Below are 72,089 nucleotides of genomic sequence, written 5' to 3'. Positions count from 1 at the left end.
ATGTGGTCTCTAACATCTGCGCAAAAAGTGGTTCACATCGGTCCATAATTATATATAGCCCCCATATAAACCAATCCCCGATTTGGCTTGCGGAGCCTGTAAGAGAAGCAAATTTCATCCGATCCGACTAAAATTTGGTACATGGTGTAAGTATATTGTCTCTAATAAGCATGCAAAAATTGGTCCACATGGTCCATAATTAAATATAGCTCCCATATAAACCGATCCTCAGATTTGACCTCCGGAGATTCATGGATGAGCAAAATTCATCCGATTCGGTTGAAATTTGGTACGTGATGAAATTTGGTATATTGCGCTAGTATATGGCCGCTAACAAGCATGCCAAAATTGGTCCATATCGGTCTAAAGTTATATATTGCCGATCCCCAAAAATAATATACCAAAATTTTATTTCTATAGAAAATTTTGTCAAACTGAATTATATACGTACTTAATCGTCTTTTTTTGTTTAATATATACCCCGTATGGACTAACTTACAATTGAGAAGACGGTGTTAAGAAGTTTTAAGATACCTTGCCATCGGCAAGTGTTACCGCAACCCAAGTAATTCGATTGTGGATGACAGTCTGTAGTAGAAGTTTCTACGCAATCCATGGTGGAGGGTACTTAAGATTGGGCCTGGCCGAACTCACTTGTTTTTATCAATGGAATTCATGAATTGTGGAGTATTTATCGTAAATTCATTTCCGTTGATGGTTAGAGATACCAATCACGAAATTATGAAAAAAATTTTAATTCAATAAAATATAGTAAAATTTTGGTTAAGATTTTTACGTTAAATCATTATTGAATTTTAGATATTCTTAAGATACGAGGATTTCATATAATTTTAAAAACGATGAATGATGGTTATATTTAAACATTTTTGGTGACATTTCTGTGGTGTTTTTATGGTAATATTTTTTAGGCGATCATATTGTGGCTTGAGTTAACACTATGTTCCAGTGGCAAATACTTATTTGTGCATCAGTTGAAAATAAATATGATCTTGGCTTGTAGGAAATTTGGAGTTCAAACTTGGCAGGAATAATTTGTGCTTCACTCGCAGGAAAAAAAATTAACTCCAATTGCAAGAACAAATCTAAGCTGCTCTTCAAAAATTGTGTTCCAAGAAATATGTTAAGCTCAATGACAAGGGACCTTTTTATAGGCTAGTCCGAACGGCGTTCCACATTGCAGTGAAACCACTTAGAGAAGCTTTGTATCCCTCAGATATGTCACCAGCATTACTGAGGTGGGATAATCCATTTCTGAAAAACTTTTTGGTGATCGGTCGAAGCAGGAAACGACATAGAGAAGCTTTGTATCCCTCAGATATGTCACCAGCATTACTGAGGTTGGATAATCTCTTTCTGAAAAACTTTTTGGTGATCGGTCGAAGCAGGAAACGAACCCACGACCTTGTGTATGCAAGGCGGCCATGCTAACTAATGCACCACGGTGTCGTTCAAGATGATTGCGTGATGCAGGTGCTCAAAGTCTTGAGAAATCTTGGTAGAAAAATTAAAATCACACGCCTGGAAAAACATTTCAAGTTTTTTTTTTTTAGAATACCGATTTTTTCCCCAGGAAATATTTAAGCCATTACCTTTTTCGTGATTTTGTGTCTAATGGCAGATAAACCTGAGAAGATTTTAGATGCCTAGATGCCACGAAAAAATTAGACTTTGATGTTTTATGAATTTTCGGCGATCTTGATTAGAATTGAACTTATTGCTTTGACTTCACAAAAGAAAAGGAAGTTGCTGGTTCTATGACAGTTGTGCGTTAACGTTAGTTCACTATTTTTCGGAGTTGAAGAGAGAGTATATTGTCAAAACAAGATCAGTGATCAGATAATCAAAATTCATTGAATGATAGCATACGAAAAATTTCCAATTTTATAGGGCTGCCATTGCAAAAATGCTAACAATGGCTAATTCACTGAAATTAAATTTAATTGAAATGAATTTCTATAGAAAATTTATTACAACTGTTCAAACCATTACCACCGTCGGTGCATCAAAAATGTAAATTTTCGTCCGACCTCTTTAGCAATTAAACGCTATAATTTTGATTGTTCACAATTTTGTTTTATGGGAAGACTAAACTATATCGTGTGAATAGTGAATAGAACTCCACATTTTGACATTTTCACAAAGCGTTGTTAAAACCAGAAAAATTTAATGCTTTGGTGGTGTACTTTTTAACTGCACTTCATGAAATTACACCCTCTCATAGAAGAAAAACCGAAGCAACGAAAAAAATCATTGGCGGCACATCATGATTATTTCAACCACACATTCTTACTATTTTTGGGCATCGTACGACAGACAAATAATATTTTATTAATATAAAATAAGTTAAATTTGGCGTTAGTTCAACTACGGACTTTTTTGTTCAGTGTGGACTTTTTGGGAACTGCAATGACTAAGTCCATTGCTCATTTTTCATTAAGTGTAAATCCGTTCTCGCAATATGTTCAGCCCACGAGCAAGATTTCTACCGCTATGACTTGGATTTCGATAAATATGGCCTGCACTTTCGGATCATTTCTGGTGTTGTTACCGTTTTTTGTTATGATGGCCAATATTCGATGGGAGAATTGCAAGGGTTGTAACGACACCAAGCAAATATGGCCCCATTTAAACTTAAACCGCACACTAGATATGCTAGTGTTTTCAAGGCGTCAGATAGAACTCCTGATATCTGCTATAACGGGTCGCTGCCTGATAGGCGAATTTGCAAAAACTATAGGTGCGAAGTATAATGACTATTGTATAAGCTGTTATGATGTGGAGGAAAAGGAATCAATTAAACACCTCTTGTGTGTGTGTCCTTCTTTTTGTGTAAGGCGTAAGCGAATTTTAGGAGCATATAGCTTTAGATTACTGGCTGACCTGGAAAACGTTAACTTAAGCAGTTTGTTAATGTTTTTGGAGCAATCTGGTTGGTTCCACAAAAGTAAATAATAGAGAAGGTTCTGTGGTTAAGACTAGAAGTGCCCATATTTAATAGGTACTTTTAGTTAAATGTGGTATCACAATGGACTGAATAGTCTAAGTGAGCCTGAAATTTAATCGGCCTGCCACTTTAACCTAACCTTACCTAACCTACCGTTTTTTCGTTTCTGGAAGCGATGCAACAATAAGCCTGTTTTCTTTTAGTATTGAATGCAACAGTTGCATCAGCTATCATTGCACTGGTATTCTATCCAGAACGTCTCATCAGTGCAAATTGCGTCGGTGTTGCCAGATTGCATCTTGCTAAAGTCGCGTTTTTCGATTCACTATAGCAATTTATTGTAACTAATTTGTCAAATAACATGAAAATAAATATGATACCGTGTCATAAATAACATAAGAGTATTTGAGCACTTCCTACAATAAAAATGCAAAATTGTACTTGTTTTCTGCTATTATCTTTAAATAGCTGATGACAGTGTTCCACATTTTTGGACACGACCTGGATGAACGAGTACTCTGTTTTCGTTTAGTCCATTACTAAAAGAAACCAGATCTAATGCCAGTACCACGGCAACGATCAATGGAATGAGAAACAAACTCTAAAATAGGAAATTATTAATTTATATATATATATATATATATATATATATATATATATATATATATATATATATATATATATATATATATATATATATATATATATATATATATATATATATGATATATATATATATATATATATATATATATATATATATATATATATATATATATATATATATATATATATATATATATATATATATATATGTAAATTGCTGTACATAAAAAAACTACTTACATCATTCTTGTTATGAATGGTAGTCCCTATTTGCTGTGTAATTGATTTGCCATAATTATTTTAAAATATGAAAATATTTGATATATGAAATAGAGTTGGATGCATTTGTATTAATTATGCCACCAAATACGAGCGAAACAAATTATCCTGAATTTAATAGTTCGTCAAACATGTTAGCTCAAATATATCTATTCAATGAACCAATGCGTCTCTGAAGTGTATCATTTCTGCAGCTTCCGACAGCAACAGGAAATTTACGAAGTCCAAATTTTGAAAATGAATAAAAAGTAGAAAAATAATGAAAATAAAATTAAAAATTTCATCCCCAATGAAAAGTTGAACCTATGCCAGTTGACTTTTTCAGTTCCATTGAAGTTCTTTTGCAATCTTAGAAAGATTTTGGAAATTTAAATTTTTTTGTTGAGTAAAAACGGCTAAACATAAAAAAAATAATTTTCTAGAAAAATATTTGATAAATATTCACCTTCATTCTTAATTTTGTATTCATAATAATAAAGATCATCTCGAGAAGAAGTTCAAATGTTGTGCATTGGTGTTATATTACTATCATATCACAAACATTTGGATTGACGTGTCTAAGGCGTTCTCTTATGGTGCCAAGAAACCCAGGTTGGAGCAAATTTTTTTTTTCAAATTGAAATCATTAGATAATAAGAAAATAAAAGTTTAATAAAAAATATTGATAAAAATATATACTTTTTTAATTTCTTCCTTCAAATGAATTTCCAAGACACAGCTTCTAATGCAGTGCATAGGACCCCAAAGCTGAATACTTCCGTGCTATTACAAGCCCATGTAAAATTCATTGGAGATGATCCAAGGTTGGTATACTTCAAAGCGAATGAGTCGTGTCGTAGTGTAAATTCATAGATCCCACAAAATAGTTATGATGTTCGAATGGCGCTGAAGACATTTTTCCAATTTTTACCTTCAATCTACGAAATTTTCTTTAACATCTGAAAAAAAAAATAATTGTCTCTATATATGCTAGCCACACACGGCCCACTTCGCAGCGCCTTCCTAATTGTTTTTAAAACTGAGAGACTATCAGTTAAAAAATATCATATCTTAAAGGAACATTTTGGGTAAACTAAGTCAACCCTACGCTTCACATAATATTTCGCTGGATAAGATAACAAAATAATCCTTCCAAAGGATTATACGTTATTTTCGAAATTCGAATGAGTTAGAACTTCAATTAAGATAGAGCCCTCGTAACATATGGTGATTCCGGGCGAACACCCATAGCAGTAGGAATCTTTCAGCACTTATTATTAAGAGAAATTTCACTCATGGAGAAGTTTCATGTATTTTTTACTTAAATTTCTCCGACACACATTTGATAAAGATTTTAATAAATTCTGATAAAATGTGAATTCGAAAATTGGAAGTAACAGTGTTCCGATAATGTGTTACCCAGTTTTTATCGCTGGATCACCTTCTATGAAAATATTGAACTCCTGGACTATAGCAGTGAAAGATATGAAATTCATAGAGCAGTTCATTGTAATTCGCCAAATCGGTCTCTGGATAATTTGAATTGTTTACATAAATGACAAATAATAAATAAATGTAATTTTTTATATATTTTTACAAAATATTACAATTTTAATATGAGCTTATTGGACGTGAAGATTAAGGAACTGGTATTATTAAATTATTGAAATAAAAAATGTCAAATACCAATCTACACAAGCCTGGCTATAAATATATAAGTAAGTGTTGATCTGGCGGGGTCTCCCACATAATTGGAAACTTTCAATTTATAAAAAAAAATGGGCAAGGAGGAGGTGCCTCTCTCTATCGTTCCCAGTAAATTTCAAATAAACTGGAGAAGTTTCAAAAAATCAGAAAACTTTAAATTCCAAGAAAATCTAGGAAGTCTGAAAATATTGAGCACGGACCTCCTCTCTGATCAAATATCGAAAAATAATAACGCGGATCTTTCTCCAGATTAAGGTGGCATCTTTCTCCAGATTAAGGTGACTTTCCTGAAAATTTCAACAAAATCAATCTCTGATCAAATATCGAAAAATAATAACGCCGATCTTTCTCCAGATGCCACCTTAAACTTTCCTGAAAATCATTGGTCCAACTTTCACAAGATTGGGCATGGAACAGGTCCCATCTACATACGTCGAAATATTAAACAAAAATCAGTTACCCCATATTCATTTAGTAACCTCCCCCACGTCCTCTGTAAATTTCGAGTAAATCGGAGAAGTTCAATTTTTCCCTCTCCCCGGCCAAATATCAATACCCGGAACATAAAAACAAGTATGTACGGACCGAATTGGTTGTCTTAAACTTTTAATAGAACCGAATTGGTTGTCTTAAACTTTGAATAGTCTTAACTTTTAACTTTTAGTAGTCTTAGTCTTAAAATTTTTTAATATTGTCTTCTAAATTGTAAGTTAGTTCCTGGTCGGTTTGTATAGAGGAGTCTATAATTAATAACATAATTAACCGATATGAATCAATTTTCGCATGGTTTGCACCTCCGGAAATCAAATCTGGGGGATCGGTTTATATGGGGGCTGTATATAATTATGGGCCCATTTTTCATGCTTTTTTGGCCATATACTAACACTACGTATAAAATTTCAACCGGATCGGATGAAATTTGCATCTCTGGGAGGCTCCGTAAATCAAATCTGGGCCTCAGTTTATATTGGAGCTATAGATAATTGTGCATGGTTATTATAGGCTATAGACTAATACCACGTACCAAATTTCAACAGGATCATAAATTAATTCTACCCTCTACGAAAATACACTGATTTTTCAATAGTTAGCATTTTTAAATCTTTACCCAGAGAATTCGTTCAAATTTTATTTTTTTTTTTTTTCTTTCTAACTTTTGATTTTTGTGCTTTTTCGATCTTTGTTTTTCAAATCAAAAAGCAAAATGATTTATAATAAATTAAAACAAAAACATGTATCTATCAGAAGGAACATAAATAGATACTTGAGAGTTAAAATAGAAAAGATTCACTCATCAATAACGTTTCTCATTAGATGCCGAAACCATGGCATAATTCCTGATTTCATCAAAAAGGCTATGAAAAATATGTACAATATCTTGGAAAATTCACATAAAAACAAAGATAACTTACAAAAAACCTTATTCACATACATAGAACATTTGCAACAAAAAGTTTTAAACATTTTGATAAAACACAAACATAACTTACTTAAGAACTACAACGACGAAAACGTAAAAACATAGAATTTTCACTTTTTAACAAATTGTATACGTTCTTAAATTTACAACGATATAAAATGTTTATATGGTAGACCTCATAGTTTCAAAATAGATTAACATACTGCAAGAATTCTTTAAATTAGTAACTTTGCGTGGAAGAACTCTTACTGGAGATTCTGTCCATTAATCTCTATTTAGTTCAGAATACGATACGACGGGTTTCGACGTGATGATCAGCTGTCATGGCCATCTGCCACTACGAAACCGTAGATTTATTTCACTTTATCCTCCGTAGTAGCAGTCGGAGCACTTGTACATGACTCATCAAAAACTCAAAGGCGAGCAATTTTGTCTTGTGATTTACGTCAAAAAAAAAAGAATTGAATCATTTTCTATTTTTCTAGAATACCCAGAAAATTCCTGTTTAAGGTGATGTATTGATCTAATAATATTCTTGAATCAGGCGCTAACGTAAATTACTTATTGGACGCTCTTCGTAATATACATAAAATAGATTTTTTTCAATGTACCACTTAGCATATAATTCATTATCGACCTTTATAATTTTAGCAATTCTCCTTTTTACAAGATCTCATCATCGGAGCATTAAAGTACTATGGTGCGTATTAGTAACTCAACAAAAATCCATAAAACATACGCTTCGTTGTACTTTATTGTCATTGTACCAAATTCTATAATACATGGATCCCAGCAGGAGAAGTGCGACATAGTGGGATTTTGAGCTTTCCTTGATATATTGAAAGGCGCCGTATATATAAATGTGCCACAAATTTTCAAATTTTTTATTACGTAAATTAATATTAATATAATTATTAATAATTAATATCTTGAAAACGACTCCATAATTGCAAAAATCTTTATTTGATTTTTATACCCACCACCATAGAATGGTGATGGGGGTATAATAAGTTTGTTATTCCGTGCGTAACACATGGAAATATCGACTTCCGACTATATAAATTATATATATTCTTGATCAGGGAGAAATTCAAAGACGATATAAGCATGTCCGTCTGTCTGTTGTAATCACGCTACAGCCTTCAATATTTGCGCTATCGTCCTGAAATTTGGCACAGATTCGTTTTTTGGTTGCAGGCAGGTAAAGTTCGAAGATGGGCTATATTGGTCCAAGTTTTGATATAGTTCTCATATAAACAGATTTCTCGATTTGGGGTCTTGGGCTTATAAAAACGTAATTTTTGTCCCATTAGCCTGAAATTGAAAATCTAGAGGTATTTTAGTACCATAAAGAGGTGTGTCGAAAATGGTCCGTATCGGTCCATGTTTTGGTATAGCCCATATATAGACCGATCACCCGATTTTGCTTCTTGGGCTTCTAGAAACTGTATTTACTATTCGATTTGCCTGAAATTGGAAAATTAGAGGTATTTGGGGACCTTAAAGAGGTGTGTCGAAAATAGTCCATATCGGTCCATGTTTTGGTATAGCCCCCATATAGACCGATCTCCCGATTTTGTTTCTTGGGCGTCTAGAAACTGTATTTTTTATCCGATTTCCTCGAATTGAAAATCTAGATGTATTTTAGTCTCTTGGGCGTCTAGAGACTATATTTTCTAGCCGATTTTCTTGAAATTGAAAATCTACAGGTATTTTAAGATCACAAATAGGTGTGTCGCAAATGGTGCCTATTGGTCCACATTTTGGTATAAACCCCATATAGACCGATCTCCCGACTTTATTTCTTGGGCTTCTAGAATCCGTAGTTTTAAGAAATATAGACGTATCTTAGGGCCATAAAGAGGTGTGTCGAATATGGTCCGTATCGGTCCATGTCGAATATGGTCCGTATCGGTCCTATATAGACTGATCTCTCGATTTTACTTCTTGGGCTTCTACAATTCGTTGTTTTCACCAATTGGTCTGAAAGTGGAATTCTAGAGGTATTTGAGGAACATTAAGAGGTGGTGAGTATTGGTCCATGTTTTGGTATAGGCCCCATATATACCTAACTCCCGAATTTATTTCTAGGACTTCAAATCAAAGTGTTATTTCATCATATACACGATATGTTTATGATTTCTCTAAAACTCAAACAAAATTGGTTCTCATAAATCTGAGCTGGTCTTCATAGGTAGAATCTTTAATTTGTTTCTTCGGGAAGCGTACTGGTTGAACTGATTTGCTTGGGAGAAGATTCGTCATCAAACCCCCTAAAATGCTATATATTATCAAGTAACCCGCTACGACGATGAGTTTTCAAAGTAAACTATTATATTTGATTCATGGTGGTAGGTATTTAAGATTCGGCCCGGCCGAATTTACTGCTGTATATACTTGTTTTAAAATAAAATATAATAAACAATAAAAAAATAAAAAGATAAAACATGGCGTACACTGAGAAAACAAATATTCAAAAATTTACTTTTATTAAAATATTTCTATTTGAAACATAGAGCACCAGCAAGACAAATAATCAATCATACGGTGGGAGCCACCGTGGTGCAATGGTTAGCATGCCCGCCTTGCATACACAAGCTCGTGGGTTCGATTCCTGTTTCGACCGAACACCAAAAGCGGTGGATTATCCCACCTCAGTAATGCTGGTGACATTTCTGAGGGTTTCAAAGCTTCTCTAAGTGTTTAGGTCAGGTTAGGTGGCAGCCCGATATTTCAGGCTCACTTAGACTATTCAGTCCATTGTGATACCACAGTGGTGAACTTCTCTCTTATCACTGAGTGCTGCGCGATTCCATGTTAAGCTCAATGACAAGGACATCCTTTTTATAGCAGAGTCTGAACGGCGTTCCACATTGCAGTGAAACAACTTCAGATAATCCACCTCAGTAGTGTTGAGGTAGGATAATATTCACAAAATACGAATTTACATCTTCTTTGAGTTTCGTCTAGATATTTTAACATGTTTTTGTTTGAAAAACAATAGAAACCGTTAGACAAGGGGTTTCATTGTTCAATACAAATTAAATTTTAAATTTTGATCTATAAGTGATTATTTTTTTCTTCCTGGTGCTTTATAGTTTTTTTTTTTTTTTAAATATTTTTTCTCATAAAAAAAACGATTACCATGTTGAATCGCTTCTTTCTCAGTATATGTCATTTATAGTTTTTTTTTCTAATTATATTTTCAAAAATAAAAATAAAAAGAATTCATATGTCGTTTTTGAGGCACAGAAGTCAAGGTAATTACGAAAAATGCAAAACTCGTAAAATTTTAAATTTTTAAGTTGCAGGAACCGGTGGAATTCTACAATTTATATGCTACCACTATTTCACTCTTCTTCTGGCCTGACCCACAAACATTAATTTATACCGTCCGCAATAGGTTTAAAAGTACAATGAGACTTGAGTCCATATAAAGTATGGAGAGAATTCTCTCAAAAATTATCCTTATTCCCTGGGTGGTTCACTCTTTTAGAGTAGGAAGTTACTCAAAGTATCTAGCAGATCAGATCTCTAAGTTAACCCTTTGACGGCTAAGAATTAACCGCTCGATAAAATGAGTTTTTCTTGCGAATTAATATTAAATGTATACACGTATTTACTAAGTAAAGTCAAAATGTTAAAAAATATTTCCTTCTACGAGAAATTTCATGGGACATTCAAAGGTTGTCAAAGGTACATATACAGTCAGAAAATTTTCTTTTAAATACTTTATTTAATTCTCTACAAAATACATCATGAGCTTTGCTAGCATTTGTAAAATACAACGAGCACAAAAAATACGCGACTTAGCAAGTATTCATGACCATGCGTGCTTGGTTTTGAGCACTTTGTGCAAGCTTGCTCTCAAACCAAAATTTATTGTTAAAAAGTTTTTTTTTTCCTATAAGCCAAGAAGAGTTTAAGGTTTTTTTTTGGTTAATAATAGTAATGAGTATCCATATATTATCCACATTGTGTTAGGTTAGGTTAGGTTAGGTTAGGTTAAAGTGGCAGCCCGATTAAGATTCAGGCTCACTTAGACTATTCAGTCCATTGTGATACCACATTAAATAAAAGTACCTATTACATATGGGCACTTCTAGTTTTAACCGTTGAACCTTCTCGATTATTTTCTTCTGTTGAACCAACCAGATTGTTCCAAAAACATTAGCAGACTGCTTACGTTAACGTTTTCCAAGTCCGCTAGTAATCTGAAGCTATACGCGCCTAAAATTTGCTTACGCCTTACACAAAATGCAGGACACTCACACAAGAGGTGTTTTATTGATTCCTTTTCCTCCGCATCATGACAGCTCATACAATAGTCATTATACTTCGCACCAATAGTTTTTGCAAAATCGCCTATCAGGCAGCGACCCGTTACAGCAGATATCAGGAGTGATATCTGGCGTCTCGTTTAGTGTATAAATGCCAGGGGCATACCAACAGATTCTAGTTCCCCTGGAATAGTTCCCCTAGCCTTGCCAACTCATCCGCTTCGCAGTTCCCCGGTATGTTCATATGGCCAGGCACCCATATTAGGTGAATATTGTACTGATCAGCCATCTCATTGAGATATTTGCGGCAGTCGATGGCCGTTTTCGAGTTGAGGAACACAGAGTCCAAGGATTTTATTGCAGGTTGACTGTCTGAGTATATATTAATGCCAATATTGCTTGGAACATTACTTCTCAGCCAATTCACCACTTCTCTTATTGCTAATATTTCAGCCTGAAAAACACTACAGTGATCAGGTAATCTTTTCGCTATTCGAAGTTTCAGATCTTTAGAATATACTCCGAAACCCACTTGGCCATCCAATTTGGAGCCATCAGTGTAGAAATCTATATATCTTTTATTCGCCGGGGTCCGTGTACACCACGCCTCACTGTTGGGAATTAGATTCTCAAACTTTTGTCGAAAAGTGGACTCGCCAAAGTGTAATCCACTACGTTAGGCACATCTGGTATTATTTTGAGGACCGAACTGTGACCGTAACTTTTTTCCGAACACAGCGATAGCTCGCGCAACCGCACAGCCGTTGTTGCAGCTGACTGTTTGGCCAAAATGTCTAAAGGCAATAGATGTAGCATGACATTAAGGGAGTCTGTTCCTGTCTTACTAAATGCGCCTGAGATACATAAGCTCGCCATACGCTGAACTTTATCTAAACAAGTCGGTTTCTGAAGTGCCGGCCACCAGACTACAACACCATATAGCATTATAGGTCTAACTACTGCCGTGTATATCTAATGCACAATTTTTGGTTTTAGTCCCCACTTTTTCCCTATTGCCTGTTTGCACGAGTATAAAGCTACCGTTGCTTTCCTCGCCCTTTCTTCAATATTAAGCTTAAAGTTCAGCTTCCTGTCCAAAATAACGCGAAGGTATTTGGCACACTCCCTAAAGGGAATTTCAATACCCCCTAAGGAAATGGGCCTAACCGTGGGAGTTTTGCGATCTTTGCAGTACATGACTATTTCTGTCTTTGCAGGATTTACCCCAAGACCATTATCTTTCGCCCATTTCTCAGTCATCCGGAGGGCTCTCTGTATAATATCTCGAACTGTTGATGGGAATTTTCCCCTGACTGCTAGCGCCACATCATCTGCGTATGCCACTACTTGTATCCTTTCTTTTTCTAGGGAAACGAGAAGGTCGTTTATAGCAACATTCCAAAGAAGAGGTGATAGAACTCCTCCTTGAGGAGTGCCTTTGTTCACATACCTTTGTATGTTTGCTTGTCCTAGTGTGGCTGAAATACGTCTCTTCCTTAGAAGTTCGTCTAACAGCCTAAGCATACCTGGATCAACATTCAGAGTTGTCAGTCCATCCAATATCGAGCTCGGACGGACGTTATTGAACGCCCCGTCGATGTCTAGAAATGCCACGATTGTGTATTCTTTGACAGATAGTGAGCTTTCAATAAAGCTGACTAGTTCATGTAATGCGGTCTCAGTAGACCTGCCTTTCGAGTATGCATGTTGTCGTTTCGAGAGCTAGTTCTAAGATAAAGATCTATCATCCTCTCCAGAGTCTTAAGTAGGAATGATGATAAGCTGATTGGTCGGAAATCCTTCGCATTGAGAGGCTTTTCCCGCTTTTGGTATGAAAACGACTTTTGATTCTCTCCACTTTCGTGGAATATATGCTAAGTTGATACATCCTATATATATCACCGACAACCAGGGGATAATTCTGTCAGCCACCGCTTTTAACTCCGTCGGAGTAATTCCATCAGGTCCGGGGGATTTGAATGATCCAAAGCTATTTAATGCCCATTTTATTCTAGATGCTGATACAATTTCCTCGATAGGAAACGACCGCTGAGCCACTGTGGCACCGCCAGTGCATGGTTCAACCGTCTGATTTCCGGGAAAATGTGTGTCCAATAGTACCTCCAGCGTCTCCTCACTGGACGTTGTCCAATTGCCCTCCGATGTTTTAATGAAACCTGGAGCGGAGCTCGTGGATGCTAGCCCCTTCCGTAGTCTGGAAGCCTCGGACGAATTCTCAATACTGCTGCAGTAGTCATTCCAAGAGTTATGCTGAGCCTTTCTCAGTTCTCGCTTGTATCCTCTCAGATTCTTCTTGTAAGCGTCCCAATCCACAGGAGCTCTGGTGGACTTTGCTTTGTTAAAGAGCTTCCTGCACGATTTCCTCATATTACCTAACTCCGTAGACCACCATGGTGGTCGATTTTTCCCCCTTGGCTTCCCTTTAGGGCATGCAGCTTTCAGTGAAATGTTGAAGGCCTTAGTAATCCTCTCCACTGCGTGTTCGATAACGTGCACAGTGCTCATATTTGTCTCTGGTATTTCCGGTATCATCATATTGAACGATTCCCTATACCTATTCCAGTCAGCTTTCCTAACATTTGGCGGAAATATTGTCTTGGTGGTATGAACATCAAATTTGAAACTGATGTAACGATGATCTGAGAAGCTGTGTTCACTTAAAACATGCCACTCAAATATAATTTCATTCAGTTCTTGCGAGGCCAAGGTGATGTCCAAAACCTCTTGCCTGTTTTTAGTGACAAAGGTTGGGGCATCTCCCTTGTTGCAAACTACCAGATTAGTACGCAAAATAAACTCTATTAGCGACTCTCCCCTTGCATTAGTATCACTACTTCCCCATATACTATGATGCGCATTCGCATCGCATCCCATAATGAGTTTCGTCTTTGTTTTCAGTGACTCCTCAACTAAGGTCTTAACGGCACATGGAGGCATCTCCCTGTCATGTCCCATATAGACCGAAGATACCCAATATTTGCATTTGGCTATTTCTAAATTGGCAACGACAGTGTCTGCATTGCACATTGAAGGAAGCAGAAACAAGTTAAGCTCGTTTTTAGCAATTATACAGGCTCGAATTACATTATTACCAGTATACTGCAATAGTTTGAACCCCGGAGTACTTAATTCACATATTTTGTTTCTATAAACATATGGTTCTTGAATAAGAACTATGTCTATGTCCCCTTTCATCAGGAGAACTTTTAAGGCAGCACATGCAGCCTTACAATGATGAAGATTTATCTGGAGGATCCGTAGGACCATCGAGATTTTCAACAACCGTCACATCAGCCGCTTCAATCGAGTCATCAAGAATGTCCTCTTCAGAGATATCGGTGACTCTCGCAATAACCATAGGTTCAACTTTGGTGAGTTCTGAGGCAATAGAAGCCTCCTCACGCATACGGATCCGCTTACTTCTGATTCAGACAGAGGCTTGTCCATTTCTGAATCCTTTAGCTGATCGTTTTTATACACCTTCATTTGAATATAATGAAAGCCATAACATACACGGCCCTGAGACTTTGCTAGATGTGGCAAAGACTGAGTGTTCAATATAAACACTGCATGCCGTCTTGGCCCATCCACTTCATCCAAACGGCCAACCTTCCAATCAGCTGTTGGAAGATCTGGATTGCATTGTTTCAGTCTATTTAAAATAGATTCAGGGTCAGGAGGGTTTGCAGGTATCCACGCATGTGCTCTTGGTCTAGCCGGTATGTCTTTCTTCTCGACTAACTCTAGAGCAGCTCCTTCCCAAACTTCACCAATTAGTATCAGAGCAGCTTTAAAACATTCTATAGACCTCTGGTCCTCAAATGCGACTAGCTTAAATCGTCCTTGATACCAACCAGCCTCTTGGTGTCGAGGATCTGGGCCGGGAAACTTTGCCAGCACCTGTGAGTAGACGCCAGACAAAGCATTCTCAATTTCCCCCCATTTTTGCTTTGGAACCATACCGTCCAATGCTGCTTTATTTATGATAGCCATCACAAGGCTGTCTTTAGCAACTGAGGCAAACGATCGTTGATCCCTTTTGGAGGATGGCAGCTCATCTGGTGATCGTTCCCTTTTGCCAGCCTCAAGAATTCCTTGAGCCCATTTTAAGGAATCGCTTTGTTTAGCCGACAACGTGCTTGGGTCGACTGATCCTAATTTCTTTAGGATAAACAAAGCATTTCTGCGTTCCTTGAATCTCTTTCGTGAGGGATTACCTCCTTTTGATGCCGCTACCTTGGAAAAGGTTCGACTTGTCACATTGTCGCCACCAGTCGACCCGTCTACAGGTCGACTAATTGGGCCTAACTCTTGGTCATTGCCCAAATTTATAACTCCAATCGATACCCGTCCACTGGGCCCTGAAGTTAGCAACCCAGTGGATGTCTTTGAATTTCTCTGCATGGTGGCCTAGTATCCCACCACACTTGAAATTCGTAGTAAGTACTTATTACGATGATTTTATCCGCTATTAAAAAAAACACGTCCGTTCCGTTCGACGGTTGAATATATCATTATGGGCCGATGTGGACCAATTTTTGCATGGTCATTAGAGAACATATACCAACATCACGTACCAAATTTCAGCCGGATCGGCTTAAATTTGCTTCTCTTGGAGGCTGCTCAAGCCAAATCGGGGGATCGGTTTATATTGGGGCTATATATTATTATTGACCGATGTGGACCAATTTTTGCATGGTTGTTAGAGACCATATACCAATACCATGTACTAAATTTCAGCCGGATCGGATGAAATTTGCTTCTCTTAGAGGCTCCGTAAGCCAAATCGGGGGATCGGTTTATATGGGGGCGATATATAATTATAGACCGATGATGACCAATTTTTGTATGGTTGTTAGAGACCATATACTAACACCATGTACCAAATTTCAGCCGGATCGGATGAAATTTGCTTCTCTTAGAGCAATCACAAGCTAAATTTGGGGGTCCGTTTATATGGGGGCTATACGTAAAAGTGGATCGATATGGACCAATTTTTGCATGGTTGTTAGAGACCATATAGTAACACCATGTACCAAATTTCAGCCGGATGGGATGAAATTTGCTTCTCTTAGAGCAATCTCAAGCCAAATTTGGGGTCCGTTTATATGGGGGCTATACGTAAAAGTGGACCGATATGGTCCATTTGCAATACCATCCGACCTACATCAATAACAACTACTTGTGCCAAGTTTCAAATCGATAGCTTGTTTCGTTCGGAAGTTAGCGTGATTTCAACAGACGGACGGACGGACGGACATGCTCAGATCGACTCAGAATTTCACCACGACCCAGAATATATACACTTTATGGGGTCTTAGAGCAATATTTCGATGTGTTACAAACGGAATGACAAAGTTAATATACCCCCATCCTATGGTGGAGGGTATAAAAAGTGAATTAAAAGAACTTCCTGAGTAGTTAAAATAAAGAACATCTCTGGAAGGACATTTTTGGAAGTACTTTTAAAGTTGTGCCTTTCGAAGTACTCCCAAATTTTTTGCTGGGTCTCTCTCTCTCTCTCTCTCTTGATTTCAACTAATTTATTATTTTATACGTTCAAAAACTGTAGACAATCAAATTTTACAAACATTCTATCAAATGTATCATATTGGTGAGAAATTTTTATTATAAATACGAGTCCCAGAAGAAATAGGGTTAAAAGAGAGCAACGTCGTGGACACATGTTTTCCTCACCCATTTTCATTAGTTTCATGAGCGCTTTCATTCACTGCCTTCTTCATACATATCGACCAGAACTCATGTAAGCGTAAAATAAGATTTGTTTGTTATTGTTGGTGTCTCTTCAATCATTATGCAAATAAATTTGACAAGCATACTTTTCCTCTGTTGGTTAAGCTACACTTGTAGTTTAGTCAATGCATGGTTTTAAGCTGAAATCAAAAACAACAATAATGATTGAAGAGAAACCAACAATAACAAACAAAACGAACGAAGATAGAGGAAGCACGCTCAAAAACAAACCCAGTCAACTACATTTAAATCGATGATTTGAGTTTGGCAAAGAGATATGCTTGCAAATTTGTTTAGGCAGTTAGGTTAGGTTAGGTATCGTGGCAGACCGATGTATCAGGCTCACTTAGACTATTCAGTCCATTGCTATACCACATTGGTGAACTTCTCTCTTATCACTGAGTGCTGCCCGATTCCACGTTAAGCTCAATGATAAGGGTCCTCCTTTTTATAGCCGAGTCCGAACGGCGATCCACATTGGAGTGAAACCACTTAGAGAAGCTTTAAAACCCTCAGAAATGTCACCAGCATTACTGAGGTGGGATAATCCACATCTGAAAAACTTTTTGGTGTTCTGTCGAAGCAGGAATCGAACACTTCTGAAAATATATATGCTTGAAGCAAAATGTGTTTTGAGTATATGTTACAGAAGCGATTTTTTTGAGAGTGAGAGTATCAGCCGGAAAACGCTACAGTGATTGGGTAAATTTTTCGCAATTTTAAGTTCCAAGTCTCGAATATACTCCAAAACACACATGGAAACGTTACATCCATCTTTACAGTGATTTGTTATCTTTTCCTGGTTTCAAAATCTAAGTCTTTTCAGTAACACCAAAACCAGAATGTAATCCTCTGCGTTTGGCATATCTGGCATAATTTTGAGTACCGAGCTGTGACTAAAGGCAATACATACAACATGACTCGTTTTTCGCTGAACATTATATGAACGGGTAGACTGCTGAAATACCGACCACACCCATATAAAAAAAACATGAACGGCGTGTTCATTTCAAAACGATCCGTTCATAAAAGTGAATAAACACACATTTGATGTCAAACTGAGAACAGACGGTGTCAATGTGCAACGTAAAAACAAGTAAGGAAAGTCTAAAGTCGGGCGGGGCCGACTATATTATACCCTGCACCACTTTGTAGATCTAAATTTTCGATACCATATCACATCCGTCAAATGTGTCTGGGGCTATATATAAAGGTTTGTCCCAAATACATACACTTAAATATCACTCGATCTGGAAGAATTTGATAGACTTCTACAAAATCTATAGATTCAAAATTTAAGTCGGCTAATGCACTAGGGTGGAACACAATGTTAGTAAAATAATATGGGAAACGTTTAAATCTGAAGCAATTTTAAGGAAACTTCGAAAAAGTTTATGTATGATTTATCGCTCGATATATATGTATTAGAAGTTTAGGAAAATTAGAGTCATTTTTACAACTTTTCGAGTAAGCAGTGGCGATTTTACAAGGAAAATGTTGGTATTTTGACCATTTTTGTCGAAATCAGAAAAACATATATATGGGAGCTATATCGAAATCTGAACCGATTTCAAGAAAATTTGGCACGCATAGTTACAACGCTAATTCCACTCCCTATGCAAAATTTCAATTAAATCGTAGCAAAAAATTTGCCTCTGTGGGCAAATGAGTGTAAATCGGGCGAAAGCTATATATGGGAGCTATATCTAAATCTGAACCGATTTTGCTGATATTTTGCAAGTTTTTCGAGACTCATAAAATATTCGGATGTACGGAATTTGAGGAAGATCGGTTGATATACACGCCAATTATGACCAGATCGGTGAAAAATATATATGGCAGCTATATCTAAATCTGAACCGATTTTTTTCCAAAATCAATAGGGATCGTCTTTGAGCCGAAACAGGACCCTTTACCAAATTTTAGGACAATCGGACTAAAACTGCGAGCTGTACTTTGCACACAAAAATACATCAACAGACAGACAGACAGACGGACATCGCTAAATCGACTCAGAATTTAATTCTAAGCCGATCCGTATACTAAAAGGTTAGTCTATGATTACTCCTTCTTGGCGTTACATACAAATGCACAAACTTAGTGGTGAAGGGTATAATGATACCATGCGTTGTCAAAACAACAACCAGCGTTCATGAACTGAAAACGTAATGGTTTCGAATTTATAAAAAAAATCCGATAACGTCTAACAAATATTTTAAGAATTTTCATGGCCAAAGAAAAAAGTAAGCCGTTCATAAAATCGTGGATGAAACCGTAAACATTCCGTTTTGATTTTTCGTGAACGTTTCCGTTTCATTTTGTTACTGTCCGTTCACGACTTTCCAACGTAATATTTTCTATTAGTGAACCAGAATACAAAACCATATTGAATTATAACCTAACTTCTTCTGTAAACAGACAATGAATAATTTTCGGATCAAAGCCTAATAAGCATTGTAATATCTCGCTCAATATGTCTATTTATCCAAAATATCTAAGAACAATATCAACAAAACTATCATTGAGGTCATCTATACATATTTAACACCGTTCTCACAATTAACAATTTCTTTTTCACCAAAGTTTTACCCAAAATTGCTGATAATATCCTCGTGTGTGTTTTATTTTTTGGGAAAATGTTTTCTTAATTTGAAGTTTTAGGTAGAATGAAAAGAAAACATACAAAAATACAAACTACCATTGCAAATGTTTGGTAACAAAGTTTTCGCCACATTTTAAATGAAAAATGTTTAATTTCCCCAAAGATATTACATGGCGTGATACACAGTTCTATATGAGTGTTGGCTGGTGTGAAGTCTCCCGTTTCCAGGAGGCAAGCGACTTGTCATCAATGTGTGTCATATACATCAGTGCTAGAAGTAAATCTGTTGCATCAAGAATTCCATAGAACTTCACACGAAAGTTACTCCTTCGAAACTCAGCAGTTGGCGCTTGTTGATTGCTACTACCAAGGATTCTCTGAGGAAGAATGCAAGATGCCTTGGAATTGTGTGGGGGGTAATAATATGTATTTTTAAAGACAAACAGAGAGCAGAGTGCATGAAGGAAAGTCTCTACTATCCATACACTTATCAGAGCCACACCATTTGATCTATGCCAGAGGAAATCTGTCACCGCAGTAATATTTTTTTTTCACAAAAGTTATTCACTCAATGTCCTGGCAAAGTTCTGTTTACTTTCGTTTACCTCATTATGGTGCCATATTAAATATTAAAGGGACGCCAAAAGATTTAAATATTTACATTATTGCACGGCAAACATGAACTGCTATGATGCCAGAAGCCTTTTTCGTTACAACCAAACCATTGAGGTGGAAAACAAAACTCTCAGCATATTGAGTAAAAATTAGCGATAACTGAATAAGGGAAGGCTTATTAGATTTTTTAATGAAAACTATTGCGTAAAGATGGCCAAATAAATTCCATAGAGAGCCGAGAGTAATATCTGAATATGTTAGCTTATCAAGATATTTGTCGATAAATATTGACAAACTTTACAAAATTCTATGCAATAAAATGGTGGTCCTTGTGTAGGTGTAATTGCATCGGAATTTAGAATAAAGTGGCCTTTAAATAGTTCTGAACCGTTTAAAATTTCCGAAATATTCTTCGACGAAATACAAAGGCTGTAGGTTAAGTTAAGTACACAGAAAAAAATTTCTGTGGTTAAACTAACGCTAAATTTAACTTATTGTTAGATATATGAATTATATTTAGTAATCTGGCAACTCCATTACATTTGTATTGTAACACATAGTCATAAGCACAATGTAAACTTGAAACATAAATAAAATGATCAGTGTAAATACACAGCATAAATGGCGACGAGTCAAGTTACAGTAATGCAAACGCCAGGCGTGCCAGAATTTAGTCCAAAGACTAATTGGAAAATTTGGTATGAGCAACTCAAGACTCATTTTTGTGAGATAAATTGCAATGAAGAAAATCAAAAAAAGGCAATCCTTTTGAAGTCGGTTGGAGCAGAAACGTATGCCGTGCTACACAGCCTTTGCGATCCAGTATCTTCCGCTTATAAAACGTTCAAAGAACTATGCGAAATTCTTTCCACACACTTCACACCACCTACAATAATATTTAATGAAAAAAAATCATAACGCACAAAAGGAAGAAGGAGAAACTGTGAGCGACTGGTATGCACGTGTAAAAAAGTTGGCATTAAATTGCAAATTTGGAATGTAATTTTTTGAATGTAATGATATTGGATACATTTGTTATTGGACTGCCAAAAGAAAAATTTGAAAGATTATGTGAGGAGGACGAAAATCTAAAGTTAGACCATGCGCTTAAGAAAGCCATGATAATTGAAACAAAACTAACCAAAAGAATGAAGACAGAAGACTTCAGCGTTGACTATATTAATCACAGAGCTGCTTCTATGTCAAAGAAGAAAAATAACGGATTCTCCGGTGGCAATGGCTCTTATAATAAGCGCAGCTACAACTCTAACATCAACGGCGGCAGTGGCCGCAGTCACCACCAAGGCAGATGCAAACATTGTGGTTGGGGGAACCATGAAGAGACAAATTGTAAATACAGAGAAAGCAGGTGCTTCTCTTGTAAGAGATATGGTCATATTACATCGATTTGTCCATCCAAGAGAGATAATGTTGTCAGTTATGTATCTGACTCAGATAGTGATGTAACTTTTAATAATATGTTTGACTATTCTGTTTTCAGTATTAAGAGCAATTTCGCTAGTGGTATTCACTCCTTGTCAGTAGCAATTGATGGTGTTGCTATTTTAAAACCTAATGGGGACTTAAGGATTTGTGCCGATTACAAGATAACACTGAACAGATTTTTAGCCGATTTTAAGTATCCTCTCCCACGTATAGAGGAAATTTTTGCTGCCCTTCAGGGGCCGAGCTATTTACCAAATTGGATTTAGCTAATGAATAACCAACTTCAATTAGATGACAAGTCGCAACTCCTATGTTCTTGGAGTACCCATATTGGTACATTCAAAGTCAAAAGATTACCTTTTGGGATCAAAGTTGCTGCTGGCTTATTTCAGAAGACCATGGAGAATCTATTGCGAGGAATACCAAACGTGGTGGTATATCAGGATGATATCACGGTGACGGGGAGAGACAACGAATCACATTTGAATAATTTGACAGAAGTCTTGACAAAGCTGCAAAGTGTTCGGTTAAAGTTAAATGAGGGTAAATGTAAATTTTTTCAACCCCAAATTTCTTATTTGGGATTTACGATTGACAAAAATGGTTTAAGTCTAGTTCCAATGTATCTAGTATTTTGAATGCCCCGTTACCAACAAATGTATCTGAAGTGAGGGCTTTCACGGGAATGGTAAATAACTATTCAAAATTTATATACAATTTTTCGAAGAAGATGGTCCCCTTATATGGCTTATTACAAAAAGGTAATGATTTCAAGTGGTCGAAAGAGTGTCAACTTGCATTCGATACGATTAAGGCAGACATAACATCTGACCGGGTTCTTATACACTTTAACCCACAATTACCAATATTCTTAACGACAGATGCTTCTTCCTCAGCTGTTGCAGGGGTCTTATCACACCAGATAGATAACGACTTTAAACCAGTGGCATTCGTTTCTCGGGCGTTAACTAAGAGTGAGAGAAGTTATAGCACACTCGAAAAAGAGGCCTTGGCGATAATATTTAGCGTGACAAGACTGAGGCAGTATTTATTTGGGAATAAGTTTATACTTAACACTGACCACAAGCCGTTGACGACCATATTCGGTGAACATAAAGGTTTGCCTATTATGGCATCTGCGCGCCTGCAGAAGTGGGCGCTAATACTCTCAGGATTTGATTATACTGTGAGACATATAAAGGGAGTTTCAAATTGTGCAGATGGTCTGTCTCGCATTCCCCAAAGTGTTATACCGAAACCTTACGAAGACATGGGTTATGTTAATCTCATTGAGTCTGGAAGTGACATGCTCTTAAATTTTAAGAGTATTGCTCGTGAGACGTTGCGTGATCCTATACTATCTAAAGTTTTAGACGCAGTACAGAGGGGTACTTTGCATAATTTAGAACATGCTGATTTCATAGCGTTTCGTAGGAACTTTCTGTTGAGTATAATTGCATTTTGTGGGGTTATAGAATAGTAATTCCCTCAAAGCTTCGTTCTAATATTTTACACGAAATACATAAGTCTCACCTGGGAATTGTAAAGACAAAGGCATTGGCAAGGTCATATGTGTGGTGGCCTGGTATTGATAAGGATGTTGAAAATGTAGTAGCTTCTTGTAGATCGTGCCAGAAATTACAGTCGTCACCAGAAAAGAGTTCATTGATTCCTTGGACCCCCACCGACTCTGTATGGAGTCGGATTCACTTGGATTACGCTGGTCCTATCAATGACTATTATTTGCTTATAGTAATTGATTCCTTCTCAAAGTTTGCTGAGATGTTTCAGACTAAGGATTTAACGTCACGATTTGCTATTTCAAAAATTAGAGAATTGTTTTGCCGTTATGGCAAATTATTCTTCGGTCGCTCTCTGAAAACGCGTTTCTGTAATCTTAGACCACCAATGACAAGACAGAAAATTGTAGAAGGCCAAACAAAAAGTGTGTTAAACAGCAAGGGGAAACGAAATGTCGAATTCCAAAACGGGCAATATTAATTCGCGATTACAGTAACCCAAATGAGGCAAGTTGGTCTCAGGCTACAATAAAAAAGAAACTTGGTCCTCGTATGTATACCTGTGTCTTCTCACACAACAATAGAGAAATAAAACGTTATTTAGATCAAATTCGTAATAGAGAAGTAGAACACGAAACAAATGAAGACAAAATCAATTTGCAAGGACCCATTAAACTCAACACTGATTCCAATCAAGGTTCAGATGAGCCTGTTATTTCTACTCGATCTGGCATGAGTTAAGACCACGACGTGAGGGAAGAGTTATACAAATACCTGAAATTGATTAACCATTTATAAAAAAAAAGATGTAATGAATTCCCTTATTAAGTTGTATTAAATTTTAAAACCTTATGGAGGAGCGTGTTAAATATATGAATTATATTTAGTAATCTGGCAACTCCATTACATTTGTATTGTAACACATAGACATGAGAACAATGTAAACTTGAAACATAAATAAAATGATCACTTGCTAATCTGAAGTCAAAGTGTAAACACATAGCACTTATTTTTATTGGAAAAAAATTATTTGCTTGTAGTTAAATTTTATTATTTTTATCGAAATTTTTGACAGCTTAATGAAATCTTACATTCTTTAAGTATGTCTCAAAAATGTTATGAACTAAACATGAGTATAAAGTTCAATGACCGTACACATACGTTCAATATGAACTAAAGCAAACGAAGATTTTCGTACGATTCCCAAAAATAGTAAGAATGAACTACTGTATGGTTAAATTGTCATGATTTGGCGCCAATGATTTTCTTCTTTACTTTTAGTTAATTTTTTCTTCTATGAGAGGATGTAATTTCGTGAACTGCAGTTAAAAAGTACAACAGGGCATTAAAATTTCCTGGTTTTAACAACGCTTTGTGGAAATCTCAAAATGTGGAGTAAAATTGGTAGTTCATTCTTCCTATAAAAAAGTTCACTTTTTTTCGGTGTATAGTGACAGCTCGCTTTTACTGTCTCAATTAGACTATTCAGTCCATTTGGATGCCACAGTGGTGTACTTCTCTCTTACCAATGAGTGCTGCCCGATTCCATGTTTAGATCAGAGACAAGGGTCTCGTTTTTATAGTCGTGTCCGAACAGCGAAACCACTTAGAGATGCTTTGAAACACTCAGAACTAGCATTATTGAGGTAGGATAATCCACCGCTAAAAAACTTTTTGGTTCCGTCTAAGCAGGAATAGAACCCACGACCTTGTGTATGCAAGTTGGGCATGCTAACCATTGTACCACTGTGGCTCCCTATCTCCTTAGTTGGTACTGAAATTTCCTTTGGTAAGTGTTGTGAGAGCAAAAATCGCCAGACAGCTCCTTTTCACTCACAAAACTCATGGAGCAGATGTTGTCGTAAGTTGTCATATTGAATTGCTATTTTTTAATTTGGCTTTAATTTGTTTTCTTTCCTTTGTTCTCTTGATGAAACACCAAATATTGTAGAAGCATATACAATTCTATACATCCACACCTTTTTTGTAATGCAAATTGAGGAATGGAATTTATATTTTTTCTTTGCCTGCCAAATTTAGTTGAAATCGGTTCAGATTTAGATTTAGCTGCCCCAGAGGTCAAAATTTCACTCCGATTTAACATACTTGAAGTTTTGCAAAGAGAGTAGGACTAACATTGTGGTCCGTCCAGGTCATTAACAAATTTAAATTTTGAGTCTAAAGATTTTGTAAAAGTTTAAAAAAAATTGTTTAAATCGCTTCATATTTAAATATTTGTATATGCACTCAAAAAAAAGTGAACTCTCTATTTCACTAAAGCAAATTTAACTTTATTTTAGTTCATGGAATTATTATGTTTGAAGAAAGTTTCCTCTACTCTAATAATTTTTTGTGTACGTTAGTTAAATTAACTAAAACCGAGGTAAAAAATGTACACAAATGAAGCATAAAGATTAACTAAATTCGTGTCTTCCACAAAATAGTTCAGAATTCCTTTAAATTTGTAAATTTTTACTTATTTTAATGACATCGGCGTGATGCCACCGTTTTTTATACTGTTTAGTTAAAATTTTCTCAGAATATTCAAAATTTTCTACAATTAACCGAAATTTTTCTTCCTGGTGGGTTCACTGTTTTTTCAGTGTGGGAATATAAACCTTTATATAGCTCCCAACAAATTTATAGGTGTTAAGATCGAAAATTTTGGTATACATAGTGGTGAAAGGTATAATATAGACGGCCCCGCCCGACTTTAGACTTTCCTTACTTGTTTGTAATGCAAATTGAATGATTTGTACGTAGGGTTTTCTTTTTCCCGGACTTTTTGCATTCCCGGGAAAGCGGGAATTTTTTTCGGATTTCCGGGATTCCGCGATCCCGGTCAAAGGGAAACCTTCTATGATGTGGGATACATTTAGACATCTGAATAAATTAGAAATCGCCTTAAGCTACGGTTATAAGGCGCTCTCTGGACAACTAACAATATATATTATGTTGTTCTCTTACATCAGCCATAAATCATACTAAAATACGAAATATTTTGTAATACAAAACATTTTGACAATGTTTAATGGCAGTCTCTTTTGGTATAGTTTTCGGAAGAACACTTTTAATTGGAAATGAAAGAAACTTATTTCGATTTCAACATCGTCAATAAATGCACATGTTTAGTCAATATTTCCAAAAGGGAAACACTACCATGTAATACGACATTCACATTACACTTCCAAAATCCACTAGATTTCAATTGTCGTATGCCCTATAAATAAGGGCATCAAAATCCAATTTTAGTAGATTTCAAGCCTAATGTGTATAAGGTATACATTTGAAATTAAAGTAACTAAATATCTTAAATAAGGTTGGAATTTTCTTATTTCATAAAAACACATACTTGAAATAATTATGAAATTTTGAAATTATACAATTACCAACGTGGGTTTACTCAGGCTACCAGTCTATCGTAATGTCGTGTTACAGAAATATGACAATCATAAATTAGGAAGTGAAAACTTTTTTTAACAATTGGGAACCCGTTGGAATCTGGATTAAAGCCCACGACTACACACAATTTTTTTTTTTCTTATTCAATCACCAAATTAATTGATCCAGTTCATTTTTTAATTGAAATGTCTTCAATCACGAAAATGATAGCATCAATCACAGTTTTAATTGGGCATAGAACAATTTCTTGATAAAAAAATTAATTGATTTTTTTCAGCAAATTTCAATTAATTTTTTAATTGATTCAATTAAAAATTTAATTGATGTTGATTGCAAAACTCAATTAATTTATTATTTAAAAAAGGTAACTATTTTTACTACTTTCTGAATTGGCTTAGAGTTTTTATTTGGATTAACAAATGATTGTTAGAAATACATTTTTAATTAAAAATTAAAAAAATCAGCACTTTTTTAACTGAATTAGTCTTCCGAATTTGACTAAAAAGTTAATTGTATCAATTAACTTATTAATTGAAAAAAATTTCAACTTCAATTAACTTTTTAATTGGAAATATTTTGGTGATATTTTTTTCTGTGTATGTATGTTCCACAAGGCAACTTCTACGACTTGGTACCATAGTTATTCACACTACACTTCCAAAAGCCACTTTAACTAGATTTCAACTGTCATTTGTCATATAAAACCCTCTATTATACATAATATCCGATATTCTCTGGGTCGCCAGCCGTAGAAGACGTACCCCGAGTTCCGCTCTTCCACCCCAGCGTCGTGAAGAAAAACTTTCTGCGGGTGCAAACTGAGGTTAGGTTAGGTTAGGTTAAAGTGGCAGCCCGATTAAATTTCGGGCTCACATAGACTATTCAGTCCATTGTGATACCACATTTAACTAAAAGTACCTATTACATATGGGCACTTCTAGTCTTAACCACTGAACCTTCTCTATTATTTACTTTTGCGGAACCAACCAGATTGCTCCAAAAACATTAACAAACTGCTTAAGTTAACGTTTTCCAGGTCAGCCAGTAATCTAAAGCTATATGCTCCTAAAATTCGCTTACGCCTTACACAAAAAGCAGGACACTCACACAAGAGGTGTTTAATTGATTCCTTTTCCTCCACATCATGACAGCTTATACAACAGTCATTATACTTCATAGTCATTATACTACCTGACAGTCATTATGACTACCTGATAGTCATTATACTACCTGACGCCTTGAGAACACTAGCATATCTAGTGTGCGGTTTAAATTTAAATGGGGCCATATTTGCTTGGTGTTGTTACAACCCTTGCAATTTTCCCATCGAATATTGGCCATCATAACAGCCTTCTCACGCAGTAAGAGCTTGCAGGTGGCCAGAGGCATACCAACAGATTCTAGTTCCCCTGGAATATGTAAGGTAGTTCCTAGCCTTGCTAACATATCTGCTTCTCAGTTCCCCGGTATGTTCCTATGGCCAGGCACCCATATTAGGTGAATATTGTACTGCTCAGCCATCTCGTTGAGAGATTTGCGGCAGTCTATGGCCGTTTTCGAGTTAAGGAGCACAGAGTCCAAGGATTTTATTGCAGGTTGACTGTCTGAGTATATGTTAATGCCAATATTTGTTGGAACATTACTTCTCAGCCAATTCACCACCTCTCTTATTGCCAATATTTCAGCCTGAAAAACACTACAGTGATTAGGTAATCTTTTCGCTATTCGAATTTCCAGATCTTTAAAATATACTCCGAACCCCGCTTGTCCATTCAATTTGGAGCCATCAGTATAGAAATCTATATATCTTTTATTCCCCGGGGTCTGTGTACACCACGCCTCACTGTTGGGAATTAGAGTTTCAAACTTTTTGTCGAAAAGTGGTTTTGCCAGGGTGTAATCCACTACGTTAGGCACATCTGGCATTACTTTGAGGACCGAACTATGACCGTACATTTTTTCCGACCACAGCGATAGCTCGCGCAACCGCACAGCCGTTGTTGCAGCTGACTGTTTGGCCAAAATGTCTAAAGGCAATAGATGTAGCATGACATTAAGGGAGTCTGTTCCTGTCTTACTAAATGCGTCTGAGATACATAAGCTCGCCATACGCTGAACTTTATCTAAACAAGTCGGTTTCTGAAGTGCCGGCCACCAGACTACAACACCATATAGCATTATAGGTCTAACCACTGCCGTGTATAGCCAATGCACGATTTTTGGTATTAGTCCCCACTTTTTCCCTATTGCCTTTTTGCACGAGTATAAAGCTACCGTGGCTTTTCTCGCCCTCTCTTCAATATTAAGCCTAAAATTCAGCTTCCTGTCCAAAATAACGCCAAGGTATTTTGCACACTCACCAAATGGAATTTCAGTACCCCCTAAGGAAATGGGCCTAACCGTGGGAGTTTTGCGATCTTTACAGTACATGACTATTTCTGTCTTTGCTGGATTTACACCAAGACCATTATCTTTCGCCCATTTCTCAGTCATCCGGAGAGCTCTCTGTATAATATCTCTGATTGTGGATGGGAATTTTCCCCTGACTGCTAGCGCCACATCATCTGCGTATGCCACCACTTTTATCCTTTCTTTTTCTAGACAAACCAGAAGGTTGTTTATAGCAACATTCCAAAGAAGAGGTGATAGAACTCCTCCTTGAGGAGTGCCTCTGTTCACATACCTTTGTATGTTTGCTTGCCCTAGTGTGGCTGAAATACGTCTCTTTATTAGAAGTTCGTCTAACAGCCTAAGTATACCTGGATCAACATTCAGAGTTGTCAGTCCATTTAATATCGAGCTCGGATGGACATTATTGAACGCCCCTTCGATGTCTAGAAACGCCACGATTGTGTATTCTTTGACAGATAGTGAGCTTTCAATAAAGCTGACCAGTTCATGCAATGCGGTCTCAGTAGACCTGCCCTTCGAGTATGCATGCTGTCGTTTCGAGAGCAAACTTGAATCCACGCTAGTTCTAAGATACATGTCTATCATCCTCTCCAGGGTCTTAAGTAGGAATGAGGATAAGCTGATTGGTCGGAAATCCTTCGCACTCGAGTGAGAGGCTTTTCCTGCTTTAGGTATGAAGACGACTTTTGTTTCCCTCCACTTTTCTGGAATATATGCTAAGTTTACACATTGTTTATATATCACCGTCAACCAGGGGATAACTCTTTCAGCCACTGCCTGTAACTCCGCCGGAGTAATTCCATCAGGTCCGGGGGATTTGAATGGTCCAAAGCTATTTAAAGCCCATTTTATTCTAGATTCCGACACAAATGATCGCCGAGCCTCTGTTACACCGCCGGAACATGGTTCAACCGTCTGATTTCCAGGGAAGTGTGTGTCCAAAAGTACCTCCAACGTCTCCTCACTGGACGTTGTCCAATTTCCCTCCGATGTTTTAATGAAACCTGGAGCGGTGTTAGTGGATGCTAGTACCTTCCGTAGTCTGGAAGCCTCTGACGTATTCTCAATACTGCTACAGTAATCATCCCAAGAGTTTTGTTGAGACCTTCTCAGTTCTCGCTTATATTCTCTCAGATTAATCTTGTAAGTGTCCCAATCCTCCGGAGCTCTTGTGGACTTTGCTTTGTTAAAGAGCTTCCTGCAGGATTTCCTCATATTACTTAACTCCGTAGTCCACCATGGCGGCCGATTTTTTCCCCTTGGCTTTCCTCTAGGGCAAGCAGCTTTCAGTGAAATGTTGAAGGCCTTCGTAATCCGCTCCACTGCGTGTTCGATATCTTGCACAGTGCTCATATTTGTCTCCGGCATTTCCGGTATCATCAAATTGAACGATTCCCTATACCTATTCCAATCAGCTTTCCTAACATTTGGCGGAAATATGGTCTTTGAAGTACGAACAGCCAATCTGAAATTGATGTAGCGATGATCTGAGAAGCTATGTTCCCTCAAAACTTGCCACTCAGATATCTTATCATTCAGTTCCGGAGAGGTCAACGTTACGTCCAAAACCTCTTGTCTGTTCCTGGTGACGAAGGTTGGTGCATCTCCCTTATTGCAAACTACCAGGTTAGTACGCAAAATAAACTCTATTAGCGACTCTCCCCTTGCATTAGTATCACTACTTCCCCAAATACTATGATGTGCATTTGCATCGCATCCCATAATGAGTTTTGTCTTTGTTTTTAGTGACTCCTCAACTAAGGTCTTAACGGCACAGGGTGGCATATCCCTATCATGTCCCATGTAGACCGAAGATACCCAATATTTGCATGTTGATATCTCTAGACTGGCTACGACAGTGTCTGCATTGCTCAATGAAGGAAGCAGAAACAAGTTTAGTTCGTTTTTAGCAATTATACATGCTCGATTTATATCGTTACCGGTATTATGCAAAAGTTTGAAACCCGGAGTGCTTAATTCACAGATCTTGTTCTTATATATGTATGGTTCTTGAATAAGAACTATATCTATGTCTCCTTTCATCAGGAGAACTTTTAAGGCAGCACAAGCGGCCTTACAATGGTGAAGATTTATCTGGAGGAACCGTAGAACCATCCAAATTTTCAACCACCGCCACATCAGCCGCTTCAATTGAGTCATCAAGGGCTTCCTCTTCACAGATCTCGGTGACTCTCGCAACAATCCGCGGTTCAGCTTTGGTGAGGCTTGAGCCTGTAGAAACTTCCCGCATATGATTTTCGCCATAGTCTGCAGGTTTTATGTCTCCTTCGGCTTCAGGTTTTATGTCTCCTTCGGCTTCGGAGATTTTTTCACTGCTGACTCTATCGGAGGCTTGTCCGTTTCGGAATCCTTTGGCTGATCGCTTTTGTATACCTTCATATGGATATCATGAAAGCCATAACTTACGCGTCCTTGGGTCTGGGCTAGATGTGGCAGCGACTCTATGTTTAATATAAACACCGCATGACGTCTTGGTCCATCCACCTCATCCAAACGACCAACCTTCCAATCGGCGGTTGGAAGATCTGGGTTACATTCTTTTTGTCTCTCTAGTATTGACTCAGGATCAGAAGGCTTTGCCGGTATCCATGCATGTGCTCTAGGTTTAGCCGGTATGTCTTTTTTATCGACTAACTCCAAAGCGGCTCCTTCCCAAACTTCACCAATTAGCATCAATGCAGCTTTAAAGCAATCCATAGACCTCTGGTCCGCAAAAGCTATTAACTTATATCGTCCTTGATACCATCCAGCATCTTGCCGTCGAGGACTTGGTCCGGGAAACTTTTTTCGCACCTCTGAGTAGACACCAGACATCGCGTTCTCAATTTCCCCCCATTTTTGCCTTGGAATCATACGGTCCAATGCTCCTTTATTAATAATAGCCATCACAAAGCTGTCTTTTGCAACTGAGGCAAACGATCATTGATCCCGTTTAGAGGATGGCAGCTCATCCGGTGATCGTTCCCTTTTTCCAGCTTCAAGAATTCATTGAGCCCATTTTAAGGAATCGCTTTGCTTAGCCCACAACGTGCTTGGGTCGACTGATCCTAATATCTTAGGATAAACAAAGCATTTCTTCGTTCTTTGAATCTCTTTCGAGAGGGATTGCCTCCTTTTGATGTCATCACCTTAGAAAAGGTTCGACTTGCCAAAGTGTCACCGCCAGTCGACCCGTCTACAGGTCGACTAATTGGGCCTGACTCTTGGTCGTTGCCCAAATTTATAACTTCAGTCGCTTAATATTAAAGAAAGGGCGAGAAATTCCACGAAATACTCGTGCAAGAAAGCTGAACAATTGCGGGATTCTATAAGTGGACTGTATGGTGTTAATGTATATCTCCGCAAGAGTTTATGCAGTTATATTATATGCAAGTAGAAGAAAAAAAAAGTAATCCAGATTCAGTTTAATGCAGTTTATTGACAGGGTATAGCTTCTTACCGCTTCAGATTGTAATGCACAAGTGAAGTAAAATGGTTCGCACGCAGGCGTTATGATTATTTGAGTGAAATTGATTTATCTATTAGAACAACAATTCAAATATGGAGAACATATTATATTTGAGAAATATTTATCGATAAGTTCATGGATAGATAGTTGCCATATAGATATAGCCTAATTTAGAAGAATTACTTATAATATATTCGAATAATTCACTATGTTATGATAATACAAATTCGTGATATTGGATTATAATTCACATAAAATACTTCATTTGAAAGATTTAAAGAAATTTATATAGATTTTGTGGAACGCAGTTCAACATTCCGCCCCCTTTGCAGCGTTGCAAGTTAATAATTACAAGCACCAGATATAACCCAACCAAAAACTGAACTTTGAGCAATAGGCATAGAGGTGGATGTTTGGATAAGGCCCGCCAATAGAATCTTAGAAAGCTGATCATTTCCAATAACCACTTCAATATTAACCGGGTTGAAGAAATGAGGGTCAGCTAAGTCCACTATATGATTGTAAATTGATTGCAGTTGTTTGTCCTCCGTGGTCTCTGGTATTTCTACCTCAAATCGACGTTGAACCACTCCCGTGATCTGAATCTTTACTGCTGAGTCGTAGAACGATTGCAGGCTGAGTGTGCAGAATTCGTCTTCGTTTTTCCGCGTTGTTGGTAGATGATAACGTTGTACCATAGATTTAAGAACATAAGTTCGTAGGCCAGCTGAATTCAACAGTAATCTCACTTTTACAGGACCATCAGGTGTGAGAAGCCTTGCTAAAGCGGTGGGGAGAAAAACGTGAATTTTCCTTTTCCGACTCAGTCGTTCGTGTACCAATGGAGGAGTACGCAGTGAACCTTGGTTTTTGCCGGTGACGTGATGACGTGGCTGATTAGCTCTAGTCGATGAACATGTTGAATTAGGGCGACTGCAATTTTCAATTTGTCGGTGAGAGCTTTGTGACGAGCTGGAATTATTAGTTTGGTGAGAACAGCGAGGCTTGTTGTGGTCATCGACGTGCAATAGTGTATGATGATTATTGTTACACACAATGCAAGTTTTGCGAGATCTACACCACTCACGGGTATGAGATGAACACAGGCATTTGAAGCAAAATCGCTTTTCTTTCACTTCTTGTCTTCGTTTTGTAACATCCATGTTATAAAAAGCTTGGCAGTTTTTCAATGTATGCCTCTTGAAACAAATGCGGCATTTTGGAAGGCTAGATAGTGAGCTGTAAACGTAAATTTATTAAGTTGTGAACGGTTGGAAATGTAATTTCTAAGCATTTGGTAATATACAGAGTTTTACTAATGGGCGAATCAGTGTTCCGTTTTGTGTCCGAATTTCAGCGACACGAACATTAGAATCACTACCTCTGAAAACCTTTGTAACTCTACCAAGACACCATTCATTAGGTGGAAGATTATCTTCCTTTACTATTACAAAGTCATCGACTTTCAAATTCAGTTGGGTGGATTTCCATTTGTGTCGTTTCTGCAATTCACAAATGTACTCTGTCTTCCACCTTTTCGCAAATTGTATTTGTAGTGTCTTTAGTCGTTTCCAGCGATTCATAAGTGTCAAGTTATCAGAGTATTCTTCAGGAACTGCAATAAGAGGAGCTCCCCTCAAAAGGTGACCAGGAGTCAGTGGAATCAGTTCATTGGGGTCTTCGCTGATTGGTGAAAGGGGTCTAGAATTCAAAATGCTTTCTATCCGAATCAACAAAGTGGAAAATTCCTCAAAAGTGAATTTAATATTGGAAGCCACTTTTCGTAAGTGAGTTTTCATGCTCTTCACAGCAGCCTCCCACAATCCTCCCATATGTGGGGCATGAGGCGGAATAAATTGCCACGAAAACCCATGTGTACTATATTTTTCAGAAACAGATACTTGGACATTTCTCAAAAAATTCTCATATTCAGTTTTTAGTACCCTACTAGCACCAACAAAATTCGTTCCGTTATCAGAATAAACTTTATTAGGGAATCCGCGCCTTCCTACAAATCGAGTGAAAGTAGACAAAAAAGCCTCACTTGTCAGTTCCGAACAAACCTCTAAGTGAACAGCACGAGTTGACATACATACAAAAATTGCAGCGTATCCTTTGTGCAGCTTTGCGTTCCGAAGTCTAGATGTTTTCAAATCAAATGGTCCCGCAAAGTCCACTCCAGTATATGTAAATGGCAAGGAAAAAGTACATCTTTCAGTTGGCAGGGACGACATTATCTGGGTACGAATACGGTGTTTATAAATCGCACAGGTGTGACAGTTTCTTATACACTGTCTTATGGAACTTTTTAAGCGGACCACATAAAATTCCTGGCGAATTGCACGCAACATGACTTGGTGTTCAGAGTGGAGCAGCATCTTATGAGTAAAATCAATAAATAGCTTACAGAAACGTGATTTCTCAGGCAATATTATTGGATGTCGCTCGTTGTAACTAAGATCAGCATTCGCCAATCGACCATTTACTCGTAGCAGTTTGTACTCATCAAGTTTTGGGTTTAGCGTTAGCAATTTACTTTTTGAATTAATGGGCATGTTGCTCTCAAGTGCTTGATATTCAGATGGATAGTACATTTTTTGCGCCGAACGTATTAAATTGAATTTGACAATCATTACTTCTTCCTTAGTGATAAAGTTATTTTGTATGTTCGGCAAAGTTTGATTCTTACATTTTCTTATGAATCGATAAATGTAACATAATACTCGTAGAGCTCGATCGAAAGAAGAAAAACGATCTAATATATCCTCAGTTTGCATGTCAGTGTGGAAAGTGCATACTTTTCGATCTAGATCAGGTTCCTTGAATGTAATGGATTTTGGCCAGAATTCGTCAGATTTTAAAAGCCATTTCGGCCCGTGCCACCAAAGCAAGTTAGTGCTAAGTTCCGATGCGGTACACCCACGAGTACCGATATCGGCGGGATTATCTGTCGTTGGAACATGTCTCCACGTGACGTTTCCCACATTTTCCAATATTTCTGAAACTTTGTTGGCTACAAAGGTTTTCCAATTGTATGGTGGCTTGTCTAGCCAAGCCAAGGTAATCGTAGAATCAGACCATAAATATATATCAGTTATTGAGAAAGTCAAGTTTTGAGAAACAGTTTTCAATAATCTCGACAACAGCGCTGCGCTACATAGTTCTAATCTAGGCAAACTCAACGTTTTCAAGGGAGCCACTTTGCTTTTTGATGCGAGTAAATGCGAAGTTCGAGTATTTTCCGAGGAAATGGTGCAAACATATATGCAAGCACAATATGCTTTCTCCGAAGCATCGCAAAAGCCGTGGATTTGGACCCGTTTTTCGGGGGAGTAGTGAATCCAGCGGGGGATCTTAATGAGTTCAATATCAGGAAAGTTCAAAATAAATTGGTTCCACTTTTCAAGTGAATGAGGTTTGACTTCCTCATCCCATTCAGTGCCGTCAATCCACAGTTGTTGCAAAAGGATTTTAGCCATAATTATAATCGGAGCTAACCAGCCAGCGGGATCAAATATCTTGGCAATAATGGACAGTATTTTCCTTTTTGTCAAAGGAGGAGTCGGAACAGTAATAACCGAAACTTTATAATAAAACAAGTCATTCATTGCATTCCATCGAATGCCTAATGTCTTCGCTTCACTTGTATTCTCCAGTTTCAAGAAATCTTCATTTAGAAGATCTTCGGGGGGCAAATTTTCCAAAATGTCAGTATGATTTGCTGTAAGCTTTTTCAGAGGAAATCCCGCGGAGTCAAGTAGATCAACAAGTTGAGTTAAGTAATATTTCGCTTCAGGCAAAGAATGTCCCCCAGAAAGAACATCATCAACGTATATTTGGTTCTGCAAAATGGATGACGCAGTTGGATGAGTGGATTTTCCATCTTCACTAAGTTGTAACAGTGTGCGGATGGCTAAATATGGAGCACAGTTTACTCCAAATGTCACAGTTTTTAAGGCATAATCTCGTATGAAATTAGTTTCAGAATTTCTGAATAGAATTCTCTGGATTTGACGATCGTCTTCATGTACATAAATTTGACGATACATTTTTTGAATATCGCCGTTGAAAACATATCTAAAGAAACGCCAACGCAGTATAATGTTCATTAGATCGTTTTGCAAGATAGGCCCAGTGTGCAAAATGTCGTTCAAAGAAAATCCAGTAGATGTTTTCTTTGAAGCATTAAATACCACTCGAACCTTAGTAGAAGTACGCTCCGGCTTCACTATGGCATGATGTGGTAGATAAAAGGTTTGGTATCGTGAATTTTGACAGAGCTCAGTTGATACAGTTTGTTCCATATGATCAAGTTCAATATATTCAGATAAGACATTTGAGTACTCATTAAAAAGTTCTGGAGTTTTCTGTAAATTCTTCTCCATGTGTAAGTATTGTCCCATAGCGGATCGTCTGGAAGATCCAAGAGCCACTTCGGCCGGGAGATCATGACGAAATGGAAGTTTCACTTTGTATCTCCCATTCGGCAAACGACGTGTTGTCTTGCGGTAAAAATCTTCACACCAAATATCAGTGTCTGAACGTTGTTTAATTTTTGGGATTTCCTCTAGCTCCCAAAAATTCCTAACATCTTCGTTCAATGTTTCCTTTGTCGTAACCCATGAAGCGAAAGAAGTGATTGTTCGTCGCTTTGGAGGGCCACTGATAAGCCAACCAAACTCCGAGTTCTGAGCCAAGAGGCTTCCTGCTAAGTTTTTCTCTATACCCGGTTTAATAATGGTCGGTAAAACATCACTTCCCAGCAACATATCAATGGGACCAGGCCTGAAAAAGTTTGGGTCAGCCAAATCGAGTCGATCTAAGTTGGACCAATCCGAGATATACGTGGGTGCACATGGCATTAGATTTTTCAAGTTTGAAACGACCAAAGCAGAAGTGTGTAACGTAAATTTCGATTTCCGAGATTTCAAAGTGACATTGCATATTCTAGTCGAATTTTCTAAAACAGCTCCCCCAAGACCAGATATCCTCGTGAAAGATTTCTTGGTCGGAATTGAGAACCGATTAACAATTCTAGTGGAAATGAACGATTCCTGGGATCCCTGATCTATAAAAACTCGAATAGTGAAAACCGTACCTAAATGTTCCATATCAACCAAAGCAGTCGGTAGAACAGTCTCCTCATTAGAACTAGCAAAGTTTGAGTGAACGTGGGAACTGGGTTCAGAGTAAGCGTTCGCCGACGTGGTCGGCTGATCATCGGATGAGATGTCAGCATGAAATGTTGCAACCTGTGACGACAGATTGCGTTGGTGTCTACCTCGACTTTCAGGATGCAACAGTGAATGATGTTTCTGTTGACATTTTTGACATAAATGATCGCTTTGACATGCTGATGTAGTATGGCCATATGAGAGACAATTTTCGCATACGCTATTTTCAGTTACAAATTTCTTTCTTTGAAATGTTGTCCAGGATTTGAATTTAGAACATGTTCGCAAAGCATGATTTTGCTTGCAAACTTTACAAGGTCTGTAGTTACTTTCAGTTTTAGTATGAAAACTTTGAGTTTTCTGTTGCATGTTGGTTGTGCTCGAGGGTTTTCTCATATCTGAGATTGACTCTAACATATCAAGCCTTTTCGAAATAAACTCATCCAACCGTTTCCACGATGGTAATTCCTTATGGTCAGTAAGCGAATTTTCCCATGCTGTTAATGTTTCATCCGGTAACCGTGATGAAACCCAGAAAACTAAAATAGGATCCCATGAAAGAATAGATATATTGTAGGCTTTCAGAACGGATAGACAATTATTTATTGTATATTGCAAGTTACGTAAAGATTTCCCTTTTTCCGAAACCACACGCTCAGCCTCAAAAATTTTCCTCAATTGATGATTAATCAATATACGTTTATTTTCATATCGTTGGCGTAGAGCCTCCAACGCCAAATTGAAGTTGTCGTCAGTGAGCGCAAATTGTTTTATAATTTGATTTGCCTCTCCTCGCGTTTTGGCTCGCAAATGAAATAGTTTTTGTGCAGGTGAAAGTTTCGGATGTTTAATATAAATAGCAGAGAACATGTCTCGAAAACTGGGCCATTTATCGTAACCGCCACTAAACAATTCCGTATCACACGGTGGAACTTTTATTGAGAATCCCGTGTCATCCGTAGGCCTACTTTCAGGAATGGTATTTGGACGCCGTTGTTCTTCCATTCTCCTTTTCTCAATTCCGATTAAATCTAAAATAGCAGTATTGCAAATTTTGTAAGATTTGCAAGACTCATTGAACTTTGAATGCATTGATTCCCTTTGTTCCTTAGTGAACCCCTCCTGCGTAGTCATATCACTTTCATAGACTTGCGTCAAAGTGTGCCATCGGCGTTCTAAGTCTTCCAAGTCAACTTGCAAGCTTGAATGTGTATGCTCAGATATATCGCAAGCATTAAAGTTCGCACAGTAAGTGACCAATTGGTCAGAAAAGAAAATAAACTTTTGTGAAGACATGTCTCAGCAGGGTCGATATGGAATATAGTCAGCAAATATTCGAACACTCTTACAAATTTAAGAGCCGAAAGTGTGACAGCTTACTAGAGCAATTCAATAAGTATTCTTTGAGACTCTTACTCACTCACTCTTACTCACTAGAGTAATTCTTAAATTCAATTCAAATCCCTTTCTTCAGTTTCACAAGTACAAATATCCCAAATGAAGTAAGTATTTAAACCAGAGTAATATGAATAATGTAAATTTTATCATTCAACAAATGACGAGTTCATATGCAACAGATGAAATAAATGAACAATTTTTAGCTCCACTAGAGCAATTATCAAATTCCTAAATTCAGTTCAGCAATTGTTCGTATGTTTCACACCCAAGGAAAAATAAGTTTTTATTACAGAAACTTTTAAAAAATATCTAGATTGTGTAGTGTTATCTTTATTCCAATATTAAATGAGATACTTCTCGTTGTGTATCTGTGAGATACACCCAAGAGAACAGGTTTCCAATCAAGAGTAAATTATCTCTCTTAACAAAGTCTCTTTCTATAGAGCAAAGAATAATAACTAACAGATGTCTGTTGTTAAAAAAGACTATGATAAGAGAAAGCTAAGTTTACAGGTCGATGATCGAAAGTCTACAGAGTTTTCTTTCTCCTTCTTTACAGTTCTATGAATACCGAAATACTCATGTAACATCCAATGAATTGTTTAGATATCAGAATGATGTGGATAGCTATAAATTCTCTTCAAATAGAAATTTCAGACATGAACATTTGTAAACAGTCTCTCTTTGAAATTTGGTTTCATACATGCACTCTCTAACTCTCTTCACATTCCAAATTTATCCTCAACATGCATTCATAGAACAATATTTCGCCTCAAATTAACTGTTGTTGTTGCTGTTGCAGGGTATTGGACGTATCAATAATTAACTTTTGCAATATTGTTGGTATTAGCATAACTTTTTTTTGAAATCAAACCCATGGAGAAAATAATTAGACTTCCAGTTGACTTCAACTTGTTTTCAAGGGTTCCAATCTTAGAATGACGTGTTAACACAAAATTAAATTCACGTCTTAATTCATTGTGACGAAATAAATAAATAGAAACAATTCCAATGATAGGGATTCATGATGTGAAATGAAAAAAAAAAAAATTGAGTATTTACCTTTATGGGTTTCTTTTCCTTCTCTATAAGGTAAAACTTTTTTTTTTTTTTTTTTGCATGTAATTTCAGTAAGCAATGAGGTTGTGGTAATACTGTTCCATTAATGTATACTCATGAAATCACACAACTTCAGTTTGGTCTAATTTCCTTTTATATCTTTTCCTTTTGTTTAAACCATTTATATTTAAAAATTCAACAACAATAAATTCCAATTCAAAAAATTCAAAATGCAGGTATATTCTTTATAATAAACCAATAAATATCCAAAAATAGCGGTGTCTTGCAACAATATGTAAATATGTGTAAAGTTCAACAGCATAACCAAAAAATTGTTACATGTACATTGAAAAAAATTTTTTACGCGATTTTAAGGTTTACGGAACCTATATCTTAGGATACGAAATTTGTAAAATATTGAGGACAAATTTCTTTAAAATAATGAAATTTTAATTAAATTAAGTTTATAATCTTTGCTTCAAAAATTTTTCGATTAAATATATGACACGAATTTATATGTTTCCGTCACTCAGATAAAGTCGCATATCTTTGCACTTACGCCAATTTTCCTTACGATAAAGAAACACATTTTTTATTTAAAGAAATTGTCCTTAAATTAACCATAATATTGAAACTTTAGATCTAAAAAAACTCTTCAAATATAGGCCAAGACTTATTTTAAAGATTTAGCGTCGGTTTAAAGTTTCCTTTCGTTTTTTTTCTTTTTTGAATTATGAAAACATGTTTTGCTTCGAAGTATCCATTATAATTTGGATTTTTAAATTGACATTTGTTATATACCGCGAAAAAAGAATGAAAATTTGATAAATGAGATCTGTATTCTAATTTTAATTAATTTTTTTTTTTTTTTACAGATTTAAAGCCAAATAAGTCACTCAAACTTTCTTTATTTTAAAGAAGCCGCATCTTTGGCTCGTAATCAATACCAAAATACTTAAGGGAAGGCTAAACTTTGGCTCAAGTAAGCTCTTTTTTTCTGAGTGTAACGTTGGGTAAATTTCAACAAAATAACCAGTAAGTAATATCAGCAAATCTCAAATAAAATATCCATAAATCAAAGGTTTAGTGTTCTAATAGATCCTTCAATGGGCTCACCACCACTCAAGAGGTACTTCAATTATCCTTCTCTCAAAATATTTGTGTCATTCCTCAATTTTAGGAATAGTATTTCCCATATGCAATCATTAAATACATTTAAGAAACAAGTAATATTCGCATAAAATATGACTCAGATTTACAGAAACTTGAATATGATACGACAATAAATATTTCTTTCAAAGAAAATTATTATCTTCCAGCCAAACTCTACTATCAAACTTTTCAAAATGTTTTTTCAGTTTCGGTGTATGCCAATTATGAGAATTATTTTATTTAATTTCCAATTTATCCCCTCTTCCATCTGGAGCGGTCATAAACATAATATGACTAAGTATGAAATTTGTCTTCTTTTTTTATCAAGAAAAGAATTTAGGAACTTTCCCTCGTCTTTATTTACGCAAGCTTCTTTCCGTAAACAAGATGTTAGTAACCCAAACAATTACAATATGACTCACCGAATATAAGATGACTCACCGAATACAAGAAGACTAAACACCTTGTTGCCTTTGGTATCCACCCACAACTTAAACCGTGTACCAGGGCATCGTTAGACACTCCACCAATGGCAAGTATTGAACCAGTTCCAACGCAAATACAATTTCTAGGGAAAATTTTCACTCCAATGGCCACACAAATCCCTTCTCCAACGGAAAGTGATAGGAGTTTCCAAATGGGATATTCATGCACAAAAAACCAATAACTGCTTCTCCTTGTTTTTAGCAAACAACACAGTAACTTTCTAGCTTTTCTCTTATTTTCGTTAATAATCACGTTCTTCCTCTTTATTAAGTTCCTTCATATTAAATTCCATCACAAATGTAGTTCATAAATTTCCAAAATTAATTTCTCAAATTCTTGATCACGTGTGCACTTCTTGATATCAAAGTAGAATGATCACCACATATGACACTGGACTCTGATCAAGATACTATTCTCACTTCATTAATATTGGGCATTAATGAATTGAAAGAAAATCAGTGTTGCCTCACTACGTTTCGAAATCCGACTTGTGTTTTCTTATTTTTTGAACAAGTATTAAATGGAAATTTATCTTATCCATTTATTTCCCAGTAATGACAACGTGGAATTAACTTTAAATTTTAAAAAAAAAATCAAATACAACGAAAACAGTCTAAATTCAAGAAATCGATTACAATAGATAATATATGAACGAAAGTTAAATTAGGAATTTTCCTCTCGATAATCCAAGACACTTGGCAACTCTGACGGGAGACTTTCTGATGAGAGCCACAATGACAGAGAAATAATTTCAATATAATATGTGACTATGAAATGAAGTAATAATTGGGCTGTATTTTGCGTTTATTTTTCTCGTTGGAATTATTTTTCTCGTTCGAATGATATTATGGTATATTTCCACTAAAGGTAACATTTAAAGAGTTCCTCTCTGGTTTGTTGTAGGTGAGTTGGAATGTTGGTAAATATGTTGCAGGTGAGCGTTAAACAACAGCCGATGTTTATTATTATTGTAGGAATGTTGCAAGAGAGAATGAATGAATGTTAAGATGTCTTTACAAATGTTAATAATGTAAGAATAATTTGATGCCAGAGCCAATGTATGTAATAAACATTACCATTAGTCATTTGAAATGTCGATCATCAATGTTTACAGTATGCATGGAATATGTGGAATTTAAATGCAGACAATAAGTAGACATATGATAACAGTGCAATGTTACCGGTAAGTAAAAGAAAATCAAACACAAAGCATTGACAACAGAAGATATATGTTAAACTGAAATTAATACTCCATGTAAATGTAAGTCATACGTTGTCTCTTCGTTCCGTTTTCTTTTCCTTTATTTGGCAGCATGAAGAAGCCGTAGAACAATTTTAACACAAAGTGTTGTCAGAATCTTTCCAAAGAGATAATTTCCTCTTCCATTCAAATATTTATTTCTCCTCGGAAAGAATGATCTTAATATATTCCTAAATTCACGTGTCTATATGAAACGCAGGTGAAATTTATATATTGGATACTCGTGAAGCACCAAAATAAATGAAGTAACATCGAAAAGAGTTCTACTCACTTTCTTATCTCCACTAGCCTTGCGTAACAAAGCTTACAAATTGTGTTTAATACGCGGTGACTATGTGCTCTCTGAATCAAATTTTCAGATGGAAAAAAGCAGTAAATTCAGTGTATAATTATAACCATCAATTTCACTGTACAAAGTTAGTTGATTCCAATTTAAGTTTTAAACCAAACACTGATATCCCTGACCGTTCACAATTTAATAAATTGTACGTACCTCCTCTCCATAATATTTGGTGAAAATATGTTTGCAAATTAAAAGGCAGTGGACGTGATCCAACAAAATATAGCAAATCAGTTCCTTCACTTTTCCTGACGGATCGAAAGGACCATGAACAATTGCGGGATTCTATAAGTGGACTGTATGGTGTTAATGTATATCTCCGCAAGAGTTTATGCAGTTATATTATATGCAAGTAGAAGAAAAAAAAAAGTAATCCAGATTCAGTTTAATGCAGTTTATTGACAGGGTATAGCTTCTTACCGCTTCAGATTGTAATGCACAAGTGAAGTAAAATGGTTCGCACGCAGGCGTTATGATTATTTGAGTGAAATTGATTTATCTATTAGAACAACAATTCAAATATGGAGAACATATTATATTTGAGAAATATTTATCGATAAGTTCATGGATAGATAGTTGCCATATAGATATAGCCTAATTTAGAAGAATTACTTATAATATATTCGAATAATTCACTATGTTATGATAATACAAATTCGTGATATTGGATTATAATTCACATAAAATACTTCATTTGAAAGATTTAAAGAAATTTATATAGATTTTGTGGAACGCAGTTCAACAAAAGCAATAGGGAAAAATTAATCTCAACCATTCGGATTACCCAAATTCCAATTTTAGTAGATTTCAAGCCAAATGTGTATAAGATATATATTTGAAATTAAAGTAACTAAATATCTTAAATAAGGTTGGAATTTTCTTATTTCATAAAAAAACATTGTTATCGCCACTATCCACCCTAATGTTTTGTTTAAATCGATTATTGATGTTTAAACAATTTATATCAATTCAATGTGAATGTATGATAAATTTCCCTAGCCTTTTTTTGCGCGCAAGACGGTATATTATCTCTTATGTATCATTTATAAATTAAAGTTTGGAGATAACACATTGGAAAATTTGTAAGGAGCTGCGCTTAGTTTTCACACCAAAAAGTATACGGGTTTATTATGTTAATTTAGAATACATTTCATTAATATATATTTAAAATTAATAGGAATTTTAACAAATAAAATATTCAACCTGGAAACTGAATTGTTGCGTTGGTATTTTTTGTTCAAAATCCTGTGGAAGCTGGGCGCTCGGGCCAATTCCCGTAACAAAATTAAAATTCTTTTTGCGTTACACCACTTCACATTGTGTACATCCAACAGTGGACTTAAGACACCAACTACTCTACCCGGTACAATAACGAACCACCTTGGGAGAAACCGTCACCGTAAGTCACAATAATGGATAACATTTCCTTACAGGGTCAATCACAACAACAACACCAAAATGAAATATTACGAAGGTCAATTTGCTCTATATGCGGCAAACCTATTGACGGGCAGATCATTAAGTGTTCTAAATGCATCAATATGGTGCATCAACAATGCATAGAAAATGCTAGCAATCATCCAAACTTTGTATGTGTAATATGTAGCAGAGAAGAACGATGTCCAGATTCTCCCACTTCTACTCATAGTCGCCGTAGTAATGCTTCTAATTCATCCAGAAATTCTATAATCAGAAAACGTGATTTAGAAATACGACGTCTCGAAGAAGAGAGATCTCTTGCTATTCAACGTGATCGCGAGTTTCTTCAAAAAAAGTACAAATTGCTTGAACAAGCGGAGGAAGAATTGGATAACATTGACATTCAGCCTACTAATGACGTGCACGAGTGGGTTAATAGCCTTCCAGACCCCGAACGTCGTATTCCATCTGAGGAGCACCCGAATACTCTCGATTTATTACAAACTACGTATATTGACTTACCTCAAAATAACGAAGATCTCATACGGCCTTTTACGTCAAATGTAGATTGTATTCCAACAACAAATACTCCTTCGGTTTGTGCAAATAATCGTGGAGAAACTCAAAAAACACCTTCATCAGCTAACGGCGATTCAAACCAAATTTCTCGAGATATTTGTCCACCAAACGGTGCTAACGCCGTTTGCACAGGTAACGATTCTAACTCGACCGTTCCTCTGTGTTCCACTCACCGCGAAGCTCCTGTAGGTTTCAATATGAATTCAGCTATAATGGCGCCAGAATCTACATCATTTGCTTTGCCATCATTAACAGCTGATCCGTGTTGCAGTATGAGCACCAACCTTACACATCAACAAATTAATGCTAGGCAAACTGTGCCAAAAGATTTGCCGATATTCACTGGGAAGCCAGAAGAATGGCCTCTTTTCAGCTCAACTTACAATTGGTCCACTAAAGTTTGTGGTCTAACAGACGCTGAAAACCTTGTTCGATTGCAAAAGGCATTGCGTGGAGATGCTCTTCAAGCTGTTCAAAATATTTTGATTCACCCTTCGTGCGTTCCATCCGTTATTTCTACGCTACAGCTGTTGTTTGGTCAACCGGAGAAAATTCTTAATTCTTTAAAAAAGAAAATACGGTCGTTGCCCGCCGTGAATCCAACTAAACTTGATACAATTACTGCCTTTGCTGTGCAAGTGAAAGGTCTGCAAGCTACAATAGAAGCTTGTCAGCTGTTTGATGAATTAAACAACTCATCCCTTTTGCAAGAATTGATTGCAAAGCTGCCTTCATACTTTCAAATTAATTGGGGTACTCACAAAATGAATTTAGTTAAGAGCAATAAGAGAATCACATTGTTGGAATTTTCTAATTGGATTTTCGATATTGGACTCTCCGCAAGTAGCGTCAACGTTGAGAGTACACTAGCAAGCAGCACAGAAGCAGCGAATAGGCAGAGGAATGTTTGAGGAATGTGATGAGAATACTAGACACTGTTTGATTTGTAATGAAAACTGTAACAGCACTGTTAACTGCCATAAATTCAAAACAGCTGATCGTGCTGAGAGATGGAATATAGTTAGAGAATTTAGACTATGCAAACAGTGTCTACGACGTCATTATGGATCATGTAACAGTAACATTAAATGTAGTATCGATGGATGTGAAGTTAAACATCATCCTCTTTTACATAGAATGCAGTCGGTAGACGAAATTAATCAAAGAGGAATGTCAAACAATCGACCAACATCAGAAACAGGTGAACAACAAAACGAAAATCAAAATATTGAGAACTGTAATACACATAATACTACAACTTGTCACAGTTTGTTTAAAATAATTCCCATTACCATCTACGGCAACAAAAACAAAAGTATTAAAACCTTCGCCTTTATAGATGAAGGTTCATCAACAAGTTTAATGGAGCAAAATATAGTAAAAGAGTTAAACTTATCAAGTGTGCCAGAGCCTTTATGCCTAAAATGGACTGGAGATGTAGAAAGAAGTGAAGAAGATTCGAGAAGACTTTCAATAGCTATAAGTGGATCAAATGGCAGAAAGTATACAGCTGACGTTCATACCGTAAAATATTTGTCACTACCGCAGCAGAGCGTGAACATAACAAAACTTAAAAAAGATTTCTCCCATTTGATAGGTATTCCAGTTGAAAGCTACGAAAACGCCAGACCTCGCCTCCTTATCGGCGTGAACAATTCAAGACTTTGCATTTCTCGGCGAGTAATTGAAGGTAAACCAAATGAACCCGTAGCAATACTTACCCGGCTTGGTTGGCTTTTATTCGGCTCCCTACGAACAGGTACACCAGAAAAACATCACCACTACCATATTTGTGAGTGCAACATCCAAAGTGATAAGAAATTATTTGATCTGGTAAAAAACTTTTACTGCCTGGAATCATCAGGAATTGTTACGGATAATGCAATAATGAGTAAGTACGATGAAAAAGCAATATCTATTTTACAAAATTATACAAGGCAAAGGACAGACGGACATTATGAAACTGCGTTGTTGTGGAGGCAAGAAGATATTGTCCTACCGAATAGTTTGGATATGGCTAAGAAAAGATATTTTTGTTTGGAAAAGAGGCTTAGAGCCGATAAAGAGTTAAATCTTATATTTGAGAAAACAATTCACGAATATTTGGCTAAGGGGTATGTGGCTAAAGTTGAGGGCCATGAAACATCTGCTGAAAAGATTTGGTATTTGCCAGTTTTTCCAGTGTTCAATAAAAATAAACCGGGAAAAGTTAGGATAGTTTGGGACGCAGCAGCAATATCACAAGGGGTGTCTTTAAACTCCATGTTACTGAAAGGACCCGATTTGTTATCGTCTCTTCCATCCATCCTCTTGCGATTTCGTCAAAAAGTGGTAGCTATGTGTGCAGATATAGAACAAATGTTCCATCAAATTTTTATAAGATACGAGGATCGTCATGCACAACGGTTTTTGTGGCGGTCAGATGGTAAAGATGAACCCGATATATATGTCATGAATGTTATGATATTTGGTGCATCTTGTGCGCCTTGTATATCACAATATGTTAAAAATATTCATGCGGATAAGTTTGCCGAAACCTACCCGGGTGCAGTTTCGTCCATAAAAATTAATCATTACGTGGACGATTTCTTAGAGTCTGTAGATACAATTGAAGAGGCGATTAGGTTGGCGAAAGACGTAAAAATGATTCATTCTAAAGCTGGATTCAATATAAGAAATTGGATTTGCAATAGAAAAGAAGTTTTGGCAGCTCTTAGCACTCTGGATGACTCTAAAAATAAAAATCTACAATTAGGCTGCGATATAGGTATGGATAAAATCCTTGGAGTATATTGGAAGTCGTCAGATGATTCTATATCTTTTAAAGTTTCGACTAACTTGTTGGAGAGCACTAATTGTCAAGGCAACCAGCATCCAACTAAACGTAAATTATTAAAAATCCTAATGTCAATATATGATCCTTTGGGGCTAATTGGACACTTTCTGATGTATTTGAAAATTTTATTACAAGATGTGTGGAGGAGCGGAGTGGGGTGGGATGAAGAAATTCTCCCTCACCACTGTAAGAAATGGTCAAACTGGCTAGCACGACTACACGAGATAGAAAATCTCAGAATTCCTAGGTGTTACCTTCAGCGTTTCAGTAGCTATACCAATATGGATGTTCAGTTGCACACATTTTCTGATGCCAGTGAAAACGGATATGCTGCGGTGTCATATTTAAGAATTTGTAGTGGAAGAGATGTGGTCATGTCTCTAATTGGTTCTAAGACCAGAGTTGCCCCGTTGAGAGTAACATCAATCCCGCGGCTGGAACTGATGGCTGCATTAATTGCAGCACGCTTCGCAAACACTATTATCTCAAGCCTATCAATCCCCATACATCAGAAATTTTTCTGGTCAGATTCGAAAACGGTGATTTCCTGGCTAAAGTCAGACCACAAAAGGTATCATCAATTTGTTGCATTCCGGGTGAGTGAGATACTCGATATATCAAATTTAGAGGAGTGGTTGTGGATACCCGGAAGATTGAACGTGGCAGATGAAGCGACAAAGTGGTATAAAACCGGACCAAATTTAAGTAACGATAGTCGATGGCTCAACGGCCCGAGCTTCCTGTTGCAGCCAAAAAGTGAATGGCCAAAACAAATCAACGTTATTGAATTGGATACTTCCTGTGAGTTGCGCCAAAATGTATTACACGCGTATCCCATAGAACATTTTATAAACATTAAACGCTTTTCTCAATGGCGAAGAGCTTTAAGGGCTGTTGCCTATGCAGTACATTTTTTGAACAGATTAAAAAAGAAGCCACTAGAGGATGGATACAACTTAGGACAAAGTGAGTTGAAGCGTGCAGAAGAAATTTTGATTCAACAGGCTCAGAAAGACTACTTCATGGAAGAAATAGCTGCTCTGAAATGTGATGGTAAAGTAAGTAAACACAGCTCTATTTACAAGCTTACGCCATATTTGGATGACAACTCAATTCTGCGTGTGGATGGCAGAATTGATAATGCTTCTGTTCCTGCAGAATTTAAACACCCTTCTATAATGCCAAGAGAGAGCTATATCACAAGACTCATGATTTTACATTTTCATTCACAATACCACCATGGAAATCATGAGACCGTAATAAATGAGATTCGTCAAAAATATCACGTTCCACGGCTCCGTACTGTGTATAAAAAAATCACTCGAGAGTGTCAAATGTGCAAAATTAAAAATTGTCTGCCCATTAATCCCCAAATGGCTAAACTTCCAAGAGCAAGACTCTCTTCCTTTACAGCACCATTTACATTTACCGGTTTGGATTTCTTTGGCCCAATCTCCGTTGTTGTTAACCGGCATACCGAGAAGAGATACGGCGCTTTGTTTACGTGCTTAACCATTCGAGCTGTACATGTGGAAATCGTACACACGTTGAGTACAGCTTCTTGTATTCTTGCAATACGTAATTTTATTGCTAGAAGGGGTGCTCCAAGGGAAATATTCAGCGACAATGGAACAAACTTCGTAGGTGCAGAACGAGAATTACGCGAAGCAACGAAGGCTATCGATACCAACGAATTTGTACGTGTGTTTACATCGAGAGAAACAAAATGGAATTTCAATCCCCCTGCAGCTCCACATATGGGAGGAGCATGGGAGCGAATGGTGCGATCCATAAAAACAGTCCTTTATAAAATAATGCCTTCAAGAGCTCCCAACGATGAAACACTTCGTAGCATGATGGCGGAAGTCGAAAATATAGTCAATTCTCGTCCATTGACGTACGTGCCAATTGATCATGAATGCCAGGAGGCTCTTACGCCCAACCATTTTTTGTTAGGAAGTTCAAATGGTATGAAGCCCCTTTCAGATTGTGACGATTCTGCTATAGTCCTTAGAAATTCCTGGTTATACTCCCAACAATACGCAAATCAATTTTGGAGAAGGTGGGTTGCAGAATATTTGCCTTCTCTCACTTGCAGAGCCAAGTGGTTCGAGAAAACCAAGCCACTAGCAGTAGGCGACTTAGTTGTTGTGATTGACCCTTCCAACCCCCGCAATGTGTGGCCTAGAGGTAAGGTGTCGGAAGTTAGTGTCGCCGATGATGGCCAAGTACGCAGTGCAAGAGTAATTACCAACTGTGGTATTATACACAGGCCCGTATCCCGGTTGGCTTTGTTGGATGTGGCTCAGAATACGGAGTAAGGCAGCGAAGTAATTTCTTGCCATACTGGGGGGTGGTGTTATCGCCACTATCCACCCTAATGTTTTGTTTAAATCGATTATTGATGTTTAAACAATTTATATCAATTCAATGTGAATGTATGATAAATTTCCCTAGCCTTTTTTTGCGCGCAAGACGGTATATTATCTCTTATGTATCATTTATAAATTAAAGTTTGGAGATAACACATTGGAAAATTTGTAAGGAGCTGCGCTTAGTTTTCACACCAAAAAGTATACGGGTTTATTATGTTAATTTAGAATACATTTCATTAATATATATTTAAAATTAATAGGAATTTTAACAAATAAAATATTCAACCTGGAAACTGAATTGTTGCGTTGGTATTTTTTGTTCAAAATCCTGTGGAAGCTGGGCGCTCGGGCCAATTCCCGTAACAAACATACTTGCAATAATTATGAAATTTTGAAATTATACAATTACCAACGTAGGTTTACTCAGTCTACCAGTCTATCGTAATGTCGGGTTACAGAAATATGACAACCATAAATTAGGAAGTGCAAACTTTTTTAACAATTGGGAACCCGTTGGAATCTGGATTAAAACCCACGACTATGTATGTTCCACAAGGCAACTTCTACGACTTGGTACCATAGTTATGCACACTACACTTCCAAAATCCACTTTAACTAGATTTCAACTGTCATTTGTCATATAAAACCCTCTATTATACATAATATCCGATATACCCTGGGTCACCAGCCGTAGAAGACGTACCCCGAGTTCCGCTCTTCCACCCCAGCGTCGTGAAGAAAAACTTTCTGCGGGTGCAAACTGAACTATTGATTTTATTCATCATTGTAGTGTGATTGTTTTATAAAACGTGTGTCAATAGAAATGTATTTGTGTGTATGAAGAAATAAGAAGTCTCTCTCTCTCTCTTTCTAGAAGCCTAAACTAAATGGTTTGTAACGACCCTGGAACAGTCATCGTCAGTGTGCAAAATTCCTTGGAGTTACATTGGATAGGATGCTGAACTTTAAGCTTAATATTAAAGAAAGGGCGAGAAATTCCACGAAATACTCGTGCAAGAAAGCAATAGGGAAAATTAATCTCAACCATTCGGAGTACCTAAATTCCTTTTTTATACCCACCACCAAACAGTGGTTCCAAATCGGTTTTTGGAAATAATTCTGCAATATCAACACTATTTTTTCTGTGTGTGAAAGCTGAGGTGTTTTGCTCTAAGTTTGCGGGTCACTAGTGGGTCCATGGGCTGGCCTGTAGGCGTTGAAAGTTGGTCACCTCCGAGGGTATGAAATTTTGTTTTAGCTGTCAACCAAATTATATCATTACATGTACTACGGTACACTATGCGTACTTCGTACAGACAGTCAGTCTAAATTCACATCACAGATGATAAATGCATTTAAAAATAAAACGACTGAACGAAAACAACAAAAACAATGGAAACAGGAATGGTGTAGTTGGAAAGTGAAAATGTTTTCTATTGCATTTCTTTTTTGAACATGTTGGATTTGCTTAAGCTCGTTCTTTGCAATAGAATAGAATAGAATGACTTACCAACAAAGTCTAATAATTGAGATCAGTAGATCGTCTAATAACGGGAACTGATGAGGATGTGGAAATCCGAAACAGCTGTCTTCCAAACCATTTTGACAACATTTTCACATTTCCATACACCATAAAAATAACCAGTAATGATAGGCTAATAAATAAGCCATTATATGTACTACACTATGTGTACTTCGTACAGACAATCAGTCTAAATGCGCATCACAGATGATAAATGCATTTAAAAATTACGAAAATTGAACGTTTTGGGGCAAAGAACCATTTTTTGTTTAAATTCAATTTTTTGGGAATTACAAATATGAATTGAAATCTATATAACTTTTGAACAAATTATTATATCATTATAATTTTTTATAGAGTTTTGCAGGGAAAATCGTTTTAAAAAATGTTGCTGAATACTCGTACTATTCCCAAACTTTGTATCAAAAATCCCCAAAGTGGGGACATATGTTAAAAAACGGTATTTTTTGGTAATTTTCATATTTTTCAGCTGTTTACTGGTAGGATGTTGAAACCTTCTACAGTTAGTTAGTGGTCACATGGGACTTTCTGAAAAAGAGATCGGCTAAATAATCGGTGCTTTGCAAAGTGAGAACTTTTCAAAACAATTTTTTTTTTAATTTTTAAAAATTGCCGATTTTGGGATGAGAAGTACTCATACACTACATGACCAAAATAAAAAATAGGTACACAATTTTTTTCGTATATCCGTAGAATTTTGTAGGGATTGCAGTCAACAAAAGACCCTGTAGGTTCAAAACACTGACCCCACTTTGTTAAAATTTTGAAAAAAAATTGTGGGGCCCATATCTGGCAAACTATATATTTAATAGCACCCTCTCGGGTCCTATCCAGCAAAGAAAAAATAATCGAAATCGGTTCATAACAGCTAAAACAAAATTGTATACCCCCCGAGGTTACCAACTTTCAACGCCTACAGGTCAGCCCTTGCAAACTTAGAGAAAAATACCTCAGCTTTTACACGAAGAAAAAATTATGTTGATATCTTTATCCGTTCAAAAGTTGCAGAATTATTTCCAAAAAAGCGATTTGGAACCGTCTGTTGAAATCATGCTAACTTCCGAACGAAATAAGCTATCGACTTGAAACGTGGCACAAGTACCACTGGTCTCTGACAACCATGGTCCATATCGGTCCATAACTACCCAGTCAGAAATTCCTGATGGTTATAAGTATTGAGCGTTGTAACAACGTTAGAAGCTAACGTCGAAACAACGCTTGTTAAACAAATTAGTTGACGGTTTTTAAAAAGTATATTTGCCACAAAATTATCGTTTAAAATGCATTTTCCTTCAATGCTTAAGGTTTGTTATGAATAATGGAGGTATTACTGTTGATATGAATTCATTTAGAATAGGATAATATTCATTTTTCATATAAATTGAAGGTGTACACTAAAAAAACAGTGAACCTACCAGGAAGAAAGATCTGGAAAATGTTTAATATTTATGTGATAGATCTTTTCGATAGCTTATTTTTAGAGAAAATTAGGAAAAAGAAAAAATTTTTTAACTCCGATTTAGTTGAAATTTTGCACAGGGAGTAGAATCAACATTGTAGCTATGCGTGCCAAATTTGGTTGAAATCAGTTCAGATTTAGATATAGCTCCCATATATATGTTTTTCTGATTTCTGTCCAGATTGAGTGATATTTAAATGTATGTATTTGGAACAAACCTTTATATATAGCCCCCAACACATTTGACGGTATCGAAAATTTAGATCTACAAAGTGGTGCAGGGTATAATATAGTCGGCCCCGCCCGACTTTAGATTTTCTTACTTGTTTTTATTTGTTTTTTTTTTTTTTTTTTTTTGTCGACAAAACACCATGACTCGAAATATGTTGTTTTGTAAAAAATTGTCAATTACACAAACCTTATGTGGACTTATGTTGTTTTGTCAAAAGTACCATACAAGTATTTCGATTTTATTTTACAACATATGATGAGATATGTTGTTTTGCTAAAATTAAACTAAAAAAATTGGAGACACGATTCTATATCTCCCGATCTATCTATCTATTGTTCTATCTCGGCTGATGGGGTTTTGTCACAAGCCCACAGATATTTTTCGACTAATTCAAGAAATTTTTTAGACAAAATATTTTTTTTTTCACAATTTAAAGATAATTTCGTTGTTTGAGGGGAAAAAAATGGAGTTCAAAATTGCAAGAAAACAAATTTGAAGAAATTCTTAAATATTTTGTTTGAAATACGGACATTTGTGAATAACTTTTCCCCTTTTTTAGTCCATTAAACCCAACTACGCAAAAAATTGATAATGCAATTCCTTATTTTCACAAAGCACATAAGTACATGAGCTAAAATAGAGTTAAAGTGACTTTAGTGTCCTCGAGGATTCACTTTTTTAGTGTACCTTTGGTTTTTTGAATGGAATATGTATAGTCAAATTAAAAACTTCAATTTGAAATTTCAGAGCTTTTTATTGGTTGTAAAAACCATCTATACACCGTATAACGATGTTATCATTTTGGGGTTGTCAAAACGTTCGTTAAACAATCGAAAAAGCGTATAAAATATTTCATGCCGCTTTGAAAACGTTGTTAAATACGTTCGACACACCGTAGAATGATGTTATAACTTTGGGGTTATAATAACGTTTTTCCCACCGTGTATCAACCATTTACAATGCTTTTACAACGCTTTTCCGATGGTTTTTTTCTGACTGGGTATATATAGCCCCCCAAATAAACCGACCTCCAGATTTGGCTTGCGGAGCCTCTTAGAGAAGCAAAATTCATCCGATCCCGTTGAAATTTGCTCCGTGGTGTTAGTATATGGTCTCTAACAACCATGCAAGAATTGGTCTATATTGGTCCATAATTATATATAGCAAATTCACGAGACTCGCGACATTTTCCAAACAGAAATCAGCAAATGTAACAAACTTCAAAAATAAAATATAGTTCGAGAGCTAAATTAATTTCAATTTACATACGAGTATGAATTAAATATTGAGTTTTTTCGTGAGCGTGATTTTGCAGAAATTTTATTCACGCACACTCACGAACCGATTTTATTTCTCACGCACGACATATTCATTTTAGTCCCATTCACGCACATTCACGAGAGTTCCTTCAAATTTTGTTCACGACTCACGTGAATCACGCGTTTCACGAAAATTTGGTATCACGCGCACACCTCTACTCTCTATCTACCGCACAAAAGTTCATATCGGTTGGTATGTATTTGTAGAACTGAATCATATACGTATTTAATCTGTTTTTTTTGTGCCTAATTTATACCACGTATGGACTAATTTACAATTTAGAAGACGATGTGAAGAAATTTTAAGGTGCCATGACATGAGTAAGTATTGCCACAACCCAAGTAATTCGATTGTGGATGGCAGTTTTTAGTAGGAGTTTCTAATCAATCCATGGTGGAGGGTACGTAAGATTCGTCCTGGCCGAACTTAATGCCGTATATACTTCTTTTTTATTTATAATTTCTAGCCAATATTGCACGAGCTTCGCCATCTACCTACAAAAATGGGTCGCCTGCATTCTCTGTCCCTTAGAAAATAATCATAAACTGTCACAAATCCTTCTACGAGGTGGCCGTGGGCTCTTGGCCACAAAAAAAACAGGGAATTTCCAAGCCACTGACTTTGGAAGACTTGGAACCACTTTCCCTATTCAAGGGGAACTAGAATCTCCAGCTACATGTATATTCTTGCTTTACCATATACATCCTTGTATCCATGGTAAGATTACACTTTCTATTCTAACAAATGCAATTATTTAAATTTTTTAGCTTCCAATATTTTATGAAGACAGATCTAACATACACATCAACATTTCTATATAATAGACAACCAGCATTTCTTTTTCCACCTTTAACATAGAAGAGAAAATGTGGAAGCATTGTAAATCGATGGAAATCAATGGTGTATGCGAATGGGAAATCAGTAAAGAACTCCCACTTCATAGATAATATCAAATGTTGGCATCCTATTCACTGGGCACATAACCACAAAACTAGAAATCACTCATTGCAAATGCTTTTAAAATTTCAAAAAAAGGAACGTATGTACTTTTTGTTTCCTTTTGGGGTCGTATCGGAAATGGCATCGAATACGTTCCGCCACAAGGGCAATTTATGCGTGCATATGTCAAGTGGTATTATGGTCAAACTAAAAACAATTCAAAGTGACATGGAATGAATAGTTTGGTAATTTTTGACCATGAATCCATTTTGGTTGTAACCAAATGCAAAGTCGCAAACTCCAGAGAGAATCCACAAGAATATTGTGGACTAAAAAGAGATGTTGTGGTTTATCCTGGGACATTATTCCAGGGTGCGTACTTATCTCGAATTTGCATTTGGCGTGTGGTTTATGCCAACATCTTGTTCAATTTATTATCAAATCTTGGGTTATTGCAACTGCAAGGCATCGGGTTGTATGTTCGTGTGCCCCTATTCACATTAGCATTCAATAGCATCAGCCGCAAAACCAAATGTGTATGTGCATCCTTCTACATCACGTTCCAATAACTTCTAATGTTTGAATGTAAGAGCATGTACAGTACAAGTAATAAGGTGCATATGAACATATCAATGGTGCAACAGTGTACAACCCAATAATTAAAGCAGTGATGCGACTCTCAGACAAACCGAACAACACCTAAGGGCACATTGGTTTCTTTAAATGTGGACACGAACCAGTTGAATATTGATGAATAGATAAGTCATATTTCGTGGAAGTTAATCTCAACGGTGAAATGGGCACAAGGCTATACCAATTTGCCAAAATTCGAAAATGGCGATTCTGGTAATTTTTCGAAAATTGCGGATATCTCGAAAACTATAAAATATAAAGTTTTTATTCAAATAGTTGACTTTCAAATTTTCGAAATTTGTGCTGCCTTTTATTTTGAATAAATTTTTTTGTGCAACTATTTAGAAATTCTCAATGGTAAGACTACATCAGTGTAAATCATTTGTGATTTCTGGACAAAACATTACGACAAGTAATTTTCGACTATTTTGCGATTTTATTCCATTATGGGAGTTCGGCATTAACCGAGAAAATGGTTGTCCGATATTGCTGTATATAACAGTGGATAGACCTATAGCCTTATATATATGGTGTTGTGGTCTGATAGCCGGTACTTCAGCAGCCGACAAGTTTAGATAAAATTCAGCGAATGAGGTGTATGTGTATCGCATACGCATTCAGTAAGTCAGGAACAGATTCCCTTAATATCGTGTTAAATCTATATTGCTCAAATAGTTAGCTACAACAACTGCTGTACGGTTGCGCGAGCTATCGATGTGGTCGGAAAGAAAGCACGATCAAAATTGGATCCTCAAACAAGTAAGGAAAGTGTAAAGTCGGGCGGGCCGACTATTTATACCCTTCACCACTATATATACTAACCATCTTAACACTTTAAAATTTGTTAGGAGCTATATAAAGATTTATATTCCCATATACAAATATTTGAATATGAACCGATTTGGACAAAAATTTTTAAAATTTTACAAAATGTCTGGATTCAAAATTTAAATTGGTTAATGACCGGAACGGACCACATTGTTAGTAAAAAAATATTGGAGATATTTATATTGCATAAAATTTGACATGCATAGTAAAAATTTTATTTCCATTCCCTGTACACAATTTTAAGTAAATCGGAGAGAAATTTTGATCTAAGGTGGTCATATGACTGTAAATTGGAAGACAGGTATTTCAACCAAATTCGGTATGCATATTTATAATTTTTAATTCTACTCTCTGTGCCAAATTTCACGTAACTCGGAGTAAACCTTTGGCCTCTGGGGCCATAGGAGTGTAATTCGGGCGAAAGCTATATCTAAATCGGAACGATTTCAACCAAATTCCATATGCATATGTATAATGTTAGTTCTACTCCTTGTGCAAAATTTTAAGTAACTCGGGGTAAAACTTTAGCCTCTGGGGCCATAAGAGTGTAAATCGGGCGAAAGATATATATGGGAGCTACATATAAATCTGGACCGATTTTAACCAAATTTGGTACGCATATTTATAATGCTAATTCTCGGGCCATAGGAGTGTAATTCGGGCGAAAGCTATATATGGGAGCTATATCTAAATCTGCACCGATTTCAACCAAATTCGGTGTGTATATTTATAATGTTAATTCTACTCCCTGCGCCAAATTGCACGTAAATCGCAACAAAAGATGGGCCTCTGGGCCATAGGAGAGTAAATCGGGCGAAAGCTATTTATGAGAGCTATATCTGAATCTGAACCGATTTGACTGATATTCTACAGAATCACAAAATATTCGATTATACGAAATTGGAAGAAAATCGGCTGATAAATACGACAATTATGAACAGATCGGTTATAAATATTTATGGCAGTTATATCCAAAACTGAACCGATTAATAGGGATCGTCTTTGAACCGGAAAAGGACCCTATGGCAAATTTAAGGACGATCGGACTTAAACTGTGAGCTGGACTTTGCACACAAAAATACATCATCAGGCAGATAGACAGGCGGACAGACGGACATAGCGAAATCGACTCAGAATTTAATTCTAAGCCGATCGGTATAATAAAAGATGGGTCTATGGCTACTCCTTCTCAACGTTACATACAAATGCACAAACTTATTATACCCTGTACCACAGTAGTGGTGAAGGGTATAAATAGTGCTAAAGGAAGTAGAACACAGACACGGAGAATACAAACTACCAGACCCGGGGAATTTTTGGCAATTTGCTCTGCTCTGCATTTGTTCTGCATTGACCGAGAAAATGGTTGTCCGATAATGTAAAGATGCACAAAAACTTCCACAACCAAGATCTCCCAACTTTTGCCAAGTCGTGTTACTACGTTTTTTTATCCAAAATTTTAAATTTCCCTGGAAAGCGGGATTTTTTATAATTTCCCGGGGTGCCGGAAAGAAGAACTTCCTTTAATAATTTTAGACATTTGAATTTTATATATGAAGAAGTCTATGAACGATTATGAACCCATAAGAACCAATTTTCGCACGGTAATTAGAGAGATAATTTTTAGGTGGATCGGATGAAATTTGGTCTTCCATGAGGCCACAGAATTCAAATTTTTGTTGTCGGTATATATGGGGCTCTAAATACTTATAAGACCACGTACCAAGTTTTACTTAAGGCTGTCATCTGCAATCGAATTACTTGGGTTGCGGTAACATTTACCGATGCCAAGGTATCTTAAAACTTGTTAACATTGTAAGTTAGTCCATATGGAGCCTATGTTAGATAAAAAGGGCAGATTAAATACATGTATAAGCAACGTTAGTTCTTGATTTACCAAGGAGTCAATAAATAATTATGAACCGATATTATGTTACCAAATTTCAACCGGATCGTATGCAATTTGATTTTGCTAAAGGCTCGAGAATTAAAATCTTGGGATCTATTTATATGAGGCCTATACATCTAGACCTCGCTTTGCGTCGCAGATACGTTCCAAAAAAAAAACCACGCCGCAAACTGAAACGACGCAAAGTGAATTATGAGTTTCTATGGCAAACCATGCAAAGATTGGAGACAGATAACGACGCAACTTCGAAAATCTAACGACGCAAAGTGAAAACTAGTACTAATTCAGCAGCGACGCAACTTCGAAACAACGCAAAACGAAACGACGCAAAAACGAGGTCTAGGTGTATATAATTATGGGCCGACATGGACTAATTTTTGCATGGTTTTGGGGAGTATATATTAATACCACATACCAAATTTCAACCGGATCGGATCGCCTTGCTAAAGGCTCGAGAATTAAAATCTTGGTATCTATTTATATGAGGCCTATACATATATAATTATGGGCCGACATGGACTAATTTTTGCATTGTTTTGGGGGGCATATATTAATACCACATACCAAATTTCAACCGGATCGGATTGCTCCTCCAAAATGCTCCGAAGCCATAAATATTATATAGGGGCTATGTCTAAAATTGGTCCGATATGCCCCGTTTCCAATAACATAAGTAACAGTTACTTCGGATATTAGTGTTATTTCCACAGACGGATGGACATCGCTAGATCAACTCAGAATTTCACCACGACCCAGGATATGATGTGTTATAAACGGAAGTTGGTATATCCCCTTCTTTTGGAGATCATACAAACGACAAAACAATGGTTGTGATTATCTAAAGTATAAACACATATATCGTATTTTTTCGGTGTAAAATCGTTTACTATCATTCTATGGTTTGAAACTGTATCACATATTGCTTTTACACGTACCAATAATATTCATACATATTTTGTGCATAAATTGAAAGCAACATTTATGCCTTGGCAGTTACACGATTTGAATAATGGACAAGTATTTACTGGACGTAATGCTTTTAATGTACCGCCGCCACCCACTCATAGAATGTATGAAGAGCTTCCATTGATATCCATCCAGAATGGGAGATAATGTGTGTGTTTTTTTATGCCACGCGTTTATGAAGCTATGAAAATTTCTGTATATGTTTGGAATTGCATAGCCTGCTCAAATAGACTCGGAGGTAATTCATTAAAGTTTTGAAAAACACAACTCTTAGTAGATGAAAACATTGGGATGTCATGTTCCGAATGCTTAAATTCCATTGAAGTGTGATTGTCACAAAATAGAATATTGATTTTCAATTGAAACTTTGGCCCGTAAGGAAATATGCCTACTGTAAATATTGGTTTTAGACCCCATAATTTGAATTTGTATTACTTCTAAAGGCGTCCTTTGATAGTTTGCCAAATAAATAATTTTTAAAAAAATTTTATGATATTAAATACTTTAGGAAATTCGAAAATTTTTTGAATTTTTCTACAATTTTGGACTAAATTGTAATAATTTGTACTATTAATTCTTACTATGTTTTTAAAGCATTTAAAACAAGACAAAAATATTACATAAAAATATGAAAAACTGAGTTATACAAATTTGATTCAAAAGAACCTCTTAAGGTAAGTACTATGTTCGCTTTTCGCGTTGAAATTTTCGTGGTTACTTTATTAAAACAGTCCAATATAAAGCAGATAAATTAACTCAATTGATGCGATGTTTCTTGTTTCTCTAGATTTCATTAAGACTTTACAGGAATAAGTTTGTTTTCATTTATAGTTTCGATTATTTAAGGAAAAGTAATCGCGAAAATAAAGTGGTTTTCAACTCGAAAACCGAACATAGTACCCACCTTTAAGTATTTAAATAAGTATATACGGCCGTAAGTTCGGCCAGGCCGAAGCTTATGTACCCTCCATCATGGATTGCGTAGAAACTTCATCTAAACACTGCCATCCACAATCGAATTACTTAAGTTGCGGTAACGCTTGCCGATGGCAAGGTATCTTAAAACCTCCTAACACCATCATCTAAATTGTATGTAAGTCCATACGTGGTATATATTAAATCAAAAAAGATCGATCCAATACGTATATAATTCAGTTTGACAAAGTAGACATAAAATTTTGACAAAATTTTCTACAGAAATAAAATTTTAACAAAATTTTCTATAGAAATAAAATTTTCACAAAATTTTCTAAAGAAATAAAAATTTTGACAAAATTTTCTATAGAAAGAAAATTTTGACGAAAATTTCTACAGAAATAAAATTTTAACAAAATTTTCTATAGAAATAAACTTTTGACAAAATTTTCTATAGAAATAAAATCTTGGTAGATTATTTTTGGCTCGAGTGGCAACCATGATTATGAACCGAATAAAATTTGAACAAAATTTTCTATAGAAATAAAATTTTGACAAAATTTTCTATAGAAATAAAATTTTGACAAAATTTTCTATAGAAATAAAATTTTGACAATGATGATAATTTTATAATGAACCGAATAAAATTTTAACAAAATGTTCTCTAGAAATAAAATTTTGACAAAATTTTCTGTAGAAATAAAATTTTGACAAAATTTTCTATAGAAATAAAATTTTGGTAGATTATTTTTGGCTCCAGTGGCAACCATGATTATGAACCGATATGGACCAATTTTTGTGTGATTGGACCAATTTTGGTATGGTTGTTAGCGACCATATACTAACACCACGTGCCTAATTTGAACCGGATCGGATGAATTTTGCTCCTCCAAGAGGCTCCGGAGGTCAAATCTGGAGAATCTTTTATATGGGGGCTATATATAATTATGGACCGCTATGGTCCAATTCTGGCACGGTTGGTAAAGATCATTTACAAACACCATGTTCCAAATTACAACCGGATTGGATGAAATTTGCTTCTCTTGGAGACTTCGCAAGCCAAATCTGGGGATCGGTTTATATGAGGGCTATATATAATTATGGACCGATGTGGACCAAGTTTTTGATGATTGTTAGAGACCATATACCAACACCATGTACCAAATTTCAGCCGGATCGGAAGAAATATGCTTCTCTTAGAGGTTCCACAAGCCAAATCTGGGGATCGGTTTATATGGGAGCTATATATAATTAAGGACCGAAATGGACCAATTTTTGCATGGTTGTGAGAGACCATATACCAACATCATGTACCAAATTTCAGCCGGATCGGATGGAATTTGCTTCTCTTTGAGGCTCCGCAAGCCAAATCTGGGGATCGGTTTATATGGGGGCTATATATAATTATGGACCGCTGTGAACCAATTTTTGCGTGGTTGTTAAAGACCATATACCAACACCATGTACCAAATTTCAGCCGGATCGGATGGAATTTGCTTCTCTTTTAGGCTCCGCAAGCCAAATCTGGAGATCGGTTTATATGGGGGCTATATATAATTATGGACCGATGTGAACCAATTTGTGCATGGTTGTTAGAGACCATATACCAACACTATATACCAAATTTCAGCCGGATCGGATGAAATATGCTTCTGTTAGAGGCTCCACAAGCCAAATCTGAGGGTCCCTTTATATGGGGGCTATACGTAAAAGTGGACCGATATGGCCCATTTTCAACACCATCCGACCTACATCGATAACAACTACTTGTGCCAAGTTTCAAGTCGATAGCTTGTTTCGTTCGGAAGTTAGCGTGATTTCAACAGACGGACGGACGGACGGACATGCTTAGATCGACTCAGAATTTCACCACGACCCAGAATATATATACTTTATGGGGTCTTAGAGCAATATTTCGATGTGTTACAAACGGAATGACAAAGTTAATATACCCCCATCTATGATGGAGGGTATAAAAAAGATCTTGTTTGACAGAACATTTTGTTTTTGCTGATAAAGTTGTGCCTTTGAAACAACTTCAAAATTTTTTACTGGTTCGTTGTAATTCAAAATTAACATAAGACCCCCTGACCGCCAGATTCAGATCAGAACATTTAAAAAATAACCGCATTTCTTAACTGACCTTAGTCAAATTTAGCACAGGGTTATAATTTGTAACAACATTAAGATTTGAAAAATATCAGGCACATTGATTCAGATTTAGATTAATTTTCTTAAATACAAAGGGATGGTTAGGTTAGGTTAGGTGGCAGCCCAATGTATCAGGCTCACTTAGACTATTCAGTCCATTGTGATACCACATTGGTGAACTTCTCTCTTATCACTGAGTGCTGTCCGATTCCATGTTAAGCTCAATGACAAGGGACCTCCTTTTTATAGCCAAGTCCGTACGGCGTTCCACATTGCAGTGAAACCACTTAGAGAAGCTTTGAAACCCTCAGAAATGTCACCAGCATTACTGAGGTGGGATAATCCACCGCTGAAAAACTTTTTGGTGTTCGGTCGAAGCAGGAATCGAACCCACGACCTTGTGTATGCAAGGCGGGCATGCTAACCATTGCACCACGGTGGCTCCCTACAAGGGGATGGTTTAAGGTATGATATAGTCGGGCACGTCTAACTTTCTAGTTTACTTACTTGTTTAATAATACAATCAAAATTGTGGATTGAGTGTACAAATGTACATTAGAGTGAATTGGTGCTCTATAGGAAAATGGGAAAATTAAATTCCAACAGCAAACTAGTTGGAATTTAATTTTCCCATTTTCCTATAGAGCACCAATTCACTCTAATGTACATTTGTACACTCAAGCTTATATTGAATGTCAATACTTTGGTATTTATGGTGAAATCGATTGCTCGTAGAGAAATGTCCATTAACTTGCATGTAAAAGCAGGCCTCCTTTGAGAAACTATATCCAAAAAATATTCGTAGCTCGGCAATAACATAAAGTTCTTGCTTTTAATGCACATCGACCCATCAAAGTGAATCGTTTTCATTTTTCAAAATCCAACATAATAGCTTAAGAGCAAATTATGATTTCCTAAACATCATAATAACCGTAAAATAGAACGTTGGTTATTGGAATCAAGGTAATTTTGCTTATTTGGAGTAAATTATGTTAGATGTGAATTAGTAGGATTTAACAGGTAAACGTAAGAAAAATTGTAGGTTATATACACGCAAAGAAAAAAACGCTTGGAACGTGTACCGAAAACGTTTTTCTTTTGTTAGAGTTTTTTGAATTTCTTCGAAAATTTTAAACTTTTATCACCAAAAAAATCGTTTATTACAAAATTTTTATTTTTTTCAATAAAAAAATTATTTTTGAACCAACAACACTGTTCATTTCTTTTATATCAAGCACTGTTCTTTTCTGACTTTAAGTCTTTAATAAGACACATTTTACAGTTCATAGTAAAAATTTAATATAGTACTATGTAATGTTGAACATCTTTTCGGAATCTTTCGAACATATCTGGAATATATGTAAAAAAAAAAAAAAAAACAACAAAAAAAACTTTTTGGAGTTCGGTCGAAGCAGGGCTCGAACCCACGACCCTTGGCATGCAAGGCGGACGTAGCAACCACTGTTCCACGGTGCCCAATTAATGTTTGTTTCTGTTAAATAAAGTTTGTTTAATCGGCTCGTGGGCGCCGCAATCTATGCTATATTAATATAACTTATATGGATAATTAGCTATTGATGACAATAACAGCTACGTAGCCCAGTGGATAGTGTGCTGGCTTACAAATTGCATAGTCCACGGTTCGATTCTCCGTCCAGGCGAAAGGTAAAATTTTAAAAATTTATAAACTCGTATAATTTCTTCTACATCGCTTGTATTACAGAAAAATGTGCTAAACTAAAAAACCTCGTGGAAGTGAGAAAGATGTGAGGGAAAATGCAATTAGCCAGAAAAGATTGTTTTTGAGTTAGTCTTTATGAAATTGTTTTTACATCCTGGAAAAGTATAAACGTTTATCACAAACAGTATATACTTTTCTTCCAAATAAACTTCCTTACAACGAAAAGCAATTAGAAACGAACTTTGTCTAAAATTTCGTTTGGGAGGAAAGAATTATTTTTTGCGTTTTTGGTACATTTAACTGTTATTTTTTATTTATTTACAGAACTACTAACAGCTGGAAATTCAAGTAATATAGGGTGGTTGATATGTAATGTAACAATATAACACACATTCATGTTTTATCTGCAAGCAGGTCAAGTTCGAAGATGGGCTATTATCGGTCCATATTTTTGGTATAAAGGGTGATACGGTCAAAATTTGGTCAATGGAAAACGCGTGTAAATCGGTGAAATCGTTTATTTAAAAAATCAAATTAAATTTTTTTTCACGTTCAATTAGTATAAAATTCAGGAAAAATATTCAGTTAGGCTTTCGCTTTTCCAAATCCGAATTGCCGGGCCTCACGCTTGACACCTGCCATCAGATTTTGTACAGCCACCTTGTGCACCTTCTTCGCCGCAGAAAGCCGTTTGCCTTGAACTGCTGCTCGTCCTTAGCAGTTTTTTTGGTCTTCTTTAGGTTCCGCTTGACAATAGCCCAGTATTTCTCAATTGGGCGGAGCTCTGGCGTGTTGGGAGGGTTCTTGTCCTTGGGAACCACCTGCACGTTGTTTGGCATCTTGCCTTTTTACCGTAATGGCAAGATGCCAAATCCGGCCAAAACAGTACGAAACAACCTTGTTTCTTCAGGAAAGGCAGCAGACGTTTATTCAAACACTCTTTCACGTAAATTTCTTGGTTGACAGTCCCGGAAGCTATGAAAATGCTGCTTTTCAAGCCACAGGTACAGATGGCTTGCCAAACCAGATATTTCTTTGCGAACTTTGACAGTTTTATGTGCTTGAAAATATCTGGTACCTTTCCCCTTCATTTTGCCGTATAAAACTCCTTTCCCGGAAGCTGCTTGAAGTCGGCTTTGACGTAGCTTTCGTCGTCCATTAACATGCAGTCAAACTTCGTCAGCATCGTCGTGTACAGCCTCCGGGATCGCGCTTTGGCCGTCGTATTTTGTTTATCATCGCGATTTGGAGTCACTACCTTCTTGTAAGTCGATAGTCCGGCTCGTTTTTTGGCTCGATGCACGGTTGTAGACGATACACCCAGCTTATTTGCGGCATCTCGGAGAGAGAGGTTAGGTTTTCGCTTGAAACTACCGGCAACTCTCTTTGTCGTCTCAGCGGCTTCCGGTTTTCGATTTCCCCCCGATCCAGACTTCCTGGCTGTCGACAAACGTTCCCCAAACACTTTAATTACATTTGTAACGGTTGGCAACATTTAGCGATTTTGGATTTTGGAATAGGAGCAACATTCTACACACACACACACACACCTTAAAAATGAGGGGTGTTCAGGTTTTTTAAATGCAAAATTGAAAGAAATACGTCAAGTTTATATTGACCAAATTTTGACCGTATCACCCTTTAGCCCCCATATAGACCATTCTCCCAATTTGACTTCTGTGGACTTCTGACACACCGCAATTTTCATCCGATTTGTCTGAGATTGGAATTCTAGAGGTATTTTAGGATCAAAAAGATCTGTGTCGAATTTGGTTTATACATTAAAAAATGTTGTTGTTGTTTCAAGTCGTTTTGTTTTTATATTTAGATGATTCGACTTAAAAATCGGTATCTTAACATGTAAGACCATTATATTGGACTAAGGTAAATTTGGCTTAAATAATTCAAAAAAATCCCTTAAAATTATTGAAATTTTGTTTAAATTTGTTGACTTTTTGCAGAAAGCAATAAAGCGTTTAGAAATAGCAGATGTTTTTCAACATTTTTTAAAGACGTTTTTTACATGAAACATAGCATAATTTCTACTGTAAGTCGATTCTAAATTTTAAAATTTAAGTTGTCGTTGGCACTTTTTAAAGGACTCTAATAGCACATGAAGAAAAAAAGCAGAAAAACGAATAAATTCAAATTTGTTTTCTGGTACCAAGTAAGCAAAACTCACTCGCTTCTTTGGCTCGGAATCAATACCCAAATCATTAGAGTAAAGGCAAACTCTTTGAAACTGGGTATGCTTTTTGTCAGTGTATCAGAAAGGATCTTATATAATCCTCATACACTCAAAAAAAAGTTTATTTGCATCCAACGATTTTGACCTTCTCTTAAGGATTTTGATATTAGTTCCGAGCCCAAGATGTGGCTTCTTTAAAATAAAGAAATTTTTTAGCGACATATCTGGCTTTAAACCTAGGATCAAAAAAATTAAAATTTGGATACAGATCTCATTTATCGAATTTTGATTCTCTCGTCACGGTATAGTAATAAAGCTATTCACATACAAGCCACTGTCAATTTAAAAATCCAAATTATAACGGATACTTCAAAGTAAGAAATGTTTCCTTAATTCCAAAAACACTTTAAAACAAAGATACTAAATCCTCAAAATAATTATTAGCGTTTTTATCTTAAATCTAAAGATTCAATATTTCAGTTTAAATTAACAATTTCTTTAAATCAACGATGTTTTCTTTATTATAAGGAATATTTTCCTTAGTTAAAAGATATAACGGAGAAATTTAATGAAAACAAAATTGTGAAGCAAAGATCACAAATTTTCTTTTAATTAAATTTTTGATTATTTTAAATATTTTTGTCTTTAATATTGCGTAAATTCTTTGTCCTAAAATTTAGGTTGCAACATTTATTTTTTTTTTAATTTCAAGGGCCGATGTTGATTTTGAATAAACCACAAGCTATTTAGGAAATTATTGCAATTTTATTTTATTATGATATATTGGTATTACTCAATTATGTATGGAACAAAATATCGGCCAAATGGGCGCCGCGACCTCGGTGGCATACCTTCATCCGATGGTCCAAATTTTCGATGACGCTGAGGCATAATGGAGGTTCTATGCCGTTAATGTGCCGAATTATCTCATCCTTTAGCTCTTGAATTGTTGCTGTCTTATCGACGTACACCTTTTCTTTCAAATAACCCCAAAGAAAAAAATCCAACGGTGTCAAATCACATGATCTTGGCGGCCAATGGCGGCCAATGACATCGCCATTACGTGAGATAACACGGCCATTGAATTTGTTGCGCAAAAGAGCCATTGTTTCGTTAGCTGTGTGGCAAGTGGCACCGTCCTGCTGAAACCACATATCGTCCACATCCATATCTTCCAATTCGGGCCATAAAAAGTTCGTTATCATCTCACGATAGCGAACACCATTCACAGTAACTGCCTGACCGGCCTCATTTTGGAAAAAATACGGCCCGATGATGCCACCAGCCCATAAACCGCACCAAACAGTCACTCTTTGTGGGTGCATTGGTTTTTCGACAATCACGCCCAAATGCGGCAATTCTCTTTATTGACGAATCCACTGAGGTGAAAATGTGCCTCATCACTGAAAATGATTTTCTTCGAAAATTGATCATCCACTGTTGCAATTTCTTGGAACCATTCTGCCCATTCACGACGTTTGGAATGGTCAAGAGGCTTTAGTTCTTGAGCCAATTGCACCTTGTAAGCATGTAAATGCAAGTCTTTATGCATAATGTTCATCAACGACGAGCGTGAGAGGTGCAATTGTTGGGCACGACGACGAGTTGAGGTGGACGGCTCTTCAGCCACACTATCATGGACAGCAGCAATATTTTCTGCAGTACGAGCTGTACGAGCATGCACTGGTGTTCTCACATCTTCTACAGACCAGGTTTGCTCGAATTTTTCCACGATTTTTGCGATTGTACACACATTTGGACGATCAAATTGACCAAAAAATCACGAAGTGCACGATATGCCATTTTAGAACCAATTTAGATTTGGTCGACTTGGCTTCCTTTGGCATGCCATCACACGCAGCATGAAAGTGGCTCTAGGCTATTTTGGTCCATTCACGGCGAAGCGTCTTCACACTGATCGACACTTCCTCGTATTGTTACCACTTTAGCATGATAACGATCAATGACATGCGAATCAAAAGATTTATTCACATTTAAATGCCGGAAGACCCTAACGAGAACTACTTGTAGTATTTCAGCCAAATATAAGGCAATCACACTATCACGCTTGAATTCCATCACGAATAGATCAAAATGCTTTATTACGCTTTCAAATAATTAAATGAACTGAAACTGGAATAAATTTGTCAGCTTTCTGACGAGCGATTGAAAAATGATAATAACCTGAAGTTCGTTGCAATATATTTCAGGCCCACTGTAAATGTTTGCTGGCCCTAGATTGGCTAAAATATTATTCTTTGTTAGGAGTTCACATTTCAGGCTCTGTAAATATTTAAAGTTGATAATACATTTTGAACTCAGATGCACGTTATTTGGTGTTACCTTCAAAATCCAGAAAAGCCGCAATTGTGTATTCATCCATCTGTTTAAAAATTCTTAATTTTATACGAATCTACATTAAAGAGATGTCTTTTGAAAAAGGCGTCACTTCGTTTTTCTTTAACTTGGAAAAATCGTTTCTTTTTTTATTATGGAAAAGTTGACATAAATTTGTTTTTTACTAATAATAATAATGACTATATGTACGTCAAAAAGATTTCAAATATATGATGTTATCTTTCTTGTTTTAGCCAACAAAATATTGAATTTGCACCATTTGATAAGTACCGTTTACCTGACCTACCAGGATGTCTCATTAATGTTTAAGGATTTTTAATATTTAATTACTTCTGGAGATCCTCTGTATGTATCTCACTGACCAGAGTCGGCTCCCACATATTCATGTATTAAGTGCAATGTAATGATAAGAGAAGACATGAAATGTGAAGAACAGTATTTCTTGAAAACTTCATTGGTCTTAAGAGGAATGTTTCGAATGAGTGATTGCATACTCCGGCAGTTCGTAATGATGATAGGAGGATATTTCCTTGTATGACAATTTTCCATGGACCTCCCAAGTTGTTGGCAGTGATTTCGAAGAATGATATTCAAGCATTTTTGTATCGTTGTCATTCATTTACGCCCACAAAGCTATGAGCGTTTACATACCAGAAGGAATATTCCGGCATTTTATTCTCTATGATTATGGCCTTATTGTCATAATGGTACAAGTCGCATATCATCGAATGCAATCTACGCAACTATGGTTGTATTAATTAATTTATGTATAATATTTATAATCATAGTAAATTATGAATATAATTACTAAAAGAAAGTTGGGAACTAACTTCAAAGGTTTACGATACGTAAGGTCAAGTAATAGCAGAAAAATTACCAACAATTGGAAATTTTCTTTTCTGATAACAAAATGACGCCCTCGTGGATAGAAATTCTCTTAAATGCAGCAGGTCACAATTCTAATACCGGTATTGACACAAACTTCATAAAGATGCAGCTTTACAAAAAAGTATCGCCGAAATGTTTCCAATTAAATTTTTGTAAACACATCGTATAAAACACGTTTTTCATAAACATGTTAACCGCAGCTTAAATTCCAAATTAAAACTCGACTTCATCTTTATAGCCAAGTTACAAAAAATCACCGAATTTAAAAACAATTTCTGCAGAACTTACACGCACAGAAAAAACATGTTTGGACAGGGTTGCCATTATCTAGAGCATGTAATTGTCGCGAAAACCATATCGTTTGTCATTGTAAAAATATTTTCGAGTAGAGAAAAAATTATGCTGGCAATAAGCATTTAAATGGTTCTCAAACGCTGCAAACATATTCTACGAGGGCAGTTCGGAAACTTCTTAGCCTAGCACAAAAAGCATGGTATAAACAGAAAAAAGTTAAGTGTTTTGGAAACTTCCATCTCTGTTATGAACATGGACATGGTTGCCACATCCATTTAATTCTTATCTAGAGCATGTAATTGTCGCGAAAACCATATAGTTTGTCATTGTAAAAATATTTTCGAGTAGAGAAAAAATTATGCTGGCAATAAGCATTTAAATGGTTCTCAAACGCTGCAAACATGTTCTACGAGGGCAGTTCGGAAACTTCTTAGCCTAGCACAAAAAGCATGGTATAAACAGAAAAAAGTTAAGTGTTTTGGAAACTTCCATCTCTGTTATGAACACATGTTAAATTTTGTTTCGATCTGGCAACTCCTTCATATAGAAACAGGTGTTCAAAAAAGACGCATTCGCAATTTTTTTACAATGAAAAAATTGGAAATGCGTGCTGTCATTAAATATTTACATAAAAAAGGTTTATCGGGGCAAGAAATTCATAATGATATGATGAATGTGTTAGGTGCTACTTCATATGCAATAGTAAAAAATTAGGTTATTGTTATCATGTACCTGACTATTCAATTTTTTTGACTGTTTTGCAGGGAAAAAGTAATTTTATAGGTTACGTATAGACATGTCTAGAACCATTTCATGGTCATAAAGACCATGTACATTTTTTTCGTGACCATTTATTTTTTTTTAACTTTTTTGCAGCGAAAAGAATTTTATAAAAACCTTGCGCAAGTACACACGATTTCGCGTCAGTCGTTTGTTGATTGTTGCTTGGAATGGACGCTGAATACGGAATTACTGTGTTTTGTGTTAATTTATTTATTCAGAAGTGGCACGTGGTTTTATGTGAAGACAAAATAGGGAAGTGTAATTGAAAAACGTACCTGTGTTTTGTTCTGCATTTTGCTATATGGTATCATTTATTTTTATTTGCAGTTACATTTGATAGGCACGATGTAAATATTGAATAATTACTTATTGGTGAAATTTAAATAAAATAGAGTGTGTAAAAATATATGATGTTTGCTTGCACGGCATTATAAATACAAATAAAG

General features: G+C 36.3%; 2 protein-coding genes across 2 annotated transcripts; one reads left to right on the top strand and one right to left on the bottom strand.

Annotated features, from left to right (window-relative positions):
- Positions 1 to 33,763: 33,763 nt before the first annotated feature.
- On the bottom strand, positions 33,764 to 38,947 carry LOC142239732 (uncharacterized). Its single transcript, XM_075311513.1, has one exon. It carries the CDS (start codon positions 38,945 to 38,947, stop codon positions 33,764 to 33,766), a length of 5,184 nt encoding a protein of 1,727 aa, XP_075167628.1.
- Positions 38,948 to 44,759: 5,812 nt separating this feature from the next.
- On the top strand, positions 44,760 to 69,987 carry LOC142239730 (uncharacterized). The gene is made up of 5 exons (XM_075311512.1): positions 44,760 to 46,240; positions 46,311 to 50,498; positions 55,577 to 55,827; positions 60,393 to 60,489; positions 69,912 to 69,987. The coding sequence occupies exons 1-5, from the start codon at positions 44,760 to 44,762 to the stop codon at positions 69,985 to 69,987; spliced, it is 6,093 nt and encodes a 2,030-aa protein (XP_075167627.1).
- Positions 69,988 to 72,089: the final 2,102 nt, after the last annotated feature.

This window comes from Haematobia irritans, chromosome 5, assembly GCF_050003625.1.
Source record: "Haematobia irritans isolate KBUSLIRL chromosome 5, ASM5000362v1, whole genome shotgun sequence".
NCBI lineage: Eukaryota > Metazoa > Arthropoda > Insecta > Diptera > Muscidae > Haematobia > Haematobia irritans.
Note: the sequence above shows the minus strand (reverse complement) of the source record. Positions and strands in the feature narration are given on the sequence as shown.

Bases quoted from the DNA above. Each gene is read 5' to 3' on its own strand.
- LOC142239730 (XM_075311512.1), top strand. From the start codon at position 44,760: ATGGATAACATTTCCTTACAGGGTCAATCACAACAACAACACCAAAAT. The intron at 46,241-46,310 runs GCAGAGGAATGT...AAACTGTAACAG, and splicing joins AGCACAGAAGCAGCGAATAG to CACTGTTAACTGCCATAAAT. The intron at 55,828-60,392 runs GTAAGATTACAC...ATAAATTGAAAG, and splicing joins TATACATCCTTGTATCCATG to CAACATTTATGCCTTGGCAG.
- LOC142239732 (XM_075311513.1), bottom strand. From the start codon at position 38,947: ATGTCTTCACAAAAGTTTATTTTCTTTTCTGACCAATTGGTCACTTAC.